Source organism: Pelodiscus sinensis, chromosome 30, assembly GCF_052426305.1.
Source record: "Pelodiscus sinensis isolate ZL-2025 chromosome 30, ASM5242630v1, whole genome shotgun sequence".
Taxonomy (NCBI): domain Eukaryota; kingdom Metazoa; phylum Chordata; order Testudines; family Trionychidae; genus Pelodiscus; species Pelodiscus sinensis.
This window is the reverse complement of record NC_143081.1, coordinates 12,521,237-12,591,432: the sequence shown is the minus strand read 5'-3', so window position 1 is coordinate 12,591,432 and position 70,196 is coordinate 12,521,237. Positions and strand designations below refer to the sequence as shown.

Sequence of the window (70,196 nt, the reverse complement as noted above, 5' to 3'; positions counted from 1 at the left end):
AACATGAGCCAGCAAGCCACTGGCAGCCAGCCCTCCACCACTCCCCAGGAGCAGTCTGCCAGCTCCCAGGAGCCTGACAGGGGCTGGAGAAGGTGGAGGCCTTCCTGGTCCAGGGTGGAGATCATGGACCTTATTCAGGTTGCGGGGGGATGCTGCCACCATCCATGATCTCCGCACTAGATGGAGGAACGCAGCCGTCTATGGCAGGATAGCTGCCAGCCTGGCCACCAAAGGTCACATGTGAACCCAGGAGCAGGTTCACATGAAAATCAAGTTGGTCTGGTGAGACTCCCAGCCGTGAGCCCTGAGCTTCCCCTCCCCCTTCTTCCCCTGGCTTCCCCCTTCCAGCTCCCTCCTCCCAGGTTTCCCCCTCCCCTCTCCCACCCTCTTCCACCTCCTTTCTCCAGTCTCACCAGAGTTTCATTCCCCCTCTCCCCAGTTTTGTTAAATAAAGAGAGTTTATGTTCATGAAAATACGTGTATTTTGGTTGACATCAGGAAGGAGGGTTAGGGAGGGGTAAGTGGAAGGACATGTGAGAGGAATGAGGAACGAGCCCCCAGTGGGGCAGACCGGGGAGGCTCTTAGTGCTCCTCAGGGTAGATGCTCTCCCGCAGGGCCTGGATACTGACAGCCCCCCTGATGCTTTCCTGTCCCTCAAGCAGGGAAACCTGAGAACCAGTTGTTCAGGGAGGGTCCCTTTAAGCACAGGACTTAGATAGCCTCAGGCAGCATCCACACAAAGTAACTCCTGACCAGATGCCCTACCGGACCTGGTTCCAGACGGCCTTAAATGCAATTCAGCATCCACTCAGTATGGACGAGCTATTTAAAAATAGCAAAACTCTATTTTGAAATGCATTTTGGCTACGTCTACACTGGCACCCTTTTCCGGAAATGCTTAAATCAGAACAGTTTTCCATTATAAGTATTTCCGGAAAAAGAGCGTCTGCATTGGCAAGATGCTTTTCCGGAAAAGCCCTTTTTCCAGAAAAGCGTCCATGGCCAATGTAGACGTGCTTTTCCGGAAAAAAGTCCCGATCGTCATTTTCACGATCGGGGTTTTTTTCCGGAAAACACTACTGGGCTGTCTACACTGGCCCTTTTCTGGAACAGTTTTCCAGAAAAAGGACTTTTGCCCAGCATAGTTTTTCCGGAAAAGCAGCTGATTTCTTACAGTAGATCGTCAGTGCTTTTCCAGAAATTCAAGGGGCCAGTGTAGACAGCTCGCAGCTTATTCCGGAAAAGCGGCTGCTTTTCTGGAATAAGTGGCCCAGTGTAGACACAGCCTTTGTGTGTAGATATTTTGAAATATCTCATTTCAAAATAACTATTTTGAAATGCGATATTTTGAAATAACGCTGTAGTGTCGACGTACCCTGACACAATACATAATCAATTGGTAAATACTATTAGAATAACCAAGTCTTGCTTTGCTATAACATGGGCTTAGTAAGAACAATCGATGGGAGGGAATGGGCAGGATTGATCCACAGGTCCTGCTCATTGTAACTAGAAGTAATAAACCCTTCATGCCGGCGACCCAATGCATGGCATCCCGATGGGTGAGAAGCAAAGGGACCACGACCTCCTACTGTAGGTGGACTAGGGGTGAAGTGCAAGAGAACTAGACATAATGATTGTAATATATAGATCTTTTATTAACTGCTTTTGCATTGTTTTGTGCTGTATTAATTGCTTTAGAATTTGTAGTATTTAAGGTTTAAATTGCATAATAATTGTTTTTAAGGCGTGTAAAACTTAAAGAACTGTAATAATTGCTTAAGCTTCCAATAAATATGGAAGTGGTTAAGTCTTTCTGGAGTGTCCTGGTTTCCCTCGGATCTAAAATAAATCAAACCACATGACAATCCAACAACAGGTCTTTCGGGTGAGCTGTTTGTAAATGATCTGTAGTGTAAGATAGTCATAGAAATCTTTGCGGAATAATATACTGCTTCTTTTCGACTAGTTGTCCGTCACTTTGATCAAGAACTCCTCCTGAATGGTAAGGCAAATCCTTTCGTAAATCAGGATTAATAGTTATAAGGAAATGAAGAGATGGGCATGGACAATCATGAACAGGAAATGAGTCACAGAAAATCAACATTATCTATCTATCTATCTAATCTGTCTTGGGAGGAACGTTTTCCATTTTCAGCACAAAAAGTTCAATGCTCTGTTGTCAAACCACCTAAATTTGGGGATTTTTTGGAAACATTCTTAGACAACACAATTTGTAATTGATAAAAGCACAAAATCTAACAGAGTCTATGTGTTTCTTTGCATTGATTGTGAAAGTCATAAAAAGTTCAAATTGCATTTCAGATTTATCATCTCACATGTGCCCTGCACTTCCCCCATTCCAACATTTGTTGTTCAAACAGCAAATTTACGGGGTAGCTTTGTAGATAATTTGATGCACTTGATCCTTGGGTGCTGGCAATTACTGGTCACCCTCTGTCTCCGTGCCCAACCGTCTCTCATTCGATCTCTCGCATGTTCCCGTTATTGTGTTGTCCTGTTGCTTGGAGTTTCCAGAGATGGATGCTCCCTGCTCCCCTTGGCTGCCAGGATTGGCTGAGAGGTGGGGGCCCACATGGGAGTGAAAGCCATTTCGGACACTAGAGTGAATCCTGGCTCGTTGATGCATCAGATGCAGTCGCAGCCTGGCAGTACCTACTCTGCGGCTAAGTACCTGTTTCCAGTCTCCAGGGCTGTGCGTCCAGCTCTGATCCCACCTCCAGAGCCAACCAACCTGCCCTGGTGCCTTTGGCCCCAGAGGGGAACAGCCCCATCCCGGCTCTCACACCACGGCAGCCTCCCCAGAGGGACTCGTGTCTAATAACAGGTTTGGCCAAGTGATTTGCCAAATCCAGCCTTGCTGTCCAGCACTGACATGTGCCATATGTTAGTTCACAGCAGAGCTGGCATGGGACGGCCGGGCCCTTCATTAACTCCCCTTCCTTACCCAGTGCGGGAGCAGTGATGTTTGGTCTCCTGCATTGCACCAGCCACTCTGGGGATGCAGCCACGGGACACCCACAGCTCTGGCATCCCTGGATGTGTGAGGTTGCTCACTGGGAGATGCCTAGAACCAGACAGCACAAAGGAAGGGCCCTGTCCGGGGCTGGTGTAGATTGACCCCGTCCTGCTGGTCACAGAGTGGCCAGGGCTATTCCTGGCAGCCAATGGCCAGCTGCTTCGATGTCTGTGGAGATGCGGCCATTTCACCCCTGCGGAGGGGCTGGCCTGTCAGAGTGGGCATGGCTGGTGTGGACAGCTCTGTAGGGGTGTGGAATGAGGCAAGGTGTGATCATCAACTGAAGCGCCAATGACTTCCCTGTCAACCACCTGCTCTCTGTGGGGGGCTCTCTGTGCGATGGTTCTCACTATGCCCGGGCCTCATGGGGATGATGGAACCATGTCACAGGTTTTATTATCAAAACAAAACTATTGTTGCAAGTATGGTAAATGACTAGTTGTTAAATAGCCATGAAGTGACATAGACTCAAGAAAAATCCCTGGACTATAATCCTTAGTTATAAAACAGATAAACAATTTACCAGCTCAGACATGATTTCCAAAATCCCAAACATGGAAAACAATAAAACCTGATAGACTATCTAAACTTATCCCTACTTACACATTTCAAGAAATCCATTCTTGGGAAAGCCAGTTTTCCTCCATACCTAGAAAAAATTGCTCTGATCTCAAACAAAGAAGAGATAAAGAAAAACCCCTTTCTCTCATTTTGAACTTCCTATCTGCATTTCATTGGCTGAATGCCCAAACCCCCTTCCATGAGGTGCTTCTCTAAGTTGCTTAACCCTTTCTTCACTCTCCAGCTAAGTCAGACTCTCCTAAGCAGCTCCTATTTATGACAGGGTGTGACTTCTCAGCCTCAACAGAGCTCTGGCAAGGGTGGGCAACTTGCCCCACAAGGACCACAGGCAGCCTACTGGGTTCTGTGTGTGCCCCATAAGCCATTTTGTGACTATTGTTCATGTGCAACATTGCTGGATTCCACTGTGTTCCATCTGGGTAGGTTTGCCCTACCGGTGTGACTTACCTGGCACACAAATTAAGCAGGAGCATGTGCAGAGAGGTGCACACAACACTGTGGGAGCCACACTCTCCCTCAGCATCCAATCACAGTGCTGCTACATTTCAGTGGGTATCCCCTGTCAATTTGAGGTACACAAGCGCGGTGAGACAGAGTGCCGTATCCCGGCAGACCGCCTTGTTTGAGACAAAGTTGCAGCCCACTGAGTTGAAGGAGGACCACTAAAGCAGCCCACACACTAGCCACGGTTGCATATAGCTGAGCTATGACAATGAAAACCAAGGGAGCATGGACGTCACGCTTTGTATGGAACCTGGCTGTGAAACTTCTCTTTATCCACCCCAGGAGGCCAGGCAGAACATGTTAAAAATGCAGCAAATCAAAACAAATCCAACATCATGTATTTGGGATGAGCTGTTTGTAAATGATCTATGAGTAAGAGAGTCACAGAAATCCATAGGTCATGATAATTAAAAGGAATTGAAGATATGGGCATAGACAATTATGATCATTATAAGGCAGGGGTCTCCAATCTTTTTAAGCACAAGATCACTTTTTGAATTTAATTGCAATCCAAGATCTGCTTCACACCCAAATGTCTTTGCCCCCCCTCCTTTGTGCCCCTTCTCCAAGGTCCCACCCCTGCTCACTCCATCCTCCCTCCCTCCCCCATCCTCCCTCGCTTTCAGCAGGCAGGGGCAGCATTTTAGGGTGCAGGCTTGGGTCCTGGATTAAGGGATTTGAAGTGTGAGAGAGATTGTGAGCTGAGCTTGGGGCAGGCAGTTGGGATGCAGGAGGGGCATCTAGGTGCTGGCTGTGGGAGGTGGTTGGGTGCAAGGGTACTCTGGGGTATGGCACGGGCTTGGGTTGCAGGAGGAGGTTCATGACGGGGGTAGGGTTTTCAGATGTGGGCTGCAGCTGGGCACTGCTTACCTCTGGTGGCTCCCGGGTAGTGGGGCATTGGGGCGAAGGCAGGCTCACCCTTGTCCTGGCCCTGCATCTCTCCCAAAAACAGCCAGCAAACTCCTTCCATCCCAAGCCCACTCTCTGCTCTGTGGAGATTCTGATCTACTGTTTAGTGACCACTGTTATAAGGAAACGACGCAAGGGGCATAGACAATCATGAACAGGAAATGAGTCACATGTCTCTTCTGCACTCTTTTATGACTGTGGAAAGAAAACACCATAGAGGAGTAGACACATCAGCATCCCCATAAAAGACAAAATACCGGCTATGGCCATCTCCCCAGACATTCCCACCTTAATAGACCTGGATCAAAGCAACAAACCAACCCACCCACTGACTCCTCAAAAAACTATAACTAAATCAATGAGACAGAAACAAAAATCAAATGGCAGCTACACAGACACTTCAATATTTTTCCGTCAAAGAGTAAGATTTCGAGACTCTATGAGGTCAACAAAGGAATTCCTGATGACTGCTGATTTTGTTGAATGGAGAGAGAAAGAGAGAGAGAGAGAGAGAGAGAGAGATGGATGAATTATTTACACTGATCTAAATGTACATTATCTACATTGAGTGTTGCTCCCAATTTCATTTCCCCTTTGCATGTAAAGTGATGTTCAAATGGAGACACTAAAGTAATCACTTAATTCTTTTGAAAAGAAACACAAGAAGACATTCAAATCAGAGGCATAATAGGGACATTTTATTTGTCATGAATAACCTGCACAGTCAATTTCCACAGGGCAGCTTTGATCTCCTTGTTCCTCATGCTGTAGATGACGGGGTTCAGCACGGGAGGCACCACGGAATAGAAAACATCCACCGCGAGGTCCAGGCGGGATGTGGACCTGAAGGTGGTTTTCAGGTAGGCAAAGACACCAGTGGAAAAAAACAAAGAGACCACAGCGAGGTGGGGGAGGCAGGTGGAGAAGGCTTTGTGCTGGCCCTGCTCCGAGGGGGTTCTCAGCACCGCTCTGAAGATCTGAACATACGACACGATGATGAAAACAAAGCAGCTGACAATTAAGCAGGCTCCAAACACAATAACCCCAATTTCACTGTGGTCAGAATCAGGGCAAGCCAGCTTAAGGAGCTGGGGGATGTCACAGAAGAATTGATTCACCACGTGGCCACCACACAACGAGACGGCCAATGTGCTCCCAGTGTGCAGGGCAGAGTAGAGCAAACTAGTGACCCAGGTGGTGGTGGCCATGTGGACGCAGGCTCTCCAGTTCATCACTTGCTCATAGTGCAGCGGGTGGCAGATGGCCACGTACCGGTCGAAGGCCATGACGGTCAGTATGATGACTTCAGCGGAACCAAAGAGCATGAATAGAAAGACTTGGGTGAAGCATCCCACGTAAGAAATCGATTTGGTGTCCAGGAGGGAGTTGGCCATGGACTTGGGGACTGTGACGGAGATGGAGCCAAGGTCTAGGATGGAGAGATTCACCAGGAAGAAGTACATGGGGGTGTGAAGCTGCTGACTGAGGGCTATCACCATGGTGATGAGAAGATTACCCACCAGGGCTGCCAGGTAAAGTACCAGGAACAGCACAAAGTGCAGAATCTGCAGCTCCCGGACATCGGAGAACCCCTGGAGCAGGAACTCGTCCATGGTGGTTCGGTTGGACATTGCTTTCCTTGCCACGTCGCGTGGAGGCTGCAGAGGGAAGGAGACGGGCAGGGTCAGGGTTCGAGTGTCAGAGGGAGCCACCCTGATTCCCAGTTCACTAATATCTCACGATCCCAACGTCAAACATACACAGACTATGTCACTTCTATTGACAACAAGGGGTCGGCGCCCCGAGCGCAGACAATCAGACTCTTAGCGAGACAAGGCAGGGAAGTAACACCTGTTACATAGGTGCGAGAGACAAGCTTTTGTGCCACCAGGCAACCTCCCCCACCTCCTCTTCTTCACGCACTGGAACTGACAGGACCCAACCACCACTGACCCGGAGACTTCTCGGGTGCATTATCACACTTCTGTGAACTGGGGTCACTCCCTTCCACTCAGGGTGTCTAGTTTACAGGGTTTTGTTGACAAAACTATACCTGCATCTACACCAGTGTTTCTCCACCTTTTTTTGCTCATGGCCCCTTTCTGAGCCTCATTCATCATACTCCTGGCAGTTAAGTTTGGGCGCCCCCCTCAGAAACTTACTGTGGCCCCCTAATGTTCTGTTTTTTCCATGTGGCCCCCTAGAAGTAAGGCGTGGCCCCCTGGGGAGCCATATGGCCCACGTTGAGAACCATGGTCCACGTGGAGAACTTCTGGTCTACACTACTGCCGAGTTCTGTCGACATAATGTTGACAGAACTCGGCAGTTTTGTCGACGGCGGTAAACCTCATTCTATGAGGAATAACGCCTTTTGTTGACAGAGTTCTGTGACAGGCTGAGCTGTCATTGCATCCACACTGTCCTTTGCGTCTACACTCTCATGTTGACAAAGCGGCTTGCTTTGTCGACAGAACTGGATGTAGTCTAGACACTCTTTGTCAACAGAAGCTTTGTCGACAGTATCTGTCGACAAAGCTTCTGTCGACAAAAGCCTGTAGTCTAGACATACCCTATCTGTCGAGAAAGCCTCTGTCAACAAAAGCCTGTAGCCTAGACGTACCCTCAGTGGGACTGAATCATTTTACACCACCTGTGGATCTGGCCCAAGATGTTATTGGCTGAAATGTGTGACATGAGAACAAATTACTGCCCAAGCCTTCATATCGAGCACCGAAGTTCCCTCGTCTCTGTCAAGCAACAAGGGAAACACTAGGGCAGGAACCTCAACCACTAGGATTCCAAGTCAGACTGATTCCCATGTTCTTGGGCAATATGACATGTTCCCCGGGCATCCCAAATCCCAGCTTGTTCCTAGGGATTCCTCCCCCAGCTCTGCACAGAGCTGACAGCTGCCCCATGGATTTACCACACCCATCCCAGCTCCAGTCCCATCTCCGGGGGATGATGGGCAAATACCATCCCTCAGTTACTGCTAGGTGGTACCTTTCCCCTCTGTGACTTCACATCTGGGCTGTGAGGGTTTGTGTCTGGCAGGAAGCTTGGGTTGTGTTCTTGGCTCTGACGTGGACCTGCTGTGAGACTTTGGACCAGTCACTTCCCCTTCCTGTGCCTCAGTTTCCCCTCTTCTCTTTTCCCTGCCTTGTTGTTCATGAACTCTTTGGGGGATGGGCAGTGTCTCTTCGTATAGACATTCTGTGCACCCAGTTCCAGCATATTTGGGATCTCACTGACCTCCTGTGGGTCTGTCTACCCGGCAGAGAGGTTCCAGGGGCTGTCTGCTCTGCTGGTTAAGTAATTTTGATATTCTACATCTTCCAAAACAAATTAAAAAACAGACATTATAGAATGACAGTGTGTGAAATGACAGTGTGACAATATTAAAGTTATTCAAATTAAAAGTTGATTTTCTACTAGGGCTGCTCAAAAATGTGCTGCTTGAGATGTTGTAACAGGGACATCTATCTATCTATCTATCTATCTATCTATCTATCTATCTATCCCCACACACCCCCTCTATCTATCTATCTATCTATCTATCTATCCCCACACACCCCCTCTATCTATCTATCTATCTATCTATCTATCCCCACACACCCCCTCTATCTATCTATCTATCCCCACACACCCCCTCTATCTATCTATCTATCTATCTATCTATCTATCTATCTATCCCCACACACCCCCTCTATCTATCTATCTATCTATCTATCTATCTATCCCCACACACCCCCTCTATCTATCTATCTATCTATCTATCTATCCCCACACACCCCATCTATCTATCTATCTATCTATCTATCTATCTATCTATCTATCTATCTATCTATCTATCTATCTATCTCCACACACACATGAGAATAGCTGTCTGCCTGTTGCTAACTTTTTTCCCTTTGAATAGAGGGGATTTTTGTTCAACATTTTCTGTTTCCAGCAGACAATGTTTGATTCTCTGTTGCCAAACCACCCAAACTGAGACTTTTGTGGGGACTTCTTAAAAAAGATGATATTTTCCCCGTTCAGTGCCTTCTTAGCGGAAATCGTAAAGAGTTCCGATTGCCTTTCGGATTGATCATCTAATCCCCACCCTGCACATCCGCACTCCAATTGATTTATTTCCAGCAGCAAACTTACCGGTAGCTCTGTGGATAATTTTCCCCAACATTTGATGAGTTTGAACCTCAGGTTCTGGCAATTACCGGCCACACTCTTTCTCCATGCCCAACCATCTCTTGCCGATTGCTCTCATGTCTCCTTCCCTGTGTTATCCAGGGCTTCTTCCCTGCCCATCACTGGCTGGCCGGAATGGCTGAGTCTCTCTCTAGATGGGCACTCCCAGTTCCTCTCTTCAGCTTACCTTTGCTGGGAGTCCGAGGGCTAAATGGGACTGGAAACCCCTCCCGGCCCTGGAGCTGCTCCCGGCTCGTTGAAGCGTTGGTTGCAGTGGCAGCCCGGCAGTCCCTGCTCTGGGGCTAAATAACTGGCTCCGGTCTCTAGGGCTGTGCACCCAACTCTGATCCACCTCCTCTGATCCACCAGGTGGCCCTGGGCCCAGAGGGGAACAGCTTAGCCCCAGGTCTCGTTCCACGGCAGTGTCCATGGAAGGACCCTAGGCTCAAACCAGGGTTGGCCAAGTGATTTGTTGGAGCAGGCCCTGCTGTCCAGCAGTGACACATGCCCGATGGTAGTTTAGAGCTGGACCCCTGGACCCTTCTTTAATGCCCCTCCTGGGTGCTGCGGGTCCTTCATTTCACCCACCATGCTTGGGATGCAGCCACCCGAGGGGCCCATGGCTCCATCTGCCCCATGTGTTTGAGGTCGCTCACTGGGAGGTACCAGGACCCAGACAGCACAAAGGAAGGGTCCTGTCCAGGGCTGGTGTAGATTGACCCCCTTCTGCGGGTCGCAGAGTGACCAGGCTACTCATGCCAGCCAATGGTCGACTGCTTTGATGTGTGTGGAGACATGGCCGATTGCCCTCTGTGGCCTGTCAGAGGGGACATTGTTGGTGTGGGATAGGGGTTGTGCTTAGACAGCCCCATAGAGGTATGGAACGGGGTAGGGTGTGATCATTGACTGAAGCTTCCAATTGCTCTCCGTGTGTGACCTGTCCAGGGCCCACCATCCCTTCTGGAGGTGCAGGCTGGATGGGAGGGGTTGGATGGTTCTCACATTCTTATGTGGATGATAGAGCCACAGAATGGGGATGGTCCAAAGCAGGTGCCCTTCACATGACCAAGAAGAGGCTCAACAGCCTATTGGTGGGGTGGGGGACCTCCAGGAAGCTGGCCACATGAAATTCTTTAGGGCTAGACACCCAATGGTTTGTTTCCCTGACTCTCTGCAGGCCCAGAGCCTACAGCTCCCAATGGTTGTTGGCCATTCCAAAGACCTTCAGAGGTCTCTTCCAGTCCTACTGGCTAGGAAAGGGGAAGCCAGGAAGCCCTCAGCTTCCCGGCCCAGGATAGTCTGTAGGGCCAGGCTGCCCCAGAGCCATGGACTTAACCAAGAGAGAACTATGAGCTCTCTCTTGCCCTCACATAACCCAAGGGCAGGGTTCACAGAGCTCTGGCAATTTAACCCCACTGAGCAGGGCCCCTTCATGGGCCCCGGGTGTAAAACATCAACCGGTCCACTCAGGGGAGTGAAGCGGAGCTTGCTCTAAATGCAGCCTGTCCAAACGGACCAAGCACCCGGGACATGGGCTGAGCCGTGGGCAAACAATGCATGGAGTAAGACAGGCCTAGGTATCCTCTGAGAAGTAGCCCACTTCACATTTCAGAGGGTTGGTCCTCTGTCTGTCTGTGTATCCGTCCATCCATCCGTGAGTCCATTTGCTCAGGAACTCCTTCTAAATGGTAAGAGCTAGGACCATCCACTTTGGGATGCAGCTCCCTCTCCTCCTAACCTCCCCACCCTCTGCCATGAGCCCTCCACCCCATCCCAGAGCTCCCCCACCCCTCCCAAATGCCGGGAAAAGTCCAGTGCCCCTCACCCCCACCATAAGACTTCCACCCTCTGCTCGGACTCTGAACTCCCCAGCTCCTGCCCTGAGACCCTCCTCACCTCCAACCCTGACTCCTAAACCCCCCCACTCCTCTTCCCCCTACACCCCAAGCCCTGTCCTGCCTCCTCGACCCGCACCCCCATTTCCCCTGGCTTGATGGACACAAGCAACCCCGGGTGAATACTCCACTCTACCTTGTATGTTGGAGAGTTTGTCTATTTGATCAAGATCTCCTAACCCAGGGATGAGCAGCCTGCAACCCGCAGGCCACACACAGCCCTCCTAGCTCCACCTGTAGCCCTCAGATCCCCTGACTCCTTCCAATATAGGCCTCTTGGGTCCCACACTTCTTCTGTCCCGCTCTTCCCCACAGCATGGCAGTGCTCAGCATTGGCCAGGCTAAATCAGTGCTCAAGGTTTGAAAACTAGAAGACGATGCTATTGGGAACTAAAAGGACTAGAGCCCTATTTTGTTACAATGTGATGAATTAGACAAGTGTTCAGGGACAAAGAAACAAAACACTCTTGAGGGAGTTCCCATTTCAAATCATTGGACAAAACATGACATGGACAAGTTCTAACAGTTCCTGGCATCAAGACACCAGAAATAAAAATCAACTGAAAGAATTGTATTGAAAAATGCAATAATTTCAACGAGGCAGGTACCTGTTACTTTTATTTTCAAAACACAAGCAATAAGGAAATTAATAGATGGGCATAGAAAATTATGAACAGCAAATGAGTCATAATAATTACCATTATCTGTAAGTTTGTCTCGGTATGTCTACACTACAAAGCTAATTCGAACTAACGGACGTTAGTTCGAATTAACTTTGATAGGCGCTACACTAGCGCTTCGCTAGTTCGAACTTAATTCGAACTAGCGGAGCGCTTAGTTCGAACTAGGAAAACCTCATTTTACGAGGATTAAGCCTAGTTCGAACTTACTAGTTCGAATTAAGGGGTGTGTAGCCCCTTAATTCGAACTAGTGGGAGGCTAGCCCTCCCCAGGTTTCCCTGGTGGCTACTCTGGCCAACACCAGGGAAACTCTACTGCCCCCCTCCCAGCCCCGGACCCCTTAAAGGGGCACGGGCTGGCTACGGTGCCCGTGCCAGGTGCAAGCCTGCCAGCACCCAGCCAGCAGACCCTGCACATGGCACGGCACAGAGCCACCCACCCGATGTCCCCCAGCCCACCCCCTCTTCCCGGGACCAGGCTGGCAGCTCCCGGGAGCTTGCCCGGGACCACAAGAGGCGGGCACCTGCCTGGTCCAGTGCAGACATCGTGGATCTCGTCCATGACCTCCGCACTAGGCACAGGAAAGTGGCCGGCTTGGCCAGGAGAGCTGCCAGCCTGGCCACCCAGGAACAGGTGTGCACGAAAATCAAGGGGGTCCACTGAGACCCCCGACCCTGAGCCCTGAGCTTACAATGGCTGTACTTGGTCAGACCAAAGGTCCATCTAGCCCAGTAGCCTGTCTGCTGACAACGGCCAACCCTAGGGACCTTGGAGGGGATGGACTGAAGACAGTGACCAAGCCATTTGTCTCATGCCATCCCTCTCCAGCCTTCCACAAACTTTGGGCAGGGACACCACTCCTACCCCCTGGCTAATACCACTTCATGGACCCAACCTCCATGAATTTATCTAACTTCTCTTTAAACTCTGGTCCAGTTCTAGCCTTCACAGCCTCCTGCAGCAAGGAGTTCCACAGGTTGACTCTTTGCTTTGTGAAGAACAACTTTCTGTTACTAGTTTGAAGCCTGCTACCCATTCCTTTCCTTTGGAATGTTCCCTAATAGTTCCCTAATAGTTCCCTAATAGTCCTTCTATTATGGGAACTAGTGAAGAACTTTTCTGTATGCACCCTCTCCACCCAACTCCTGCTTTTAGAGACCTCTATCCTGTCCCCCCTCCGTCTCCTCTTTTCTAAGCTGAAAAGTCCCAGTCTCTTTAGCCTCTCTTCATATGAGACCTGTTCCAAACCCCTCATCATTGTAGTTGCCCTCCCCTCTCCCACCTCCTTTTCCCACTCTCCCCCAGTTTTGTTCAATAAAGAGGGATTCTATTTTTGACCACATGTTTTCTTTATTTTGTACATCAGGAAGGGGGGCTAGGGAGGGGTAAGTGGAAGAAGGTGAGGGAGGAATGGGGTACGAGCCCCCGATGGGGAGGACTGGGCTGGCTCTGCGGGCTCCTCGGGGTGGAAGCTCTCCTGCAGCCCCCCGATTGCCCCCTCTCCCCAGATGGCAGCCTGCAGCAAGTGCAGCCGGGCTGATGGCCGAGTGGTGTGATGTGCCCAGTGTGGGTAGTCCGGGCACTCCAAGCCAGAACTTCTTTGCAAGCGGGGCACCCCTTAGAACTGTCTGTCCGGTGTGGGGGTCGGGACCCTTTAAGCGCAGCCCTCGGCTAGCCTGAGACAGCATCTCCACGCTCTAAGTCCTCCTCTGATGCCCTGCCGGCACTGCTTCCGGCTATCCTTAAGCCCTGTTCAGAGTCCACTCAATGTGGACTTGCTAGTTCGAATTAGCAAAACGCTAATTCAAACTAGTTTTTAGTTCTAGACGCGTTAGTTCGAATTAGCTTAGTTCGAATTAACTAATTCGAACTAAGTTAGTTCGAATTAACTTTGTAGTGTAGACGTACCCACAGTTATTAATGATAATGCAGAAAAGGTAGACATATAGAATAAATAGTTCTGTTCTTGGTTGGCAGAGATCAGATGACGTAGGCATATTATGTGGATGCAACTTACATGCTCTACTTATCAATCTTATTCCAATATTTGTTTTCCCATCCATTTCTCTAGTATCTCAAAAACAAGTACTGGAATAAGATCGATAAGTAGAGCAGGTAAGTTGCATCCAAGACTTTGAAAAGAGCTGACTGGGGAGCTCAACATTTAATGAGCAGAGTTAACGTTTATTTTTAATAAATCTTGAACACCGGAGATCATAGAATCATAGATCTGGAAGAGACCTCAGAAGGTCAACAAGTCCAGGACCCTGCTCTAGGCAGGACCAATCCCAACTAAATCAACCCAGCCAGGGCTTTGTCAAGCTGAGATTTAAACACCTCTAGGGATAGAGACTCCACTACTTCCCTAGGGAACCCATTCCAGTGCTTCCCCACCCGCCTAGGGAAATAGTTTTTCCTAATATCCAATCTGGACCTCTCCCACCACAACTTGACACCATTGCTCCTTGTTCTGCCATCTGTCACTACTGAGAACAGCCTCTCTCCAGCCTCTTTGGAACCCCCCTTCAGGAAGCTGAAGGCTGCTCTCAAATCCCCCCTCACTCTTCTCTTCTGCAGGCTAAACAGACCCAAGTCCCTCATCCTCTCCTCATAAGTCACATGTTCCAGCCCCCTAATCATTTTGGTTGCCCTCCACTGGACCCTCTCCAATGCATCCGCATCCTTTTTGTAGTGGGGGGCCCAGAACTGGACACAATACTCCAGATGTGTCCTCACCAGAGCCGAATAAATGGGAATAATGACACCTCTGGATCTGCTGGCAATGCTCCTCTTAATGCAACCTAATATGTCATTAGCCTTCTTGGCTACAAGAGAATACAGTTGACTCATATCCAGCTTCTCATTCACTGTAACCTCCAGGTTTTTTTCTGCAGAACTACAACTTAGCTGGTTGGTCCCCAGCCTGTAACAATGCTTAGTGATAGAAATGCAGCCGTGTTAGTCTGGTGAATTTCACAGACATTCACCTTCCTTCCCCTCCCCTCCCCCCATCGCCCTTCTGTTCTGAAATGTGATTTGTCCTTTTCATATGTGTTCATTTTTTTAAATTGTATCCTTTGGTATATATGGTTGTGACTATTTTCTTCCACTATTTGATCTGAGGAAGTGGGTCTGGCCCACGAAAGCTCATCACCTAATAAACCATCTTGTTAGTCCTTAAAGTGCTACATAGTCCTGTTTTTTGTTGTACCAATGCTTGGGATTCTTCTGTCCCAAGTGCAGGACTCTGCACTTGTCCTTGTTAAACCTCATCAGATTTCTTGGGGCCCAATCCTCCAATTTGTCTAAGTCACTCTGGACCCTATCTCTGCCCTCACTCGTATCTACCTCTCCCCCCAGCTTAGTGTCATCCGCAAACTTGCTGAGGGTGCAATCCATCCCCTCATCCAGGTCATTAATAAAGATATTGAACAACACCCATCCTAGAACCGAACCTTGGGGCACTCCGCTAGAAACCGACCGCCATCCTGACATTGAGCCATTGATCACTACCCGCTGGGTCCGGCCTTCTAGCCATCTTTCTATCCATCTTACCATCCATTTATCCAATCCACATTCCCTTAACTTGCTGGCAAGAATATTATGGGAGAGGGGATTGATTGCACCCTCAGCAAGTTTGCGGTCAATCTCCTCTCCCATAATATTGGGTCAATCCTTAAAAGGGGTAAATAGAACAACAGGGGTCATTTTAACTCTGTCAGCCTGACATTGACACCGGACAAGGCAAGGCAAGGATAGCGGCTGATAACAGGCCTTGATTAATAAAGCAAGATGCTATCATTAATACTGATCAACATGACTTACTGGACACTGGATCCTGCCATTTTTAAAGGGATTCCAAGCTTGGTGGATAAAAGCAATAGATTTCTACAAGGTCTTTGTCTGGGTGTCGCATGATAATTTGATTAAAATAATGATGAGAAAGATGTAAAATGCACATGGCACCCGGTAACTGGCTTAAAAGCTGATACTAAGACCAGTCACTAAAAGGGCTCTTCACTGAATGGGTTTCTCTCTAGTGGAGTCCCTGAGGAATTGACTCTTAGCCCTTCTCTGCTTAACCTTTTATTGATAACCTGGAAGAAACAAAAAGAAAGGAAATCATGCCCAATAATGTTTGCACTTGACAGAAAAGTTGGGGGACCAGTAAATAATGATGAGAGCAGGGCGCCCAAAAGGACAGGTCAGTCCTATTTTCAGAATTTCGGAGGAAATTTCTGAGGAACCCAACCAAGATTGCGAGAAGACGTCAAAGCAGACTTGGGGATCAGCCTGTGATGGCAATTTCTTCCTCCCCTTTTAGGCCCCAGTCTTGAAATATGCCCCTCCCTGCCCTCTGTAGATTTCTGCCTCCCTGGAATGCCTTTCGAGGGAGGGCTCTCAAACATTGGCAGATCACTGACTATATCAGCAGAGAGACACCTGGTGGACATGTCTCTCCTTGGTGATCTCCTCAACTTCCTCTCCTCCCCGACACAAATATAGCCCATCCTCATGGTCCATCAAAGTTCAGCCAACATCCCAACATCAACTGGCTGCCTCCTTTTTGGCCCCAGTTACCAGGCAGAGAAAAAGGACTGGAATGATCATTAATGAGACCCAGCCGTAGCTCCATTGGCATGGAAGGGCAAGAATCAGAGGGGGTATAAATTATCAGCATCTCTAGTGAGGACAGGTTTGGGCAGGGAGTTTGACTCGCTGGCTCCTGAGGTCTTTGCAAGCCCTTCAATTCTATCATTCTATGAGAGTGTCTTTGGGGAGGCTTAGGGCCAGATCTCCAGGTAATAGAAATCCAAACAGCTCCATTGACACCCAAGGATGAACCCGCCGCTTGCTCAGAACTCAATGGGACTGGATCAGTTGACAACAGCTTAGGACGTGGAGTTTGCCTCCGGCTGCTTGTTTCTGACCATTGTCAAAATGCAAAGAAACCTGTGAGGTCCTCTGGGGTCGCATCCCACGAACATCCGGTATAGCCCCCAGAGGACGGATTTAATCCCCAGCATGACCAAGCCCTGGCTGGGATGACTGAGTTAGGTTGGTCCTGCTTTGGGCCAGGGCTGAACTCGATGACTCCTGAGGTCTCTGCCCGCCCTGGGATTCCAGGAATGCAGGAGACCAAACATCTCTGCTCTCCCAGAGCAGGTTCTGTGGGGTTCAGGGAGGCCGAGGCTGCTCCAGGCCAGCCGGGGCTGTCGGGCCACCGGGCTCTGCTCCCCACACAGTGTTCATTCTGCAATCTCCTTCATCCCCTTTGGGCTTCAGCCTGGTTCTGTCTTAAGCCAGGGTCCCTCCAGGGCAGCTACCATTGCGTGGTTCATGGGGCTGCTCCCTCGGGGGTTGAAGGGCAGTAGGAGCAGCCTGTCAGGGTTGTTTTGCTGCTAAGGTGAGATCTCCCTGCCCTGGAGACCGGAGACGGCTATTTAGCCCCAGAACAAGCAGCGCCCCTGTTTGCAGCGAGCGTTGGCCGGGAGCAGTTTCAGAGCAGGAGGAGAGAATTTCTTCACTTTAAACTTCGCCTCTCGCCTCTCGGAGAAGCCTGCCCAAGGGGGGAGCTGGGTGCTCCGTCTGTGGGAGGGGTCCCTCCTGCCAGGAACTGCAGAGACCCAGCGCTCACAAGACATGCTGGAGGTGCAAGGCAAAGCGACCGCGATGGGGCATCACTGGCAGGTCCGTGGCTAGGCAGCGACTGAGAATTCTGGTGGCTGGGGAGTGTCCGGCAAAGCCCAGCACGGTGAGTGTGTTACTTCTAGACTCGAGTTATGAAGGGAACGCTGCAGGACTGTTCATATCGCCCACTCAGACTTTTAGCGCTAACCAGGGCCGGTGTTTTTCGTCCCCCAGCAGAGAACAAGGGGCCTCGTCACAGCAATTGAGTGAAACCCAATATTTTTCTTGTGAGGGGGAACATCTCCATGTCACCCTACTGCCAGTCCAAAGGCATCCACCAATTTCAGTTCAGTGAGAACTAGCCCATGGCAGAAAATTGTGGAATCCTGAAAAAATTTCATTGAACTGCGGAAAAAAATGTTTTGAATTTTCCAAGTCATCTCTCGTGTTTCAAAACAACGAGCAACTCTGTGGCTCCGAAGGCTATGTCTACACTACACAGTTTTTCTGGGATACAGGAGGCACAACAGAAGAAGTTTTCCACATTCAGGGAATGCATTTGCTCTTCCCCTTTATCTGCAGAAGAGCAAACATGCCCCTTTGCAAGCCCCTGTATTACTTGTTCCATGAGGAATAAGGGGGTTTCTGAAAGAGGGTTTTTTCCTGACATTTGGCCCAGTCTAGGGGGCCAAATGTTGGAAAAGCCTCTTCCAACAAAAGAATTGAAAAAAGCTATGCAAAATGTAGCATGTAGACCTAGTTTTAGAGACATAGATAGATAGATAGATAGATAGATAGATAGATAGATAGATAGATAGATAGATAGATAGATAGATAGATAGGGTGGGCGGGGATACATACATACATACATACATAGATAGATAGATAGATAGATAGATAGATACCTAAGGGAGTAAAATCCATTTCATCTGAGGAAGCTGTTTTCATCCAAGAAAGTCCATGATTCTATATCTATATGTTTATTAGTCTCTGAAGTGCCATAGGACTACGCTTTGTTTCTAAAGTTACAGAGGAACACAATTGCCTCTCGGAAACTTGTTTTTTAAGAATAACGTGTTTCCCAGGAAAATGTCGTCAGTTGCAACCTGAGAACTCCTTGGAAATAATTTGAACATGATCCCCCAAATTTAAACATTAGCGTGAAGCCCGGGGGAAAACATTCCTATTGCCCAATAATGCTCAAATCTGAACCCCCTCACGCCATGCAAAGGGACACCCGCTGTATGGTAAAGCTGAGCAAGCAGCAAAGTGGTCACGTAGGAGTTAAACATCCTGCTGTGTTGACTGGAGAAGAGTGAACGAACGCTCTGGCCACAGCCCGTCTCTCTTACCCCAGCCCGCAGACACGGCGATAGGGTTAGAATCGACATCTCTTCATTTGGCCGCATCTCCTTTGGTCTGCTCTGCCGCTGGATACACTTACAAGCGGGGAATAAGGCACCGAACAGACACATTATGAGTAGCAATGAGTGGTTCCGTGGCACCTTAGAGACTAACCACGGTATAGAGATGGGGTCATGAGCTTTCGTGGGCAAAACCTACTTCCTCAGGTGAATGGGAGTGGAAATGACAAAAGCCAAGAGATCTATGTAGCAGCAGAAGCAGTCCCTATCCATTGTAGGACCTGTGTTAATGAGGGTGGATTAATTAAATGGTCTGGATGTTTCCACTAAATGGCTTTTGATGTGGAAATTCAGTTGTTAAAGGCAGGAGAAATTGGCTTTGTAATGCACCAACCGGTAAATGTCCAGACCAGGGTAGTGGTGTCCAACCTGTCAATACATTCCAGTTCTGTAGACTCTCTCTGTAATTGGCTGTTGAAATTCCTTTGTAGAAATGGCTACTTTTAAATACAGAATTGAGTGCCCAGGCAGGTGAAAATATTCCACTACAGGTTTATGTGCGTTACCATTTGTGATCTCTGATGTGTGTCCATTTTATGTTCAAAATCTTCAGGGGGTAGCCGAGTTAGTCTGTACAGGATAAACTTAAAAACCAACAAATGGTTGGGTAGCACTCTATAGACTAACAAAACGTGTAGCTGGTATCATGAGCGTTTGTGGGCATAGCCCACTTCTTCAGATGGCTGGAGTGTTGTATGTCCAGAACCAAAATAAATAGGAGAGATGGGAGAAGGAAAAAATGGGAGGGGGAACGAAAAAGAGGCAGTGGGTATATAAATATCGAAGGGAAAACTGAGCTGGTATGTAACAGGTAAAACTACTAGTCTATAAGCATCCAAACACTAGATAGTTAAAAGAAGCCCATAAGGACCATTAGTTAACAATTAGAGAGGAAGAGTACTAACACCAGAATCGACACAGACAAAGAACCATTGGCACCTTCATTGTTTGTTTGGTTGATAATGTCCCAGTCATCTGTTATCTCAATTCAGATCACTGGAATGCAAATTAAACCTGCAAATGAATTGTAGTTCCAACACTTCCCTGTGTATTTGGCTTGGGGAATTTAGCTACTTGAAGATCTCTTAATCAGTGTCCAGAAGGTTAAAGTGTTCACTAACGCTCTGGTCCTCTGAAGAAGTGGGCTGTGCCCATGAAAGCTCATGATACCATCTACATGTTTTGTTAGTCTATAAAGTACTACCAGACCGTTTGTTGCTTTTTTTTAAACGTTTCTCTGTATTCCCTTCTTGGATTTCTGATTTCTGTCCTTTGATTCTTTCTTGTCGGGACTGTCCAGTTTGGCCAATATACATTGCAGTGGGGCATTGCTGGCATTTGATGGCATTGATCACATTAGCTGATGTGCAGTTCAATGAGCCTCTGATTTGGTGGCTTATGTGGTTGGCACCAGTGAAGAATTCGCTTGTATGGATGTGTGGGCAGAGCTGGCACCGGGGCTAATTGCAGGGCTGGGTTCCTGGATGTTTATGAGGTAGCTGTGTAGCACGGCTACCAGAAAAAATTTGTTTCAGGTTGGGGGGTTGTCTGTAAGGGTATGTCTACATTGCCACCCTAATTCGAACAAGGGTGGCTAATGTAGGCATTCAAACTTGCAAATGAAACCTGGGATTTAAATATCCCGGGCTTCATTTGCATGTTCCCGGACGGGCACCATTTTTAAATACAAGGAGGTTTAACAGTAGTAGCTTTAATTCGACCTACCTAGTCCGTGCCACATGTAGCCATGGGCAGGTAGTTCGAACTACGGGCATTTAAAAATGGCGCCCGCCTGGGAACATGCAAATGAAGCCCAGGATATTTAAATCCCGGGCTTCGTTTGCAAGTTCGAATGCCTACATTAGCCACCCTAGTTCAAACTAGGGGGCTAGTGTAGAAATACACTTAGGGTGTGTCTAAATTACATGCCTCATCAACGGAGGCATGTAGATTAGGCTGATCGGCAAAGGGAAATGAAGCCGCAATTTAAATAATCGCGGCTTCATTTAAATTTACATGGCTGCCATGCTGAGCTGACAAATAGCTCATCAGCTGTTTGTCGGGTCAGCGCGCTAGTCTGGATGCTACCGTGCCAACCTGAAAGCCCTTTATCGACCTCCCCGTTATGCCTCGTAGGATGAGGTTTACTGGGGAAGTCGATAAAGGGCTTTCATGTCGGCAGCTGGGGAGCATCCAGACTAGCACGCTGAGCCAACAAACAGCTGATTAGCTGTTTGTCGGCTCAGCGCGGCAGCCATGTAAATTTAAATGAAGCCGCGATTATTTAAATCGCGGCTTCATTTCCCTTTGCCAAACAAACAAATCTACATGGCTCCGTACACTTAGAGAGGAAGATACTATACAGACAACAAACCATTGGCACCTTCACTGTGCAAGAGGCATCCAGCCACAGGGGAAGGGTGGAGGAAGGAGAAGAGATGAGCTCTGCCCAAACATCCTTTCTCCTCTCCAGCCCCCATTCCTCCACTTCTCACCTGTGGCCAGGAGTTGTGCCCATCCCTTCCCTCCCGCACAGGACCCGATAAGCTGCTACTGGCCCCATTCTGGTGAGACCCCTGTCAGGAATCCGGGTAGGGGACATGTGACTCTGCACCCCCTCCACACACACACACACACACACTCTCCCACCTGTTGCCCCAGGAAGCTGCTGTGCCAGGTACCAGGAAAAGTGGGTCTGCCCCGGGAGCACAGCGAGGAGTGGAGGGCAGAGAGGGGCAGGCAGGAAGGGTTAAGTCAGTCTCTCATCCCCCCGGGAGAGAGGGGTGCGGGAGTGCGGGGGTTGTATTTGAACCCTAACGCCTTAACAATAAGAACATAAACTAGAAGATGCCAATGACACCATATTTTTCCTTGTTAACAGGAGTTCCATCCGCTTGATGTGTGAATGTTTATACGACTGTCGGACGTGTTGCTCACTTGAATATGAGTCATTTGATCGTGGGGCCCATCATCAGCCTCGGGAAATATGGCCACCTTATGACGGGCCCATCGGTGGCCAGAGGTGGAAGGGGAATCTTGTGTCCTAACTTCATTCGTAAGCAGGCAGCTGGACGTCCCTGCAGCGTGACAGAGGACCTCTTGAACGGGAGCCAGCATACAAGCTCCTGAGCGAGGTTATGTCAGTGTTATGGAGAAAGCAGAGAGCAGGCAGTGTCGGTATGTTAATTTCCTGCCTGAATCTTGGCCCCTCTCTTTGTGGCAGGAACAGAGCCACCATGAGTCTCTACCCATGATTGTGTTAGAATTGTGCTTTGCTCCATCCTCCACTCTGAATTTTATCCAGCCATGTCCTGAGCCCGACCTTCAGATTGGGCAAACAGATGCAATTCGGTAGATTGTCGAGGAGCCAGTAGATTGTCGAGAAACTTTGTGAATGCAAGTGAGGAGGGCCGTGTGTCGCTGATTCTCCTGCCCTGAGATGGCACCGAGGGGACTCAGTCTCCTACTCTAACTCCCACCCCTGTCTGTGCCCTTCCCTCCGCAGCCACCACACTGTGAACTGAGGAAGAAAATGTCCAACCGAACCATGGTGACCGAGTTCCTGCTCCGGGGGGTCTCTGATGTTCAGGAATTGCAGGTTTTGCACTTTGTGCTGTTCCTGGTGCTTTACATGGCAGCCCTGGTGGGAAACCTTCTGATCATCTCAGCCATCATCCTTGACCATCGTCTTCACACCCCCATGTACTTCTTCCTGGGGAACCTGTCCGTCCTTGACCTCAGCTCCATCTCCGTCACCGTCCCCAAATCCATGTCCAACTCTCTCCTGAACACCAGGCTGATTTCCTATGCTGGATGTGTTGCCCAAGTCTTTCTCTTTTTAGTCTTTACTTCAACTGATTTTGCCTTGCTCACCGTCATGGCCTACGACCGATACGTCGCCATCTGCCACCCGCTGCACTATGAGCGACTGATGAACAGAAGAGCTTGTGTCCACATGGCCGCCAGTGCCTGGATTGCTGGTATCGCCTACTCTGCCCTGCACACTGGGAGCACCTTCATGTTACCCTTCTGCCAGTCCAACGTCATTGACCAGTTCTTCTGTGATATCCCCCAGCTCCTCAAGCTGGCCTGCTCTGACTCCTACCGCAGTGAACTTGGGCTCATTGCTTGTGGTTTGTTTTTAGTTGTGAATTGCTTTGTTTTTATGTTTGTGTCTTATGTTCAGATCTTCAGAGCGGTGCTGAGAATCACCTCTCAGCAGGGCCGGAACAAAGCCTTCTCCACCTGCCTCCCCCACCTCGCTGTGGTCTCCTTGTTACTTTGCACTGGGTCCTTTGGCTACCTGAAACCCCCGTCCAGCTCTCCGTCAGGCCTGGATTTTGGAATGGGTGTTCTCTACGCCGTGGTGCCTCCCATGCTAAATCCGGTCATCTACAGCCTGAGGAACAAGGAGCTCAAAGCTGCCCTGAAGAAGCTGATGGGGTGGAGGTTAATCTCCACGAAGTGAAATGCCCTTCAGTGCTTTTGATTGCAGCCTCAGCTTCTTTATGCAATGTGGACTAGCTCTGCTGAACTTAAATGGGTTAATTTAGCATTAGACCAGTGTAAATGGGGACAGAATGTGCTCCTCACACACCTCACTGTGGATACACACTTGTCCCTCTCTCACAGGGATTTAATAGCACAGTTGCACAATATGAGTCATCAGGGTGCCCTTGTGTTCAGTAAGCCCAATGGCATGTTAGGGTGCATTAGGAGGAGCATGGTCAGCAGATCTAGAGAAGTGATGAGTCCTCTTTATTCGGTGCTGGGGAGGCCACATCTGGAGCATTGCATCCAGTTCTGGGGCTCCCACTATGGAAAGGATGTGGATGCACTGGAGAAAGTCCAGTGATGGTCCAACGCAGGGTAATGAAAATGATTCAGGACCTGGCGCACATGACTTACAAGATCCTCTAAGGGATTTGGGCTTGGTTAATCTGCAGAAGAGAAGAGTGAGGGGGGATTTGAAACAGCCTTTAACAACCTGAAGGGAGGTTCCAAAGAGGCTGGAGAGAGGCTGTTCTCAGTGCGGGCTGATGGCAGAACAAGGAGCAATGGGCTCAAGTTGCAGTGGGGGAGGTCTAGGTTGGATATTTGGAAAAACTCTTTCCCTAGAAGAGTGGGGAAGCACTGGGATGGGTTCCCTAGGGAGGGGGTGGAATCTCCATCCCTAGAGGTGTTTCAGTCCCAGTTTGATAAAGCCCTGGCTGGGATGATTGAGTTTGGTTGGTCCTGCTTTGGGTGGGGGGCTGGACTGAATGACTCCTGACATCTCTGCCCGCCCTCGGTTCTATGATTCACTGTGACGCCCTGAACCGGAGTCTGGGATCACTCACTGGTATCCATGAATTGCTTGTTTGCTGGTCCACCCTGAACGAGGGCCTGATCCTGTAGCCCCTGTTAACTAGTTATGCCTTGAGCCTGGACCAGGACCCAGTGACTGTTGATCCAGCCTGATCATCGGCTTGAGCCCAGGACTTGTTAACTGAGACTGGGCTGAGCCCTTCCTAGAACCCTACTGGGCGACATCTATACATTGATCAGGGCATTCAGGCGCTTGCATAATTTTGTGTACTTTTGATTAAAAGAATGAATGAAGGAAAAGACGAACAAAGGAATGAGCACTCTGTTCTTCTCATCGTATTTTAGAAGATAAAGCTCTTGCAATGCTTCCTAAGGACTTCCAGCCCTTCATCCAGATCTCTGAGGATATGTCTACACTACCCCGCTAGTTCGAACTAGGAGGGTAATGTAGGCATACCGCACTTGCAAATGAAGCCCGGGATTTGAATTTCCCGGGCTTCATTTGCATAAACGGGGCGCCGCCATTTTTAAAACCCCGCTGGTTCGAACCCCGTGCAGCGCGGCTACACGGGGCACGAACTAGGTAGTTTGAACTAGGCTTCCTAGTTCGAACTACCGTTACTCCTCATTCCACAAGGACTAGGAATAAGAGATCCTCCGGAAAAGGGCTTTATTCCGGAGGATCGCGCCAGTCTAGACGCTTTTTTCCGGCTTTTCCCCAAGCGGAAAAAAAGCGGCGGACATGTTTATTTAAATCCGCGGGGGATATTTAAATCCCCTGTGGATTTCCCTATGCTGACTTACCTCCTTTGCATCCCTTTTCCGGAATTTGGGGCCAGTGTAGACGTAGCCCAAGAGTTTGAAAAGGGCTGGCTGGGGAGTTCAACATGTAATGAGCAGAGTTAATGTTTATTTTCAATAAATCTTGAATCCCAGAGATGCTCCAGAAGGGGGGGTGGAGTATGTCTACACTACAAAGTTAATTTGAAATAACAGCAGTTATTTCAAATTACCTTTCATAGCATCTACACAAGCAAACCGCTATTTCAAAATAAATTTGAAATAGTGGACCCTTTATTTTGAATTTGATAAACTTCAATTTATGAGGAGTAACCCCAAATTCCAAATAGCTATTTCAAATTAAGTGCTGTGTAGACACTTAATTTGAAATAGGGGGCCTCCAGCCCTTCCCAGAGAGCCCTGGTGGCCACTCTGGGCACAACCAGGAAAACTTACTCTCCTCTCCACCAGCCCCAGAGCCATTAAAGGGGTAGACCCTGGCCAAAGTGCCTGTGCCAGCTCCAAGCCTGCCAGCCCAGAGCCAGCAGTGGCCACCGGGGCCCCTGACCCAGTGGCCCCAAAACATGAGCCAGCAAGTCACTGGCAGCCGGCCTTCCACCGGTCCCCAGGAGCAGCCTGCCAGCTCCCAGGAGCCTGACAGGGGCTGGAGAAGGCAGGCGCCTTCCTGGTCCAGGGTGGAGATCATGGGCCTTATTCAGGTTTGGGGGGATGCTCCCAACTTCCATGATCTCCGCAATGGACGGAGGAATGTGGCCGTCTATGGCAGGAGAGCTGCCAGCCTGGCCACCAAAGGCCACATGAGAACCCAGGAGCAGGTAATCATGAAAGTCAGGTTGGTCTGGCATGACCCCCAACCCTGAGCCCTGAGCTTCCCCTCCCCCTTCTTCCCCTTGCTTCCCCCTTCCAGCTCCCTCCTCCCAGGTCTCCCCCTCCCCTCTCCCACCCTCTCTCTTCCCCTCTCCCACCTCCTTTTCCCAGTCTCCCCAGAGGTTTATTCCCATCCCCCAGTTTTGTTCAATAAACCCAGTTTCTATTTTTGAACATACATGTCTCTTATTTGACATCAGGAGGGGGGCTAGGGAGGGGTCAGTGGAAGGACGTGAGGGAGGAATGGGGCACGAGCCCCCGGTGGGGAGGACTGGGGAGGCTCTGAGGCCTCCTTGGGGTAGATGCTCTCCCTCAGGGCCTCCTGGATCCTGACAGCCCCCTGATGGACCCCCCCCCCCCGGATGGCAGCCTGCAGCAAGTGCAGCCGGGCTGATGGCAACAACCCCACAAAATGCACCGATGTGCCCAGGGGCAGCTCTGGCTCCATGTGGCCGAGTGCTGTGGTGTCCCGAGTGTGGGCGCTCAGGGCACTCCAAGGCAGGACTGCTTTGCTGTCCCTCATCGAGGTAAACAAGCAAGCGGGGAACCCTGAGAACTGTCTGTCCGGGGTGGGGGTCGGGTCCCTTTAAGCACGGAGCTCAGTTAGCCTCAGGCAGCAGCCGCACACACTAAGGCCTAACCTGATGCCCTGCCGGCACTGGGTCCGGCCAGCCTTAACCTCGGTTCAGGGTCCGCTCAGCATGGATGCCATTTCGAAATAGTTTTTGTGTCTAGATGCGTTATTTTGAAATAGCTAAATTCGAATTAACTATTTAAGTTAACTAATTAAGTTAATTCAAAATAGCCCTGTAGTGTAGACATACCCGAGAAGAAAGCTGATTTGGGGTCAGTCCTTACAAGGGGTAAATAGAATGATGGGGATCATTTTAACTTGGTCAGTGCGACACTGACACCGGACACGGCAATGCAGTAGCTGACACAGGCCTCGATTAATAGAGAACTAAAACAATATACTATAATTAATACTAATAAATATGAGAATGGAAAATGGATCCTGCCATTGTTAATGTGATTCCAAGTTAGGCTGATAAACGTAATAGATTTCTACAAGGCCTTTGAATGGGTGTCACTTGCTTATCTACCTCGATGAGGGACAGCAAAGCAGTCCTGTCTTGGAGATCCCTGAGTGCGCACACTCGGCACATAACAGCACTCGGCCATCAGCCCGGCTGCACTTGCCACAGGCTGCCATCTGGGGGGGGGTAAATCGGGGGGCGGCAGGAGAGCTTCCACCCCGAGGAGCCCACAGGGCCACCCTAGTCCTCCCCATTGGGGGATCGTACCCCATTCCTCCCTCACCTCCTTCCACTTACCCCTCCCTAGCCCCCCTTCCTGAGGTACAAAATAAAGGACACGTGTGTTCAAAAATAGAAACTCTCTTTATTTAACAAAACTGGGGGAGACTGGGAAAAGGAGGTGGGAGAGGGGAAGAGAGAAGGTGGGAGAGCGGAGGGGGAAATCTGGGAGGAGGGAGCTGGAAGGGGGAAGCCAGGGGAAGAAGGAGGAGGGGAAGTATAAAACTATGGTACGCCCACACCTTCAGTACTGTGTACAGATGTGATCTCCTTATCCCCGAAAAGATATTTTGGCCTTGGAAAGGGTTCCGAAAAGGGCAACACAAATAATCAGAGGTTTGAAACAGGTCCCATATGAGGAGAGGCTAAAGTGATTGGGACTTTTCAGTTTGGAAAAGAGGGGACTGAGGGGGGATATGATAGAGGTCTCTAAAAGCATGAGTGGTGTGGAGAGGGTGCATACAGAAAAGTTCCTCATTAGTTCCCATAATAGAAGGACTAGAGGACACCAAAGGAAATGAATGGGTAGCAGGCTTCAAACTAAGAATAGAAAGTTCTTCAAAAAGCAAATAGTCAACCTGTGGAACTCCTTGCTGCAGGAGTCTGTGAAGGCTAGAACTAGAACAGAGTTTAAAGAGAAGTTAGATAAAGTCATGGAGGTTGGGTCCATGGAGTGGTATTAGCCAGGGGGTAGAAATGGTGTCCCTGGCCTCTGTTTGTGGAAGGCTGGAGATGGATGGCACGAGACAAATGGCTTGGTCATTGTCTTCGGTCCATCCCCTCCAGGGTAGCTGGTGTTGGCCGCTGTCGGTAGACAGGCTACTAGGCAAGATCAACCTTTGGTCTGACCAAGTACGGCCGTTCTTATGTTCTAAGCTCAGGGCTCAGGGTCGGGGGTCTCATTGGACCATCTTGATTTTCACGCAAACCTGCTTCTGGGTTCGCATGTGGCCTTTGGTGGCCAGGCTGGCAGCTCTCCTGCCCTAGACGGCCACTTTCCTGTGCCTAGTGCGGAGGTCGTGGACCTTGGAGGCCTCCCCCCCAAACCTGGATGAAGTCCATGATGTCCGCACTAGACCAGGCGGGCGCCCACCTCTTGCAGCCCCGGGCAGGCTCCTGGGAGCCGCCAGCCTGGTCCCGGGAAGAGGCGGAAGGCTGGGTGGCATCAGGTGTCTGGCTCGTTCCTTGCCAGGTGCAGGGTCTGCTGGCTGGGTTCTGGCAGGCTTGCACCTGGAACGGGCACCGTAGCCAGACTGTGCCCCTTTAAGGGCTCCGGGGCAGGGAGGGGGGCAGAAGAGTTTCCCTGGTGGTGCCCAGAGTGGCCACCAGGGCAAACTGGGGCAGGCTAGCCTCCCACTAGTTCGAATTAAGTGGCTACACAGCTCTTAATTCGAACTACATAATTCGAACTCGGCGTTAGTCCTTGTGGAATGAGGTTTACCTAGTTCGAATTAAGCGCTCCGCTAGTTCGAATTAAGTTTGAACTAGCGGTTTGTATGTATAGACGCTATCAAAGTTAATTCGAACTAACATCTGTTAGTTCGAATTAACTTTGTAGTGTAGACATACCCTGACAGAGGTCCTTGGGGAGGCTTAGGGCCAGATGCCCAGATAATGGAAATCCAAACAGCTCCATTGATATCGAAGGGTGAACCCGTCGCTTGCCCAGAACTCAATGGATCAGCTGACACCAGTTTAGGACACAGCATTGCCTCTGGCTTCTTAGTGACCATGATCAAACAGCCTTTCGGGTCCGCTGGGGGCTGCATCCCAAGAGCAGCTGGTGTATCCCCCAGGGGAAGACTTGTAGTTATGGCATGACAAAGCCCTGTCTGGGATGATTGAGTCGGGGTTGGTCCTGCTTTGGACAGGGGGCTGGACTCGATGACTCCTGAGGTGTCTGCCAGCCCTGGGATTCCAGGAACACGGGAGACCAAACATCCCTGCTCTTCTAGAGCGGGTTCTGTGGGGTTCAGGGAGGACCAGGCTGCTCCAGGCCATCCGGGGCTGTTGGGCTACTGGGCTCTGAGCAACAGCAGGTCACATTGGTGCTCCCAATGGAGAGTTGAGTCTGCACAACCAGCCCGTCACTCCACTTATTGCAGGTCACAGCTGCTGTGGAAAGAACCGCAGGTACAAAACATGGCAGCAGACATCAAGATTGGCAGGCAAATTGCTGTCACCCGGGACCCGTCACCTCAGGGATGTGTGGGTCTCTGCCTGGGGCCCTACTGTGGACGGGATGGATGGATGACTCCCCCACCTGTGCCCGCAGCTCCCTCACTCTCCTGGCCAGAGCCCGGCAGTCTCTCCTGCTCTGCTCAGGGTCATTCCTCGCTGTGTCCCTGGGGCCCACGTCGGTGAGCAGCACAGGGTAGTGGTCAGAGGGCCTTTTAACAATCCCTCCGTGATGTCTCAGATACAGGCTTCCGCCTGGCCGCCAGCCTCCTGGAGAGCTGGACCAAGCAGGCGGATGGGTGTCTCCGTCCTGCTGAGAAGGGAGCCTCAAACCACCTTTGTATCAGTTAACAAAAGTTTAGGGCACTGTGTTTGTCTCTGGGTGCTTCTGTGTGACCCACATCAAACACCTGGGGCAGCTGGGACGATGGAGTCGGGATGGGTCCTGCTTTGGGCAGGGGGCTGGACTCGGTGACTCCTGAGGTTTCTGTCTGCCCTGGGATTCCAGGAGAGCAAACATCCCTGCTCTCCCAGAGAGGGTTCTGTTGGGTTCAGGGAGGACCAGGCTGCTCCAGGCCAGCTGGGACTGTCGGGACACCAGGCTCTGAGCTACAGCAGGTCACATCTCTGCTCCCCATACCTAGTTCATTCTGCAATTTCCTTCACTCCCCCTTGGGTTTCAGCCTGGCTCTGTCAGCGCCACTGCCATCTCATGGCACATGGGGCTGTTCCCCTGGGGGGTTGAGGCACGGCTGGAGCAGATTAGCTCGCGGTTTGCTGCTGGGGTGAGATCTCCCCACCATGGAGACTAGGGTTGGCTATTTAGTCCCTGAACAAGAGGAGCTCCTGTTTGCAGCATGCACCGGCCGGGAGCAGTTTCAGTGCAGGGAGGGGATTTCTGCCCCCGTCCTCTGTGCTTCTTCACCGCTCGGCCCAGCCTGCCCGGGGGGAGCCAGGAGCAGCCGTCTGTGCTGTAGGAACTTCAGAGACAGCCAGCAACTCCAGAGAGAGGCTGGAGAGGCAGGAGAAGAGCGGCAGGACAAGCCTGAGATGGGGTGTTACTGGCAGACCCATGGCTAGACAGTGGACTGAAGCCTCTGGGCGTGAAATGCTGCCAGGACCAGCACGGTGAGTGTGTCACTTCCCTTACACCTGCTGAGGGGTTCATGTAGCGGGGAAATGTAACCCTCGAGTGAGGAGTTACCTTGGGAACCCTTCAAGACTTCTCACATGATTTCATAAAATCCTATGCTCAGAATCCTATTGCTCAGAGCCCGGTGGCCCAACAGCCCCGGATGGCCTGGAGCAGCCTGGTCCTCCCTGAACCCCACAGAACCCGCTCTAGAAGAGCAGGGATGTTTGGTCTCCCGTGTTCCTGGAATCCCAGGGCTGGCAGAGACCTCAGGAGTCATCACGTCCAGCCCCCGGCCCAAAGCAGGACCCACCCCAACTCAATCATCCCAGCCAGGGCTTGGTCGAGCTGGGACTGAAACACCCCCGGGACTGGAGATCCCCCTCCCTCAATATGCAGCCCATCCCAGCGCTTCCCCACCCTTCTAGGGAAAGAGTTTTCCCTACTATCCAACCTAGACCTCCCCCACTGCAGCATGAGCCCATTGCTCCTTGCTCTGCATCTGTCACCACTGTGAACAGCCTCTTTGTAGCCTTCAGGGAGTTGCAGGCTGCTCTCAAATCCCCCCTCACTCTGCTCTGCCGCAGACTAAATAAATCCAAATCCCTCAGCCTCTCCTTGTAGGTCAAGTGCTCCAGCCCCCAAATCACCTTTGTTGCCCTCCGCTGGACCCTCTCCAATGCGTCCGCATCCTTTCTGTAGTGTGGGGGGGGGGGGGGATAACTGACGACAATACTCAAGACCTCACCAGAGCTGAAAAAAGGGGAATAATCTGCTGGCAATGCTCCCTCTAAAGCACCCCAGTATGCCGTTAACCTTGTTGGCTACAAGGGCGCCCTGTTGACTCGTCTCCTGAACTGCTGCTTAGCCAGTGGGTCCCCAGCCTTTAACAGTGCTTGGGATTCTTCTAATCAGTCTAGGGCACTCTGGACCCTAACCCTACCCTCCACCACGTCACGTTTAGAGCTGCTCGGAGGTTTTTTTTTTCTTCCCCCATCTCAGAACTAAGTTGCATTTTTCCTGGAAATTGTGTGAAACCCAAATACTCTCATGTTACCCTTCTGCCTGTCCAATGCCACCAATCAGTTTTCCTGCATTGAGAACCGGAGCATTGCAGTAAACTGTTGAATCCTGAATCATTGAAAATGATTTCAAAACAACGAGAGGTCCCGTGGTTCTTTAGGGTGTGTCTAGACTACCTAGTTTTGTCGACAAAAGTGGACTTTTGTCGACAAAACTATACCAGCATCTACACTACCGCTGAGTTCTGTCGACATAACGTCGACAGAACTCAGCAGTTTTGTCGACGCTGGTAAACCTCATTTTACGAGGCATAACACCGTCTGTCGACAGAACTCTGTCGACAGAAGGTGTTATTGCCTGTAACGTTGCGTCCAGACTACGGAGTTCTGTCGACAAAGCACCTTGCTTTGTCGACAGAACTCAATGTGTCAGGACGCTCTTTGTTGACGGAAGTTTTGTCGACAGTATCTGTTGACAAAACTTCCGTCGACAAAACGCGGTAGTCTAGACGTACCGTTGGAGATGAACCAAAATATATAGAAGCATCATGACGTTTTGTGGTTAAAACCCTCTTCTGATGAAAGCTCATAATGCAATATATATTTTCATAGAATCATAGAATCACAGAGCTGAAGGAGACCTCAGGAGTCATCAAGTCCAGTCCCCTGCCCTACGCAGGACCAATCCCAACCCAATCATCCCAGCTAGGGCTTTGTTAAGCCGGGACTTAAACATCTCTAGGGATGGAGATTCCAGCCCCTCCCTAGGGAACCCATCCCAGTGCTTCCCCACCCTTGTAGGGAAAGAGTTTTCCTAATATCCAACTTAGACCTCCCCACTGTAACTTGAGACCATTGCTTCTTGTTCTGCCATCTGCCCCTACTGAGAACATCCTCTCTCCATCCTCTTTGGAACCCCCTTCAGGAAGGGTGATCTCAAATCCCACCCCCTTCTCTTCTGCAGACTAAACAAACCCAAATCCCTCAGGCTCTCCTCATAGGTCATGCACTCCAGCCCCCTAATCATTTTGGTAGCCCTCCGCTGGACCCTCTCCAATGAGTCATCACCCTTTCTATAGTGGGGGGCCCAGAACTGGACACAATACTCCAGATGTAGTCTCACCAGAGCCGAATAAAGGGTGAGGTCTCTCATGCTATGTCTACACAGCGCGGCTATTTCGGGATACTGGAAGCCACTAAATTATCCCAAAATAGCCACCCCGTGTCTTAACAAGCCGCCCGTTATTTCAAAATATTTTTTGAAATTACGGGTACACTATTTCAGCATCGCTGCAACCTTTGTTCCACATGGGTTAAGAGATGCCTTGAAATAAGATGTGATTTTGAATTGTGGTGCTGTGGAGAGGCACCAAATTTTGAAATATGCCATTTTGAAATGCAATCGAAATAAGATGGTCAGTTACACAAATTGCGTATCTTAGTGCTGAGCAGATACACCCGAAGATGCCACAGGAGCACCTGTCGATTCCGAAGATACAGACGGCTCACGCACTGAAACTTGTGTTTCGAGAATAACACATTGTCCTGGGAAATGTCTTCTGCTGGACACCAAGAAATCATTTGAAATAATTTGAACGCCATACCCCACTTTGGAAAGACATTAATCATGTCTAATAGGACTGAAATCTGAACCCCGTCACTGTACAGAAACCGTGTTTAACACTGTTTCAAAGGGACACCCGTTGAACGGTAAAACGGAGTAAATAGCAAACCGGTCATCCCACAGCACAGGTGTTACACGTCCTGGGGACTTAATTGGAGAAGAGTGAATGGAAGCCCACGGCCAAAACTTTATCTGTTCACTCTGCCCATAGACACAGAGCAGCCTAGGGAAATATGGTCACCCAGTTACCAGCCCCTCGGTGCCCGGAGGTGGATGTGGGATCTTGTCTCCTCACTTCATTCGCAAGCAGGGAGCCGGACGTCCCTGCGGCGTTACAGAGGGAGCCGTCATGGAAGATCCTGATGAGTCTATGTCAGATTTCCGCAGAAAGCCGAGACCAGCCGCTACTGGCCTTGTAGCAGTTCAGTTCCATGGCCGAGTCAGGGGCCGGCTGTTCGTAGCCAGTGGGGGGTCCGTCTCGGTTGAGCTATTGTGTTGGGTTGTGCTTTGCTCCAGCCTTCATACAGCATTGTATCCAGCTCCATCCTGAGCCCGACCTTCAGAGGGTGCAAACGGGTGCAGCTCCGTGGACTGTACAGGAGCCAGGCCAACAGACACCCGTGTGGTCACTCACTGCTCCTAGTGACTGGGTGGGACGGGCGCTGGGCATGGTGGACACCCACCGCATGAGAGGGTCCTGCAGGAAATCAGGGCCATTCCATATATCACTCTGATCCCCACCCCTATCTGTGCCCTTCCCTCCGCAGTTACCACACTCTGAGCTAAGGAACAGGATGTCCAACCAAAGCACCGTGACCGAGTTCCTGCTCCTGGGCTTCTCTGATGTCCGGGAGCTGCAGATTCTGCATTTTGTGGTGTTCCTGGTGCTTTACCTGGCAGCCCTGATGGGGAATCTTCTCATCATCTCAGCTGTCGTCCTCGACCGCCGTTTGCACACCCCCATGTACTTCTTCCTGGTCAATCTGGCCATGCTAGACCTCGGCTCCATCTCCTCCACCGTCCCCAATTCCATGGGCAACTCCCTCCTAGACAGCAGGTCGATTTCTTACCCTGCCTGTGTCGCCCAAGTCTTTCTCTTTGTCCTCTTCACTTCAACAGATATTGCCTTATTGACCATCATGGCCTATGACCGACACGTCGCCATCTGCCACCCGCTGCACTATGAGAGAGTGATGAACAGGAGAGCCTGTGTCCACATGGCCACTGGTACATGGATCGCTGGTATTGTCTACTCTGCCCTGCACACGGGGAACACCTTCATGTTACTCTTCTGCCAGTCCAATGTCATCAACCAGTTCTTCTGTGAAATCCCCCAGCTCCTGAAGCTGGCTTGCTCCGACTCCTATCTCAGTGAACTTGGGATTATTGGCTTTAGTGTGGTTTTAGGTTTGAATTGCTTTGTTTTTATTATCGTGTCATATGTTCAAATATTCAGAACGGTGCTGAGAATCCCCTCGGAGCAGGGCCGGCACAAAGCCTTCTCCACCTGCCTCCCCCACCTCGCTGTGGTCTCCTTGTTACTTTTCACAGCTGTGTTTGCCTACCTGAAACCCATCTCCAGTTCAGCATCTAATCTGGATCTGGCGGTGGGTGTTCTCTACGCCGTGGTGCCTCCCATGCTGAATCCGGTCATCTACAGCCTGAGGAACCAGGAGATCAAAGCTGCACTGAAGAAACTGATGGGGTGGAGGTTAATCTCCAAGATCTGAAATGTCCTTCAGTGCTGTGATTGCAGCCTCAGCTTCTTTACAAAATGTGGACTAGCGCCGCTGAACTTAAATGGGTTAATCTAGCTTTATACGCGTGTAAATAAGAGCAGAATTTACTCCTCACTCCCCTCATTCTCGATACACACCTGTCCCTCTCTCGCAGGGATTTAATAGCACAGTGGCACAATATTTTGCACAGATCACCAGCCAAAGTGAAGCCACTAGTGGTCTTTGTGAAGTCTCTGCCTCTCCTTTTTTGGCATGCTAGGGGGTGGTGCCCCTGTGCTATCTTTGGGGGCAAACAAGCCCAGCTCTCCTGCCAGTAACTGGGGGCTACACCAGACCCAGCATCTCAGCCCCTTGAAACCACTGGGGAGTGGAGGGCCATGGGTAACACCAGCCTCTTGGGCCCCCCATTCCCTCCCCTTTGGCTGCAGCCAGCCCTAGCTGCCCCCTGGCCTCTTGGCCCCCCTCCAGTTGCTGGAGGAGGGCCAGGGATGAGGTAGAGGGTGGCAGGGGTTGCAGCAGCAGCTCCTCACTATGCTGTGGGCCTTGACACTCCATCACCTGGCGGGGAATCTCTGCCTGGGGCTAAAGAGTGACTCAGGACAGGAGGAATAGGGTGATGAGGTGCACACCAGGGGGGTGGACTCAGGGAGGGGACTACCAGGTGTGTCTAGACTACAGGGTTTTGTTGAGAAAGGTGGGCTTTTGTTAACAAAACTATACCTGCGTCTACACTGCCGCTGAGTTCTGTCGACATAATGTCAACAGAACTTGGCAGTTTTGTCAACATAACGTTGACAGAACTCGGCGGTTCTGTCGACAGCTGTATACCTCATTCTACGAGGAATAACACCTTTTGTCGACAGAGTTCTGTCGATAGAAGGCATTATTGCATCTACACTGTCCTTTGCGTCTACACTGTCATGTCAACAACACGGCTTGCTTTGTCGACAGAACTGGATGCAGTCTAGACACTCTTTGTCGACAGAAGCTTTGTCTACAGTATGGGTACATCTAGACTACATCCAGTTCTGTCTACAAAGCAAGCCGCTTTGTCGACATGGCAGTGTAGACGCAAAGGACAGTTTAGATGCAATAACGCCTTCTTTTGACAGGACTCTGTCGACAGAAGGCGTTATTCCTCATAAAATGAGGTTTACAGCCATCAACAAAACTGCTGAGTTCTGTCGACTTTATGTATAGTTTTGTTGACAAAAGTCCACTTTTGTCGACAAATCCCTGTAGTCTAGACACACCCTATCCGTCGACAAAACTTCTGTTGACAAAACCCTGTAGTCTAGATGTACTCTAAGACATGGACCTAGGTGTTCGGGGTTGCTTACAGGGCTTAACCATGGTGTCAAGGAGGCATTTCCCAAGGGTGGGGCTGCTCTCCCCAGATTGAGGCTCCTTCGGGGGTTGGGGGTCAGGTCTCCATGAACCATCCCTGGCCTGCAGGTGGAATCTCCATCCCTAGAGGTTTTTCAGTCCTGGCTTGACAAAGCCCTGGCTGGGCTGATTGAGTTGGGTTGGTCCTGCCTTGGGCAGGGAGCTGGACTCGATGACTCCTGAGGTCTCTACCAGCTCTAGGTTCTATGATTATACGATTCACTGACCTGCCCTCAAGCAGAGCCTAGGTCACGGCCCCACCCTGAACCGGGGCCTGGGCTCACTGCCTGGCATTTGTGAATTGCTTGTTTGTTGGCCCACCCTGAGCGAGGGCTGCTCCCATAGCTCCTGTTAACTATTTGTGCCTTGAGCATGGACCAGCACCCAGTGACCATTGGCCCAGCCTGATCATCGGCCTGTTAATTGTGACCCAGAAGGGGCGGAGTCTCTTTTAGATCCCTTCTGGGCTACATCTATACATTGATTCGGGCATTCAGGTGCTTATATCATTTTGTGTTCTTCTGTTTAAACGAATGAAGGAACAAATGAACGAACAAACAAAGGTAGAAACACTCTGTTGGTCTGACGGTTTTGTGGACGATAAAGCTGTTGCAATATTTCCTAAGGACAAAGCGAGTTTTCTTTTTTGCAGCAAAACTCCTGCAGTCGTTTAATTGCCGGTATTTTCTCTTCTGCGATGCCCTGGTCCCACGCTGGTCAGTAAATTGTTCCCCATTTTTTTTTCACGGCTGGCTAGTCACTCAACTTACTACTGGTCACAGCTCCTATGGAAGGACCCATAGGTGGAAACCAGGGCAGGAGACATCACGATTGGAAGGCGAAGTGGTGTGACCCCGGACCCAGTTTGAGGGGGAGAGGTCCCACCCCAAGAGAGGGATGGGAGCACAAGACAACGTCCACTCAGAGCCCAGAGTGCTCCCTCTTCTCTCTTCTTTGTCCACGTGGCAACTTCCACCCATTCCGCCCCTTCACCTGGGTCTCTGTGTTTGGAAGAGATAGTGGGATATTGGACCAGCCCCCCTCGAAGCCAGCTTCACAAGCTTATGAAATGAAATGAATAGGGAGCAGGTTTAAAACAAACACAAGGAAGTTTGTCTTCACTCAGTGCCCAGTCAACCTGTGGAACTCCTTGCCAGGGGATGTGGTGAAGACCAGGACTTTAACAGGGTTCAAAAAAGAACCAGATAGATCCATGGAGGTTAGGTCCATCAACAGCTATTAGCCAGGATGGGTAGGAATGGTGTCCCTTGCCTCTGTTTCTCTGGAGGTGGGTGACAGGGGAGGGATCATGTGAGGATTCCCTGTTGTGTCCCCTCCCTCTGGGGCATCTGGCATTGGCCTCGGTGGGCAGACAGGACCCTGGGGTGGATGGACCTTTGGTCTGTCCCAGTCTGGCCGTTCTTATGTTCTTGGAGCAGCATCCCCCGGCTGAGGAAAGGAATCCCTCCTGGCCACAGAGCCAGGCATTCCCCTCCGGATTGTGTCAGTCTCTGCCTGGACCCTACCCTTGACTGGGATTATGGACGACAGCCCCACCTGACCCACAGCGCCTTCCCCCTCCTGTCCAGAGCCCCCAGGCCCAAGTCCAGCTCTAGCCTGGAGAGACACCAAACGATTCCCCTCTGGAGCATCCCTGGGGCGTTGCTTTTGAATCCCACCCAGAGTTCATTCAGCAATCTCCTTCCCTCCCCTTTGGGCTTCAGCCCAACTCTGCATGGACCAGGGTCCTTCCAGGGCCGCTGCCATCGCGGGGCACGTGGGACGGTTCCCCTTGGGGGTTGAGGGGCAGCAGGATCAGGCTGTCAGGGCGGTTTGCTGCTGAGTGAGATCTCCCCACCCTGGAGACTGGAGTCGGCTATTTAGCCCCAGAACAAGCTGGGCCCCTGTTTGCAGCGAGCGCCGGCCGGGAGCAGTTTCAGAGCAGGGAGGGGATTTCTCTTCTTTACTCCCTTGCCGCTGGGACTAAGGAGGAGCCGGGAGCAGCCCTCTGTGGGGCAGGTCCCTGCCTGCCAGGAACTGGAGATATCCAGCAGCTCTAAGATATGCTGGAGGGGCAAGGCAAAAGCAACACACATAGGGCACCGCTGGCTGGTCCATGGCTGGGCAGTGACTGAGAATCCTGGTGGTGAAATACGTCCCAGACTGGGGAGCCTAGCACGGTGAGTGTGTTATTCCAATTCAATGTACTTAGGGGTGATTTCTTACTAGACTCGAGTTACGAAGGGAACGCTGCAGGACTGGTCACATCACTCACTCCACCTTTTAGAGCTTCATGGGGGGGGAGGGAGGGGATTTTTCTTCCCCCAGCAGAGAACAAGGGGCCTTGAAACAAGAATTGTGTGAAAACCAAACTTTTTATTTGGGAACATCCCCATGTCACCCTTCCGCCAGTCCAGAGATACCAGCCAGGTTTACGCCAGTGAGAACCGGCCCATGGCAGATAAAGTGGAGAAACCTGAAAAATATTAATTGAACTGAGTAAAAAAATGTTTTGAGTTTTTTGAGGCACATATTGTGTTTCAAAACAATGAGTAGTCCTGTGGCACCTTAGAGACCAAGACAGATCGACAGATCGACAGATAGATAGATAGAATCACGTTTCCCAGGGAAATGATTTCAGCTAAAACCCGAGAATAACTTGGCATTAATTTTAATGTTATCTCCAACTGGAAAGTTGGCGAAAAGTCAGGGTGGAATGCTTAATTGTCCAATAATACTGAAAGCTGAACCCACTCGCTCTATGCAACCATGAGTATTGCCCTTTCAAAGGGACGCCCATTGGATAGTAAAACTGAGCAAGCAGCAAAGTGGGCATCTCACAGCTCAGACGATTAACATCTTGGTGCCTTGACTTGAGAAGAGTGAATGGAAACCGCCAGCCACAGTCTGTCTCTCTTAGCCCGGCCTGCGGACAAGGCAGAGCTCAGTGGATTTGGCATCAACATCTCTTGCTTTCGCCCCATCTCCTTTGTTCCACCCTGCTGCTGGCTACACACACCCACTGTGAATGGGGCACCAAACAGGCATGTACTAACAGACAACGATTGGTTCCACGGCACCTCAGAGACTAACCAAAATACAGAGATGGGGTCACGAGCTTTTGTGGGCAAAACCTACTTTCTCAGGTGAACAGGACTCGAAATGAGAGAAGCCAAGAGATCTATAGAACAGCAGAAGCAGTCCCTGTCCATTGTAGGACCCGTGTTAATGCTGCTCATTAAATAAGCTGAGTGTGTCCTATACATGGCTTTTGATGTGGAAATGCAGTTGTTAAAGGCAGGGGAAACTAGCTTTGTAATGCACCGACCAGTTATTGTCCAAACCAGGGTAGTGGTGTTAAAACTATCAATACATTCCAGTTCTGTAGACCCTCTCTGTAGTTGGCTGGTGACTTTCCTTTGTAGAATAGGCTACTTTTGAATCCAGGATTAAGTGCCCAGGCAGGTTAAAATGTTCCCCTATAGGGGTATGTCTACACTACCCTGCTAGTTCGAACTAGCGGGGTAATGTATGCATACTGAACGTGCAAATGAAGCCCAGGATTTGAATTTCCTGGGCTTCAACCTCGTGGAACTAATCGTTGTACCGGTAGTTCGGAATAGGAACCTAGTCCGAACTACCTAGTTCGAGCCCCGTGTAGCCGCGCTACACGGGGTTCGAACCAGCGGGGATTTAAAAATGGCGGCTCCCCGCTTATGCAAATGAAGCCCGGGAAATTCAAATCCCGGGCTTCATTTGCACGTTCGGTATGCATACATTACCTCGCTAGTTCGAACTAGCGGGGTAGTGTAGACATACCCTAGGTTTCTGTGCATTACTATTTCTGACATCAGATGTGTTTCTATTTCTCCTTTGATGGAGAGACTGGTTTGGCCAATGCACACGGCCGAGGGGCATTGCTGGCACTTGCTGGCATAGATCACATCGATGGATATGCAGTTGTCTGAGCCCCTTAGGTGGTGGCTGATGTGTTTGGCTCCTGTGCTGGGGATGCTTGTGTAGATGTGCGGGCAGGGTTGTGTTCCTGGGTGAGTAGGATGGGGGTGTGCTGTGTGGTTGCTGGACTGAATTTGTTTCAGTTTGGGGGCTGCCTGCAGATGAGGACTGGCCTGTTCCCAAGGCCCATGGGGGGGAGGGATTTCCAGGTCAGGTTGCAGATTGTCAATGATGCGCTGGAGGGGTTTGAGCTGGGGGCTCCGTCGGGGATGACCAGAGATGTTCTGTTCTGTTTCTCCTCGGGCCTGTCCTCAGACCCACGGCCCCGCGCAGGCAGGAAGCGGCTGAGGTAAACAGTCACTGAGAGAGGTCACTGAGCAGAGAGGTCGCCGAATGTTACTAGTTATGTGACCAGACTTCCTGGTGCCCAAGGCATCCTTAGGGCTTAACCCCGTCCTGCCCACGCTGGAGCCAGGGGAGAGGAGGCGGCTGGGTTATCTCGGTGGCCAGGCGGAGCTTGGAGGTCTGAGCTGCATTTCTACACCATCTGGAAAGGAAGGGATAAGTGGCGCCCAACCACAGGGGATGGGTGGCAAGGGGAGGATATTGGAGTGGTATTCCCAAGATGCCACAGGACCACGTGTCGATTCTGAAGTTACAGACGGCTCCCGCAGTGAAACTTGTGTTTCCTGGGAAATTTTGTCCTGCTGGAAACCAGGAATTCCTTGGAAATAATTTGAACACCATCCCCCACATTGGAAAGTTAGCATGAAGCCAGGGTGGAGACATTAATCGTGTCCAATAGGACTGAAATCTGAACCCTGACACTGTAGAGCAACTGTGTTTAAGGCTGTTTCAAAGGGACAAGTGATCAAAGGTAAAGCTGAGTTGAGGGCAGATTAAAGAGACTGGGACTTTTCAACTTGGAAAAGAGGAGACTAAGGGGGGATAGGATAGAGGTCTATAAAATCGTGAGTGGTGTGGAGAGAGTGAATAAGGAAAAGTAATATAAGAATTAGGGGCCACCAAATGAAACTAATGGGCAGCAGGTTTAAAACAAACAAAAGGAAGTTCTTCTTTACACAACACACAGTCAATCTGCGGAACTCCTTGCCTGAGGAGGTTGTGAAGGCTGGGACTAGAACAGGGTTTAAAGGAGAACTAGATAAATTCATGGAGGTTAAGTCCATAAATGGCTATTAGCCAGGATGTGTAAGTAGTAGTGTCCCTAGCCTCTGTCAGCGGGTGGAGATGGATGGCAGGAGAGAGATCGCTTGATCATTACCTGTTCGATACACTCCCTCTGGGGCACCTGGCTTTGGCCACTGTGGGCAGACAGGACACTGGGCTGGATGGACCTTTGGTATGACCGAGTCTGGCCGTTCTTATGTTCTTATGAGTAAGCCCACAGCCAACGTGTTACACGTCCTGGGGTCTTAAGGAGAGAAGAGTGAATGGAAGCCCACAGCCACAAACTTTAACCATTCACCCTGCCCCTGGACACAGAGCAGCCGAGGGAAATATGGTCGCCCTGTTACCAGCCCCCCAGTGCCTGGAGGTGGATGTGGGATCTTGTCTCCTCACTTCACTCCTAAGCAGGCAGCTGGACGTCCCTGCGGCGTTACAGAGGGAGCCGTCAGGCAAGCTCCTGAGTGAGTCTGTCAGATTTCTGCAGAAAGCGGAGACCAGTCACCACTGGCCTTTCAGCAGTTCGGTTCCATGGCTGAGCCAGGGGTCGGCTGTTCGTAGCCAGAGGGGGTCCATCACGGAGAGAGCTGTTGTGTTGGGATGGAGTATTGCTCCATCCGTCGTACGGCATTATATCCAGCCCCATCCCGAGCCGCATCCTCAGATGCAAACAGATGCAGCTCCATGGACTGTTCAGGAACCAGGCAAATTGACACCTTTGTGGTAACTCACCACCCCTAGGGAGTAGCTGGGACGGTCGCTGGGAACGGTGGCACCCACCGCATGAGAGGTTGCTGCAGGAAACCAGGGCTATTCCCTGTATCACTGATCCCCACCCTGTCTGTGCCCTTCCCTCCAGAGCTGCCAGACTGTGAACTGTGGAAGAAAATGTCCAACCGAAGCACCGTGACCGAGTTCCTGCTCCGGGGATTCTCCGATGTCCGGGAGCTGCAGGTTTTGCACTTTGTGGTGTTTCTGATGCTTTACCTGGCAGCCCTGATGGGGAACCTTCTCATCATCTCAGCTATCGTCCTCAACCGCCGTCTGCACACCCCCATGTACTTCTTCCTGGGGAACCTGTCCATCCTGGACCTCGGCTCCATCTCCGCCACCGTCCCCAAATCCATGGTCATTTCCCTCCTGAACACCAGGGTGATTTCCTACCCAGCCTGTGTTGCCCAAGTCTCTCTCTTTGTCGTCTTCGCTTCAACGGATCTTGCTTTACTGACCATCATGTCTTACGACCGGTACGTGGCCATCTGCCTCCCGCTGCACTATGAGCGAGTGATGAACAGGAGAGCCTGTGTCCACATGGCCACCGGTGCCTGGATTGCTGGTATTGTCAACTCTGCCCTGCACACTGGGAACACCTTCCAGTTACCCTTCTGCCAGTCCAACGTCGTCAACCAGTTCTTCTGTGATATCCCCCAGCTCCTCAAGCTGGCCTGCTCCGACTTCTACCGCATTGAAATTGGGGTTATTGCCTTGGGTGTATTTTTAGCTGTGAATTGCTTTGCTTTTGTCCTTGTGTCGTATGTTCAGATCTTCAGAGCGGTGCTGAGAATCCCCTCGGAGCAAGGCCGGCACAAAGCCTTCTCCACCTGCCTCCCCCACCTCGCTGTGGTCTCTTTGTTACTTTTCACGGCTGTGTTCGCCTACCTGAAGCCCCCCTCCAGCTCGGATTCTAATCTGGATCTCGTGGTGGGTGTTCTCTACGCCGTGCTGCCGCCCATGCTGAATCCGGTCATCTACAGCCTGAGGAACCAGGAGATCAAAGCTGCAATGAAGAAGATGATGGGGTGTAGATTTAGCTCCATGAAGTGAAATATCCTCCAGTTCTTGTGTTTGCAGCCTCAGCTTCTTCAGTCAATGCGGACTAGCGCTGCTGAACTTAAATGGGTTAATTGAGCATTATACTAGTGTAAATGGGAGCAGAATAAGCTCCTCCCACACTTCAGTCTAGATCAGTGGTTCCCAAACTTTTTGGCATCACACCTCCTTTTTGATTTTTAAGAATCAAAAGCCAGCCCCCCCAATAGCAGTAAAACTTGTTGAGCAAAAACATCCAAAAGAACTGACCGGGGCCAAAAAACAGAAAAACAAAAATAGCAGGGGGGGTATGATGGGAGGGGGGCTGGATTGCCTCTTGGCCCCCCAGGGGGGCATGCCCCTCAGTTTGGGATCCCATGGTCCAGATACACACCTGTCCCTCTCTCACAAGATTTAACATTTTAACTAGATCACCAGCCACAACTAAGTCACTAGTGGTCTTTGTGACGTCTCTGCCTCTTCCTTTTTGGTCCTAAGGAGTGGTGCCCCCGGCTCGCTGCGCTCAACAACCCCCCTGTCTTTGGGGGTAAGCAAGCCCGGCTCTCCCACCAGTAGCCGGGGGCTGCACCAGACTCAGCGTCTCAGCCCCCCACAGCTGCCAGGGATGGGAGGGCTAAGGGCTGCACCAGCCCCCTAGGGTTGGGAAGGCTGGGGGCATTGCCAGCCCCAGCTTCATGCCTCTCACAACCCCGGCTGTGGCTTGGCCCCCCCCCCCCCCGCCATCCTCCTCCCCAGCCTCTCGGGCCCTCTATTCCCTCCCCTCTGGCTTCCGCCAGCCCTGGCCTTCCCCCTCATCTCTTGGCCCCCCTCCAGTTGCTGGTGGAGAGCCAGGGATGAGCTAGAGGGGTGGGGGGACGACTTTGCTGTGCTGGTGGCCTTGATGCTCTGTCACCCTGTGAGGAAGATTAGCGCTAGCACCGACTTCCTGAGTGGGTGCGGGGAGAGTAGAAAACCCCAATGCCAGAGCCAGCCTGCAGACAAGTGCGCTGCTGTGAGGAGGGCCGAGGGCCAGAGGGGGGGAGGAGAACTCGGAGCCATGGCGGCTTCTTCCCCCTCTAGGGACTCTGTTGAAGCTGTGGGGCGGGGGCCATAGAGTGAGATGCTGACATCACTCTCCTGCCCCGCCGGAGAAGCTTTCTTTAATACACAGCGAGAGAAGTGCGGCTGGGGTAGGAGAGGTCTGCTTGGTGTATTTGCTTTTCCCTTTTCTTGTATTTTAGCCATTCCTCAGGGCAGGGCATGGGGTGCAGACGTGAGTCAGGGGAGGGAGGTAACAGGGCTCAGGGCAGGAGGTGGAAGAGGTGGCAGGAAGGACTCAGGGTCTGGTGAAGAGGCGGAGCTCAGGGCCGGGTGTGTGTATGTGTGTGGGGATGGGACAAGGCCCTGGGGCTGAGGAGTGACTCAGGACAGGGGGCATAGGATGTCGAGGTGCACACCAGGGGAGTGGATGGTGCAGGACTCAGGGAGGGGACTTCAGACATGGACCTAGGTGTTTGGGGGAGCTCACAGGGCTTGGCCATGGTGCAAGGGGAGCGCTGGAGGCTTTTCCAAGGGGGTGGAGCTGTGCTCCCCAGATTGAGGCTCCTTCTAGGGTTGGGAGTCAGGTCTCCATGAACCATCCCTGGCCTGCAACTGGCCCACCCCCACCCTCCCTCTGGTCCAGGGGGTTGGGGCTCTGCAGGCCATCCCTGGTTTCCAGCCAGTCTGGCAGAGGGACCGTGCCTGGCAAAGTCCTGCTCTCCCCCCCAGCCACAGGGCTTCAGGGATTGTCCTGGCCTGCAACTGGTCCAGGGCTGGGCCACAGTTCCCTGCCTCTCCTTGGGGAGCGGGATATCTCCTGGGGTGGGGTGCAGCCCATGGTTCCCATTCCTTCCATGTCCTGAGAAAGGAAGGTGCCGTGGTGCCCAACTCTGTTTGGGGCAGTGCAGACACTTAACTGGTCCAGTGGCCGGCAATATGGAAAGCTCCGTCCCCAACTGGCCAGTCTCTTGCTAGTGTTGCCGCCCCCCTGTAGTCACCTTGTGGTATTGCTGTGCCCCACACTCGCTGCCCCCAGTGGTCATCCTGCAGTATCGCTGTCTCTCTGATCAGCCCCTTCTTTCCATGTTGTGGAAACCAGTCCCACTCCAGGCACTTCTCATTGTCCTGGCACGACCAAACCCCGACCTTGCATTAAGTTAGGAGAAGAGAAAATAGCCCTTAGAAGGAGTTATTGAACAAATGGACTTGCAAGCAGACAGACAGACGGACTCTCAGACAGACATATGCACAAACTCTCTAAAATATAGTGTAGTGGGGCGGAGTGGCCACCCACTGCCCCACAGGGGGAAGAGCCCCTCCCAGAGCCCTGGGGGGCAGCGCCTGGCCCCAACACATCACCTGACCGGAAGTCAGGAGTCCAGGCAAGAACTATCAAAGACCAGCCTGAGAGGTCCATCAGCCCCCAGCTGCCAGAGGAACCAGGAGCAAGCAGGAAGGTGGACCTGAGGGAAGCGGAGGACGTCCTGGACAGTCTGCTCACCGCGCCAGAAGTTCCAGCCCTACGAAGCACACTGGCCCTATAATGGAGCCACGTATGTGCCGAGGAGGAGAACAGAAGCAGCCCAGGGATCGAAGACCATTGTTTGGCCAAGCCAGAGCTGGAGTCAGCGTGGTGCGGTCCGGATCACTGCAGCCGCAGCAGCAGAACCACTCTGATGTGGTTAGGGCTCTAGCCAGGGACATAGCGAAGTGGGTCGACCTGCATCCCCCCTATTTCTGGCTGGTAGTGTCCTGGCTGGGTGCTCGCAGCTGAGGCCTTCACTTGCCAGAACCCCGCCTGAGCAAGGAGATCGGAGGGTTTGCTCTAAGACAAATTGCTTGTTTTCTGGCCCAACCTCATAGACTCATAGACTTTAAGGGCAGAAGGGACCATTATGATCATCTAGTCTGACCCCCTGCGCAACGCAGGCCATAGAATCTCACCCATCCCCTTCTAGAATAATCCTCTCACCTATAGCTCAGATATCGAAGTCCTTGAAACGATGGTTCAAAGACCCCAAGATGCAGAGAATCCTCCCGCTAGTGACCTGTGCCCCATGCTGCAGAGGAAGGCGAAAAACCTCCAGGGCCTCGAAAGAGTGCCCGGGCCTGTAGCCTCCATTTAACTATTGGTGCCTTGAGTCCGGGCCAAAGCCAAGTGACTTTTGGCCCAGCCTGATCATCGGTTGGAGGCCAGGACTTGTTGATACTGACTGGGGAGTGATGCAGAGGGGGTGAAGTAGCTGACTGGGTTACATATACATAAAAGCTGTGTCTAGACTGGCAAGTTTTTCTGCAAAATCATGTGATTTTGCGGAAAAACTTGCCAGCTGTCTACACTGGCCACTTGAATTTCCGGAAAAGCACTGACGATCTCATGTAAAATCATCAGTGCTTTTCCGGAAATACTATGCTGCTCCCATTTGGGCAAAAGTCTTTTTCCGAAATACTTTTGCGCAAAAGGGCCAGTGTAGACAGGATCGTACTGTTTTCCTCAAAACAGCCCCGATTGCAAAAATGGCGATCGGGGCTTTTTTGCGGAAAATCGTGTCTAGATTGGCCACGGACGCTTTTCCACAAAAAGTGCTTTTGCGGAAAAGCATCCTGCCAATCTAGACGTGATTTTTCTGAAAATGCTTTTAACGGAAAACTTTTCCGTTAAAAGCATTTTCGGAAAATCATGCCACTGTAGACGTAGCCAAATAGATTAGGGCAACCAGGTCCTTATATCATTTCATATTATTTGGTTTGAAGGAATGGAGAAACGAACGAACAAATGAACATTCCTCTTACGGTATTTGAGAAGGACAAAATGAGTCTGGCTAACAAAACGAATCTTTTTTCAACAAAACTGTTCCAGTCATTTCACGGCTCTTATTTTCTCTTCTCTGATGCTTCAGCCTGCTCAGTCTGTAGCCAAGGATCCTTCCAGGGAGGCTGCCATCGCATGGCACATGGGGCTGTTCCCCTGGGGGATTTAGGTGCGCCTGGAGCAGCTTCGCTCGCAGGTTGCTGCTGGGGTGAGCTCTCCCCACCATGGAAACTAGGGTTGGCTATTTAGTCCCAGAAAAAGAGGGGCTCCTGTTTGCAGCGTGCACCAGCCGGGAGCAGTTTCACAGCAGGGAGGGGATTTCTGCCCCCGTCCTCTGTGCTCCTTCACCGCTCGGCCCAGCCTGCCCGAGGGGGGAGCCGGGAGCAGCCGTCTGTGTTGTAGGAACTGCAGAGACAGCCAGCAACTCTGGAGTGAGTCTGGAGCAGCAGGGGAAGAGCGGCAGGACAAGCCAGAGATGAGGCGTTACTGGCAGGTCCATGGCTAGGCAGTGACTGAAGCCTCCAGGCATGAAATGCATCCCAGGCCGGGAACCACCCTGCCAGGACCAGCACGGTGAGTGTGTTACGTCCATTAAACCTGCTGAGGGGTTCATGTAGCGGGGAAATGTAACCCTCGAGTGAGACGTTGCCATGGGAACCCTTCAAGACTTTTCTCTTGATTTGATAGAATCCCAGAATCCCAGGGCTGGCAGAGACCTCAGGAGTCACCACGTCCAGCCCCCGGCCCAAAGCAGGACCAACCCAACTCAACCATCCCAGCCAGGGCTTGGTCGAGCGGGGACTGAAACACCTCTAGGGATGAAGATTCCACCCCCTCAATATGCAGCCCATCCCAGGGCTTCCCCACCCGCCTAGGGAAAGAGTTTTTCCTAATATCCAACCTAGACCTCCCCCACTGCAACTTGAGCCCATTGCTCCTCGTTCTGCCATCTGCCCCCACTGAGAACAGCCTCTCTCCAGCCTCTTTGGAGCCTTCAGGGAGTTGCAGGCTGCTCTCAAATCCCCCCTCGCTCTTCTCTTCTGCAGGCTGAACAAGCCCAAATCCCTCAGCCTCTCCTTAGAGGTCATGTGCTCCAGCCTCCCAATCACTTTTGTTGCCCTCCGCTGGACCCTCTCCAATGCGTCCACATCCTCTCTGTGATGCGGGGACCCAGAACTGAGCACAATAGTCCAGCCCTCACCAGAGCCGAATAAAGGGGAATAATCACTTCCTTGGATCTGCTGGCAATGCTCCTCCTAATGCAGCCCAATATGCCGTTAGCCTTCTTGGCTACAAGGGCGCCCTGTTGACTCATATCCAGCTTCTCATCCACTGGAATCCCCAGGTCCTTTTCTGCCGAGCTGCTGCTTAGCCAGTCGGCCCCCAGCCTGTAACAATGCTTGGGATTCTTCTAATCAATATAGAGCACTCTGGGCCATAGAACCATAGAGCTGGAAGAGACCTTAGAACGTCATCCAGTCCAGTCCCCTGCCCAAAGCAGGACCAATCCCAACTAAATCAACCCAGGCAGGGCTTGGTCAAGGCAGGACTTCAAAACCTCTAGGGATGGAGATTCCACCCCCTCCCTAGGGAACCCAGCCCAGTGCTTCCCCACCCTCCTAGGGAAATCATTTATCCCAGTGTCCAACCTAGTCCTTGCCCACTGCAATGTGAGCCCATTGCTCCTCGTTCTGCCATCTGCCCCCACAGAGAACAGCCTCTCTCCATCCTCTTTGCAATGCCCCTTCAGGAAGTTGAAGGCTGCTCTCAAATCCCCCCTCACTCTTCTCATCCTAAACCTAAAGAAGCCCAAATCCCTCAGCCTCTCCTCATAGGTCATGTGCTCCTGCCCCTAATCACATTTGTTGCCCTCCATTGGACCCTCTCCAATGCGTCCACATCCTTTCTATAGGGGGGGGCCCGAGAACTGGACACAATACTCCAGATGTGGCCTCCTCAGTGCTGAATAAAGGGGAATAATCACGTCTCATAGAGGATTGGGCCAAAAGAAATCAGATGAGTCAATCTGGGATTTGTGATGCGCAGAGAGTCTGCCATATTGCCCGAGAACGTGGGAATCTTGCTTGGGGTTCTAGTGTTTGAGTTTCTTGGTCAAGTTTCTCCTCTTTTGCCTCTATGGGCTTGGGCTGTAATTTGTTCTTGTCTTTTATGCATTTGATCCAGGGATGCCTTGGGCCAGATCCGCACGTCGTGTAAAGTGATTCAATCCCCCTGAATCTAAGGGAGTGACCCCAGTTCACACCAGTGCGATAATGCACCCGAGAAGTCTCCGTGTCAGCAGTGGTTGGTCCCTGTCAGTCCCAGGACGTGAAGGAGAGGAGGTGGGTGAGACTGGCTGGTGGAGGTAATCTTGTCTCTCTCTCCTATGTCACAGGTGTTACGTCTCCCACCTTGACTCCCACAGAGTCTGATTGGCTGCGCTCAGGGCACTGACCCCTTCTTGTGCGGGATTAACATTGAGACGTGAAATTTTAGTGAGCCGAGAGTCAGGGTTGCTTCCTCTGACATTTGAACCCTGACCCTCCCCATCTCCTTCCCTCTGCAGCCCTCACAGGACGTACTGAGGAAGGAAATGCCCAACCAAACCAACATGGCCGAGTTCCTGCTCCTGGGCTTCTCTGATGTCCGGGAGCTGCAGATTTTGCACTTTGTGCTGTTTCTGGTGATATATCTGGTGGGCTTGGTGGGGAACCTTCTCATCATCATAGTCATAGCCCTCGACCATCGTCTGCACACCCCCATGTACTTCTTCCTGGGGAACCTGTCCATCCTAGACCTCAGCTCCATCTCCGTCACCATCCCCAAATCCATGGCCAACTCCCTCATGGACACCAAAGTGATTTCCTACCCTGCCTGTGTCGCCCAAGTCTTTCTATTCATGTTCTTTTGTTCATCTGATTTTGGCATACTGACAATCATGGCCTATGACCGATACGTGGCCATCTGCCACCCGCTGCACTATGAGAGAATCATGAACTGGAGAGCCTGTGTCCATATGGCCACCAGCGCCTGGGTCAGTAGTTTGCTCTACTCTGCCCTGCACACCGGGAACACGTTTGCCGTCTCCTTCTGTGGAGGCCACGTGGTGGATCAGTTCTTCTGTGGTATCCCCCAGCTCCTCAAACTGGCCTGCCCTGACTCCAACCGCAGTGAAAATGGGGTTATTATCTTTAGTGCCTGCTTAGTCGTCAGTTGCTTTGTTTTTATTGTTGTGTCGTATGTTCAGATCTTCAGAGTGGTGCTGAGAATCCCCTCGGAGCAGGGCCGGCACAAAGCCTTCTCCACCTGCCTCCCCCACATCTCTGTGGTCTCTTTGTTTATTTTAACTGGTGCCTTTGCCTACCTGAAACCCACCTCCAGCACCACATCCCTCCTGGACCTCATAGTAGACATTTTCTATTCTGTAGTGCCTCCTGTGCTGAACCCCGTCATCTACAGCATGAGGAATAAGGAGATCAAAGCTGCCCTGCTGAAATTGATTGGAAGGAGGTTATCCCTGGCACAGAAAATGTCTGTGTTTCACCTCTGATTTTAATTTCATCCCATTTCTTTTTGTATAAATGAAATGAGGAGAGTAATGTCTGCATGAGAGCAGGGTTTGCCATCTTGTTATGCACAAAGGTGTATTTGCAGTGGCAAAATGGAAACACTGATCAAGTCAAAGGAGCAACCGTAAATGTATACCACTGTAAATAATAACAAAATCTATCTATCTATCTATCCCCACACACCCCCTCTATCTATCTATCTATCTATCTATCTATCCCCACACACCCCCTCTTATCTATCTATCTATCTATCTATCTATCTATCCCCACACACCCCCTCTATCTATCTATCTATCTATCTATCTATCTATCTATCTATCTATCTATCTATCTATCTATCTATCTATCTATCTATCTATCTATCTATCTATCTATCTATCTACCTACCTACCTACCTACTTCAGGATGCTATAACGCATCCCAATCCCATGCTATCTGAGAACCTTGGATAGAAAATCTGTATCCGTAACAAAGTCTTAGTGGATCTCCTGGATGCTGAAGAAAAGAAATGCAGTATCTGTGCAGTAGACATTTGATTTTTGCTTCTGCTTCATATTTCAGTGGGTAATTTTTTTGAACAAGTAGGCTGTTGGTTGGTTTGTTGCTTCCATCCGTGTGTTTTCAAGGTGGGGTTGTCTGGGGAGATGGTTAGTGTTTACTCAGGCAGCATGGTTAGTATTTTGTCCTGTACAGAGCTGCCCGGTTCACAGGTTACTCTTAGGTAACATACAAACCTGGCCCTAAGATGCAACTGGGTTTGCTCCAATTGTACAGACAGAGATAAACACCTACAGGATCTAGATCAAGCATTCTTTAACCTAAAATAAAATCAAGCATTCTTAAAACTAAAATTCTTTCCAGCAACCACACAGCGCATTTCCATCATACCCACCCCAGTACCCAGCCCTGCAATCCACTCCGGTGCCAACTCTGTCCACACATCTGCACAAGCAACATCATCCCAGGACCTATCCACTTAAGCCATCACGTCAGAAGCACATACAAAGACACAGACACTAATGTGACATGTGCCATCAAGGCCATGTGCCAACAGAAACCTGTTGGGAACCATTTTAACTTGCCTGGGCACCCGCTAATGGATCTCAAACCATCCTGAAAGAGAAGCTACAGAACTTAATTTCATTTCCAAGTTTGATTCCTACAACAGAGGTTTAAACAAAGACCTCAACTGGATTACCCACTACATTCCACATCCTAATGGGCAGGGGGCTGGACTTCATGACCTCCTGAGGTCTCTTCCAGCCCTTTGAATCCATGATTCTAATGACATAAAAAGCCAAACACCAGGTACTTAAGACTAATTATAACCCTCTCTATCAGCTTCATTTAACATGGACAATCTAACTGAGTAGTCTTCTTCCATTTTTCCTCCTGTTCTTTCCCTCCCCATCCCCTCTCTTTCTCTGCAAGGGTATATCTACACTAGCTCGTTAGTTTGACCTAGGTAGGGTAATGAAGGCAAGCGGAGTTACAAATGAAGCCCGGGATTTAAATATCCCGGGCTTCATTTGCATGTTCCTGGGCGCCGACATTTTTAAATCCCCCTTAGTTCAAACTCTGTGCCCGCGGCTACAGGCGGCACGGAGTAGGTAGTTTGAATTAAAGATCCTAATTTGAACTACTGTTACTTCTCATTCCACGAGGCATAATGGTAGTTCGAATTAGGATCTTTAATTCGAACTACCTACTCTGTGTCATGTGTAGCCACGGGCAGAGAGTTCGGACTAAGGGGGATTTAAAAATGCTGGCGCCCGGAAACATGCAAATGAAGCCCGGGATATTTAAATCCTGGGCTTCATTTGCATGTTTCCGGGCGCCTTCATTACCCTACCTAGCTCTAACTAACAAGCTAGTGTAGATGTACCCCAGTATATTTGGAACTTGGACACCCTAAAGTCTATTATGTGAAGAAGAGGTTTGTGCCCATGAAAGTTCATCTACAGACGGCCCCCGACTTCCAACGCTATTGGTTCTGGAGGAAGCGTCGCTAGTCGGGGGCTTCATAACTCGAACCCGCATTGACAGTAGATGCCATGTGCCATTGTAAATACAGGGTTTTCCAGCCCCTTCTATACTTACAAAAATAGTTGTAAGTGCGGAGGGTCAAAACTCGAGTGGTCGCATCTCGGGGGCCTCCTGGACATTTTTTGATAGTCTGTAAGGTGCTGCAGGACTATTTTATTTTTTTTTAAGTTTTTACAATCTGATGCCTGGTACGTCCCACTGTCCTCGCACAACCAAATCAAATTTGGGAGGCAGCTTCCTCTTTTCCTAGCTGAAAGCAAGGTCGGGGTGGGGTTGTGCCAAGACAATGAGAAGTGCCTGGAATGGGATTGTGTCCTATCACATGGAAAGGCAGGGGGGTTGATCAGAGGAACAGCGATACTGCAGGGAAAGCACTGAGGCCAGCAAGCATGGGGGACAGCGATACTGCAGAGTGAGCACAGGGGGTGGCCACACCAGCAAGGGATCAAGATTTCCACATTTCCAGCCACTGGAGCCCCACTGCTCCAAATTGTGCTGGAGGCCGGGGGGAGCACCCCACCCACTGGTCCTGCTGGAAACCCTGCGTACTGGCCTTGCCACCGTAATCTCTCCCCAGGAGACCCTCAGGCCAGGAAGCATGCCCCAACCCCTTCTCCCGCGAGGGGACCCCCCCCCCCAAGGAGAGGCTGGGAACCGTGGCCCAACTTCCCTGACCTTGCTTTGAGTTAGGGGAAGAGGAAGCTGCATCCCAAATGTGGTTTGGTTGTGCCAGGACAATGGGATGTGCCTGGAATCCGAGTGTGTTCCATAACAGGGAAAGGGAGGGGGTTGATAGCTGGGACAGTTACACTGGAGAATGACCCCAGGGGGGCAGGGAACGGGAGGCTCAGGGCAGTGGGCTGAGAGGTGGGGGGGACTCAGGACAGGAGTGTGTTGGGGGGGGGTTGGGGCTGCACTGCCCTGCTGGTGGCACCCCCTGTGGGGCAACACTGGTGAGGACGGCACTGCCCAGGGGGGAGACAGCACCAAGGTCGTGCAGCTGTAGCCCCTGGAAGGAGCTGTCTCCAGAACAGCACAACCCTCACCAACCACGGTCAGCCCCGGTAAGCCCCCCGAACCTCCCACCCTTCTTGATAGCCCTGCCCTGAGCCCTGCACCCCATCCCCTGCCCTGAGTCCTGCACCCTATACCATCCCCTGAGCCGTCTAACCCCTGCCTTCACTCGAACCTTCCAGCCCTGCCTTAAGCCCCCCCCACACCTCCCAGCCCTCACTCCTGCACCACTGCTCTGTGGAGGCAGGAAAAGAGAATAAGGGAATTTGTGTGCAGCCATCTTGGTCTTGTTAACAAGAGAGCAAGAGTCAGGCTAAGTCTGTGGCCTGACAACGCGAGAGCTGTAATCAGACCCTGCCTTTGCCTCTCGCCTCCATACGGAGATACGGATAGAACGCTGACTCTGGCAGAGACCTTGGGATAAGGAGCATCTGGGTGGAACTAAATAACTGTTAGCCATTGGTGTTTGTAATGGGAAGGAGACTAATTGTTATTGTTATTATATCTAATAGACAGTATTGAAACTGCTTCATAATTGCTTGTATTCGAAGATCTGCCTCGGAAGGGGGGCTCCCCCCCGTCCTAACCAGTTTTTCCCTTGCTGCAGCTCGTAATAAAACTGCCTCTGGCTACTTGTTGCTTAAACACAACGCAGAGTGAAGGCTTGTTTTCTTCCACAGCCCCTGCCCCTGCTGCGCCCTCCCCAAAGCCTTCCCTGATTCCTTCACCCCAACCTGAATCCTGCACCTCAGCACTTATCTTGACTCCCGCACCCTGCGCTCCCAGCTCTAAGAACCCCACACTCTGCCCTGAGCCCCCCACAGCTTCCACTTTCTGCCAGACTCCCAGCCCCCCCCAACTCCCTCATTTAAATAAGGGATGTACATTTTCATTTGAATTAAACAACAACAACAACATTACCACAGTGAAGGATTCAAAGAACTCCATGGACATCTGCCAATAGATTAAATAAAGTCACACCCATATTAAACTAATAATTTAAAATGGAACTCAACCAGACCCTTTTTAATCCTTTATTGCTGGGAAAGGAAAACCTCCCGTCTCTCAGAGAGATCTTGGATAGATGACAAAATAAACTGATACCCCCAAATTCCTACCACAGAAATCTCATTGGATCAAAGAAACAAGTCAGCGAAGGGACATACACCAACAGGAAAAGGCAAATACAGAAGCAAAACTTCTCATACTGCAACCACAATTTTATTCCAAAAAAGAGAAGAGGCCGAGATTTCACGAAGACAACTAGTGACTTAGCTGCGGCTGGTGATCTATTGTGCAAAATCGTAGAGTCTTAGAATTCTAGGGTAGGAGGAGACCTCAGGAGTAATCAAGTCCAGCCCCGGCACAAAGCAGGACCAACCCCAAATCAAATGTCCCAGTCAGGGCTCTGTCAAGCCGGAAATTAAACACCTCTAGGGATGGAGATTCCACCCACTCACTAGGAATCCCATCCTAGTGCTTCCCCACTCTCCTTGGGAAATGGTTTTTCTTAATATCCAACCTAGACCTCCCCCACTGCAACTTGAGACCATTGATCCTTGTTCTGCCATCTGTCACCACTGAGATCAGCCTCTCGCCAGTCTCTTTGGAACCCCCCTGAAGGAAGTTGAAGGCTGCTATCAAATCCCCCCTCACTCTGCTCTTCTGTGGACTAAAAAAGCTCAAATCTCCCAGCCTCTCCTCAGAAGTCATGTCCTCCCGCCCCAGAATTTTTTTCATTTCTGGGCTTTCTCCAGGGTGCCCACATCCTTTCTGTAGTGGGGGCCCCAGAACTGGACACACTACTCCAGATGTGGCCTCCCCAGTGCTGAATAAAGGGGAATAGTCACTTCCCTGGATCTGCTGGCAATGCTCCTTCTAATTCACCCTAATATGCCATTGGGTTTCTTGAAGACAAGGGCACCCTGTTGACTCATGTTGTGCAACTGTGATATTAAATCCTTGTGAAAGAGGAACAGGTGTGTATCTAGATGGGGGTGAATGAGGAGCGCAATCTGCTCCCATTTACATGGGTCTAATTCTAAATTAATCCATCTAAGTTCAGCGGCGCTAGACCACATTGCATAAAGAAGCTGAGGCTGCAATCACAAGCACTGAAGGATGTGTCACTTCCTGAAGATTAACCTCCACCCCATCAGTTTCTTCAAGGCAGCCTTGATCTCCTTGTTCCTCATGCTGTAGATGACTGGATTCAGCATGGGAGGCACCACGGCGTAGAGAACACCCACCACGAGATCCAGATTAGATGCTGAGCTGGAGGGGGGTTTCAGGTAGGCAAACACACCGGTGAAAAGTAACAAGGAGACGACTGTGAGGTGGGGGAGGCAGGTGGAGAAGGCTTTGTGCCGGCCCTGCTCCGAGGGGATTCTCAGCACCGCTCTGAAGATCTGAACATAAGACACAAGGATGAAAACAAAGCAGTGTAAACCTAAAAACACACTAAAGCCAATAAGCGCAATTTCACTGAGGTCCAAGTCAGAGCAGGCCAGCTTGAGGAGCTGGGGGATTTCACAGAAGAACTGGTTGATGACGTTGGACTGGCAGAAGGGTAACATGAAGGTGTTCCCAGTGTGCAGGGCAGAGTAGACAATACCAGCGAGCCAAGCACTGGCGGCCATTTGACCACAGGCTCTCCTGTTCATCACCCGTTCGTAATGCAGGGGCTGGCAGATGGCGACATATCGGTCATAGGCCATGACGGTGAGTACAGCAAGATCAGTTGAAGTGAAGACAAAAAAGAGAAAGACTTGGGCAACACAGGCTGGGTAGGAAATAGACCTGGTGTCCAGGAGTGAGTTGACCATGGATTTGGGGATGGTGACAGAGATGGAGCCGAGGTCTAGGATGGACAGATTCACCAGGAAGAAGTACATGGGGGTGTGAAGATGGTGGTCGAGGGCTCTGGCTGAGATGATGAGAAGGTTCCCCACCAGGGTTGCTAGATAAATCAATAGAAAAACCACAAAGTGCAAAATCTGCAGCTCCCGGATGTCAGAGAATCCCAGGAGAAGGAACTCGGTCACAGTGCTTCGGTTGGACATTTTCTTTTTCAGCACATTGTGTGATGGGCGAAGAGGGAAGGACATAGACAGGGGTGGGGATTAGAGTCCTCTTGGTGCTATCTCAGAGTGAGAGTCCCAAAGGCACACAAGCTCTCCTCTTTTGCATTCCCCAGGTGTGGTGAGTTACCAGATGGGTGTTAATTGGCCTGGATCCTCGACAATCTGCCGAGATGCATCTGTTTGCACCATCTGAGGATCGGGCTCAGGATGGGGCTGGATAAAATGCAGAGCAGAGGATGGAGCAAAGCTCAATCCCAATGCAACCGCTTTGGGTCATCATAGGGTGACAATATTTCTGTAGGCTGAGTACGGGATGCCTGGTCAGATTGTTAGGATTCCAGTGAGTTCAATGGCAACCAATTGTACAAACTTTCCAACGTCAAGCTGATGGAACACCTGTTAAAAAGAACAAATGGTGTCGTTGGCTTCTTCTAATTGACTTTCTTATGTTTAAGGCTTTGGGGTTCAAACAAAACCCACCACACACTTGCACGCCTCTCTCCCATGTGGGGATGAGTGACTGACCCTACCCTTCTTTGCTGCCCCTCTCTGCCCTCCACGCCCCGCTGGGCTCCCAGGATTGACCCATTTTCCTGGTACCTGACACAGCATCTTCTTGAGGCCACATGCGGGAGAGTGTGTGGAGGTGCAGGGTCACATATCCCCTCCCCAGATTCCTGACAGGTGTGTAACCAGAATGTGGCCGGTAGTGGATTTTTGGGGGAAAGGGATGGGTGCAGCCCCAGCCACAGGAGAGAAGTGGAGGGGGGGAGAAAGAATGATGAGGCAGAGCTCATCTCTTCTCCTCCACCCACCACCCTTCCCCTATGGCTGGATGCCTCTTGTCCCTTCCTGATGTGATGGTGATAAAAGGCAGGTCACAGCTCCAGGTTGCTGCTGGCCACTGAGATTACCCAGCCAGCTCCTGTTCCCTGGATACAGTGTGGGCAGGACAGGGTTAAGCCCTAAGGATGCCTTGGGCACCAGGACGTCTGGTCACATGAGCTAGTAACGCTCGTGGGCCTCTCTGCTGCGTCATTTACCTCAGCCGCTTCCTGCCTGCGCAGGGCCGTGGGTCTGGGGACAGGCCCGACGAGGAACAGAACAGAACATCTCTGGTCATCCCCGACAGCGCCCCCAGCTCACACCCCTCCAGCGCATTATGGACAATCTGCAACCTGACCTGGTAAACCAGCCCCCCTCCTCCGCACAGGCCTCGGAACAGGCCAGTCCTCACCTGCAGGCAGCTCCCAACCTGAAAAAAATTCAATCCAGCAACTGCACAGCACACCCCCATTCTACTCACCCAGGAGCCCAGCCCTGCAATAAAGCGCATTGCCGACTCTGTCCACACATCTACACAAGTGACCCCATCATGGTCCTCACCATGTCAGCTACCACATCAAGGATGCAGACAACTGCACATTCGCCAATGTGATCTATGCCAGCAAGTGCCAGCAATGCCCCTCGGCCGTGTGCATTGGCCAAACCAGTCTCTGCGACAAAGGAGACATGGACACACGTCAGACATCAGAAACAGTAACGCACAGAAACCTGTGGGGGAGCATTTTAACCTGCCTGTGCACTCAGTCCTGGATTTAAAAGTCGCCCTTCTTCTAAAAAGGAATGTCACCAGCCAAGTACAGAGAGACTCTACAGAACTGGAATTTATCGACAGATTTGAGACCACTACCCTGGCCTGGACATTACCTGGTCGATGCATTGCACAGCCTCCTGCCGCATCAAATGCCATGTATGGGACACATCCAGCCCACTTAATTAGCCTCATTGACACGGGTCCTACAGTGGACAAGGACTGCTTCTGCTGTTCTATAGAGCTCTTGGCTTCTCTCATTTCCACTCCCATTCACCTGAGGAACCGGGTTTTGCCCACGCAAGATCATGACCCCATCTCTATATTGTGGTTAGTCTCCGAGTTGCCACGGAACCACTCTTTCCTGTTAGTACATGTCTGCCTGGTGCCTCATCCACAGTGTGTGTAGCCAGCGGCAGGGTGGAACAAAGGAGATGGAGCTAAAGCAAGAGATGTCGCTGCTAAACCCACCGAGCTCCTCTGTGTCTGCAGGATGGGCTAAGAGACACAGGCTGCGGCAGGGGTCTTCCAGTCGCTCTTTTCCAGTCAGTTTTACCATCCAATGGGGGTCCCATAGATCAAGTGGGTTCAGATTTCAGAATTATTGGACAACATGAACGTTTCCAACCCAGTTTCAAGCTAGCTCCCAGTGTGGGGGAATCGTATGCAAATTATTTCAGAAGAATTCACGGGTTTTAGCTGAAGACATTTCCCCGGGAAATGCATGATTCTTGAAACACAAGCTTCAGAGGGGCAGCTGTGTTCATCTGTAACTTTAAAAATGATGTGTGGTCCTGTGGCACTTAAGAGACTAATAAATATATAGATATAAATTCATGAACTTTCTTGGACAAAAACCACTTCCACAGATTAAACAGCTTTTACCCCTGGAAGCTCAGGAATCTATCTATCTATCCCCATACACCCCCTCCATCCATCCATCCATCCATCCCCATACACCCCCTCCATCCATCCATCCATCCATACACCCCCTCCATCCATCCATCCATCCATACACCCCCTCCATCCATCCCCACACCCCCTCTATCTATCTATCTATCTATCTATCTTAGTCTCTAAGGTTATGTCTACACTACCACCCTAGTTCGAACTAAGTTGCCACAGAACTACTCGATGTTTTGAAACACAAAGACACGTCTTGGAAAATTTAAAACGTAAAAAAAATTTTGGCCCTCAGTTCAATGAAAATTTGTCAGGATTCTACAATATCTGCCGTGAGCCAGTTCTCACTAAACTAAAACTGGCTGGCATATTTGGACTGGCGGAAGGGTGACATGAAGATGTTCCCAAATCAAAAAGTTTGGGTTTCACACAATTGCTGTAACAGGGTCCCTTGTTCTCAGCTGGGGGAAGAAGAATACCAGCCCCGTGAAGCTCTCAAAGCTGGAGTGAGTGCTGTGACCAGTCCTGCAGCGTTCCCTTCGTAACTCGAGTCTAGTATGAAATGGCCCCCAGCTAGCCGCCCCTAAACAGAGTTAGCGGAAGTCACACACTCACCATGCTGGGCTTTGCCGGACAGTCCCCAGCTTGGAATCTATTTCACCACCAGGATTCTCAGTCGCTGCCTAGGCACGGACCGGCCAGTGATGCCCCAGCGTGGTCGCCTTGCCTTGCACTTCCAGCATGTCTTGTGAGCGCTGGGTCTCTGCAGTTCCTGGCAGGCAGGGACCTGCCCCACAGATGGCCGCTCCCAGCTCTTCCTCAGTCAGGCTGGGCCCGGCAGCGATGGAGTAAAAAGGAGAAATCCCCTCCCTGCTCTGACCTGCTCCTGGATGCTACAAGCTGCCAACATGGCCCCAGCTTGTTCTGGGGTAAATAGCCAACTCCGGTCTCCAGGGCGGGGAGATCTCACCCAGCAGCAAACCGCCCTGACAGGATGCTTCTGCCACCTCTCACTCCCTGAGGGAACAGCCCCACGTGCCCTGCGATGGCAGCGGCCCTGGGAGGACCCTGGCTGCAGACAGAGCCGGGCTGAAGCCCAAAGGGGATGAAGGAGATTGCAGAATGAACTCTGTGTGGGGAGCAGAGATGTGATCTGCTGCAGCTCAGAGCCTGGTGGCCCGACAGTCCTGGCTGGCCTGGAGCAGCCTGGGCCTCCCTCAGCCCCACAGACTCTGCTCTGGGGGAGCAGAGACGTTGGGTCTCCTGCGTTCCTGGAATTCCAGGGCTGGCAGTGACCTCAGGAGTCATCGAGTCCAGCCCCCTGCCCAAAGCAGGACCAACCCCAACTCAATCATCCCAGCCAGGGCTTGGTCATGCTGGGACAGGTGGGGCTGTCATCCATCCTCCCAGTCAGGTGTAGGGTCCCAGGCAGAGACTGACAGAAGCGCCTCCTCTCCTCAGCCATGGGATGCGGCCCCAAGAACGTAAGAGCAGCCAGACTGAACCAGACGAACGATCCATCCAGGTTTACAGGATTGGCCGACAAAGATTTTCTTTGTCACCCAATCCCTGTCTTGCCAGCCGCTTTTTGTGGACAAACTGCTGATTCGGCAAAACGCAGCGGCCATTTTTATTCAAATGAAGCGCGGGAGATTTAAATCCCCGCTTCATTTGCATTGTCTGTATGTCTACTTTACATCCCTCTAGTGACAAAGGGATGTAGACCAGACATACCCTCTGTGTCCTCTAGTTCCTATATTATGGAAACAAGTGATCACCACTCATGATTTTTAGACCTCTATCATAGCCCCACTCAGTCTCCTCTTTTCTACTGAAAAGTCCCAGTCACTTTAGCCTGTCTTCATATGGGACCCATTCCAAACCTCTAATCATTTTAGTTGCTCTTTTCTAATGCCAAAATATTTTTTTTGAGGTGAGGAGACCACATATGTATGCAGTATTCAAGATGTGGGTGTACTATAGTTTTATATAGGGGCAGTAAGATATTCTTCAACTTATTTTCTATTCCTTTTTAAATAATTCCTAGCATCCTAAATGCCTTTTTGACTGTCGCTGCACACTACATGGACGTCTTCAGAAAACTATCCACGATGACTCCAAGATCTCTTTCCTGATTCATTGTAGCTAAATTAGCCCCCATCATATTGTACGTACAGTTGGGGTTATTTTTTCCAATGTGCATTACTTAACACTTATCCACATTAAATTTCATTTGCCATTTTGTTGCCCAATCACTCAGTTTGGTGAGATCTTTTTGAAGTTCTTCACAGTCTGCTTTCCTCTTGACTATCTTGAACTGCAAACTTTGCCACCTCACTGTTGACCCCTTTCTCTAGATCGTTTATGAATAAGTTGAATAGGATTAATCCTAGGACTGACCTTTGGGGAACACCACTAGTTACACCTCTCAATTCTGAAATTTACCATTTATTCCACCCTTTTGTTTTCTGTCTTTTAAGCAGTTCTCAGTACATGAAAGGATCTTCCCTCTTATCCCATGACAACCTAATTTACCCAACAGGGACTTTGGTGAGGGACTTTGCAAAGGTTTTCTGGAAATTGAAGTATTTAGCTCCGTTTTGAACCCTGTTAAAGTCCTAACCTTCATCAATTCCTCTGGCAAGGAGTTCCACAGTTTAACTGCATGCTGAGTGAAGTAAAGCTTCCTTTGGTTTGTTCTAAACCTGCTGCCTATTCATTTCACTGGGTGATCCCGAGTTCTTATACTGTGGGAATCGGTAAATAACTTTTCTCTATTCACTTTTTCCACACCAGAAACAGGGTCCATCTATCAAGGCAGGGGGTAGTATCTTTGGATACAGACCAGCGAAGCTAGTGAGGCTGGCTTTCACAGGGGCTGATACACTATTTCACCATCTCTTCATAATACAGAGACCTGGATGAAGGGCTGGAAGTCCTTAGGAAGCATTGCAAGAGCTTTATCTTCTAAAATACCATAAGAAGAACAGTGTTCATTGGTTCATTCCTTCCTTCCTTCCTTCATTCTTTTAATCAAAAGTATAGATAATTATATAAGTGCCTGAATGCCCTAATCAATGTAGGGTTCTAGGAAGGACTCCGCCCAGTCTCAGTTAACAAGTCCTGGGCTCCGTCTGATGATCAGGCTGGATCAACAGTCACTGTGTCCTGGTCTGGGATCAAGGCATAACTAGTTAACAGGGGCTACAGGATCAGGCCCTCATTCAGGGTGGGCCAGCAAACAAGCGATTCATGAATATAAGTCTGTGATCCCAGGCCCCAGTTCACGTCAGGACAGTGAATCATAGAACCGAGGACTGGCAGAGACCTCAGGAGTCACCGAGTCCAGCCCCCTGCCCAAGCGGGACCAGCCCCAACTCAATCATCCCAGCCAGAGCTTGGTCAAGCTGGGACTTAAACACCTCTAGAGATGGAGATTCCACCCCCTCCCTAGGGAACCCATCCCAGGGCTTCCCCACCCGCCTAGGGAAATGGATTTTCCTAATATCCAACCTAGACCTCCCCCACTGAAACTTGAGCCCATTGCTCCTCGTTCTCTCATCTACCACCACTGAGAACAGCCTCTCCCCATCCTCTTTGGAACCCCCCTTCAGGTTGCTAAATGCCGCTCTCAAATCCCCCCTCGCTCTTCTCTTCTGCAGATTCAACAAACCCAAATCCCTTTCTGACTCTCCTTGTAAGTCACGTGCTCCAGCTCCTCAATGATTTTCATTACCCTGCATTGGAGCCTCTCCAATGTGTCCACATCCTTTCCATAGTGTGGGCCCCAGAACTGGACGCGATACTCCAGAGGTGGCCTCACCAGTGCTGAATAAAGGGGAATCATCACTTCCCTAGATCTACTGGCCATGCTCCTCCTAATGCACCCTAACCTGCCATTGGGCTTCTTGACTACAAGGGCAGCCTGATGACTCATGTTGTGCCACTGTGCTATTAAATCCCTGCGAGAGAGGGACAGGTGTGTGTCCAGACTGAGGTGTGTGAGGAGCAAATTCTGCTCACATTTACACTGGTCTAATGCTAAATTAACCCATTTAAGTCCTGCGGCGCTAGTCCACATTGCATAAAGAAGCTGAGTCTGCAATCACAAGCACTGAGGGGCATTTCACTTGGAGATTAACCTCCACCCCATCAGTTTCTTCAGGGCAGCTTTGAGCTCCTGGTTCCTCAGGCTGTAGATGACCGGATTCAGCATGGGGGGCACCACGGCGTAGAGAACACCCACCAAGAGGTTGAGATTAGGTGCTGAACTAGAGGGGGGTTTCAGGTAGGCAAACACAGCTGTGAAAAGTAACAAGGAGACCACAGCGAGGTGGGGGAGGCAGGTGGAGAAGGCTTTGTGCCGGCCCTGCTCCGAGGGGATTCTCAGCACCGCTCTGAAGATCTGAACATACGACACAAACATAAAAACAAAGCAATTCACAACTAAAAACACACCACAGGAAATGACCCCAAGTTCACTGAGGTAGGAGTCGGAGCAGGCCAGCTTGAGGAGCTGGGGGATTTCACAGAAGAACTGGTTGACGACGTTGGACTGGCAGAAGGGTAACGTGAAGGTGCTCCCAGTGTGCAGGGCAGAGTAGACAATACCAGCAATCGAGGCACCGGCGGCCATGTGGACACAAGCTCTTCTGTTCATCACTCTCTCGTAGTGCAGCGGGTAGCAGATGGCGACGTATCGGTCGTAGGCCATGACGGTGAGCAAGGCAAAATCAGTTGAAGTAAAGACTAAAAAAAGGAAGACTTGGGCAACACATCCAGCATAGGAAATCACCCTTGTGTTCAGGAGAGAGTTGGCCATGGATTTGGGGACAGTGACGGAGATGGAGCTGAGGTCCAGGATGGACAGCTTCATAAGGAAGAAGTACATGGGGGTGTGAAGACGATGGTCGAGGACGATGGCTGAGATGATGAGAAGGTTCCCCACCAGGGCTGCCAGGTAAAGTACCAGGAACACCACAAAGTGCAAAACCTGCAGCTCCCGGATGTCTGAGAACCCCAGGAGCAGGAACTCGGTCACGGTGCTTCGGTTGGACATTTTCTTCCTCAGTTCACAGTGTGATGGCTGCGGAGGGAAGGACACAGACAGCGGCAGGGATTAGTGCAGGATACTGAGTCCCCTCCGTGCTATCTCAGACTGAGAGTCCCAGTGGCACACGACACCCCCCCACTTGCATTCACTCAGCTCCTTGGCAATCTACTGGCTCCTCGACAATCTATCGAATCGTATCCACTTGCCCCATCTGAACATCAGGCTCAGGACGTGGCTGGATAAAATGCAGACTGGAGGATGGAACAAAGCACAATCCCAACCCAACCGCTTTACCCGAGATGGCTCCGTTCCTGCCACCAACAGGAGGCCCCAGATTCGGGCATGAAACTAAAATACCGACGCTGCCCGCTCTCTGCTTTCTCCTTAAAACTGGCATAATCTCACTCCAGAGCTTGCATGACAGCTCCTGTGCGATACGTCCTCAGTCACACCGCGGGAACATCCTGCTGCCTGTTTATGAATGAAATTAGGATGTAAAGTTCCTCTCCCACGTCCAGCCATGGTTGGGCCCTTCACAGGGTGACCATATTTCTCAAGGCTGATGATGGGACACCCAGTCAAACGGCTCATATTCAAGCGAGCAAAACGTCCAATAGTCGTACAAACATTCACATATCAAGCAGATGAGATGCCTGTTGAAACGGGGGGAAATGGTGTCATTGGCGTCTTCCAGTTTACTTTCTTATCTTTAAGGCATTAGGCTTGAAACTCAACCCCACACACTCCCACACGCCCCTCTCCTGGGCAGATGAGTGGCTGATCCAGCTCTTCCTGCCTGCCCCTCTTCGCCCTCCACGCCTGGCTGGGCTCCCAGGACAGACCCACTTTTCCTGGTACCTGGCACCGTGTCTTCCTGGGGCAACGTGTGGAAGAGCGTGTGTGTGTCGGGGGGCAGGGTCACATACCCCCTCCCTGGATTCCTGCCACAGGTGTCACCAGAATGTGGCTGGTAGCAGCTTTTTGGGTCCTGTGGGGGGGAAAGGGATGGGCGCAGCCCTAGCCACAGGAGGAGAGGTGGGGGAGAAAGGTTGATGGGGCAGAGCTCATCTCTTCTCCTCTAACCAATACCCTTCCCCCCGCTTCTGGATGCCCCTTGTTCCTTCCTGCCCTCACTTTGAAAGGCAGCTCAGACCCCCAGGCTCCCACTAGCCACCGAGATAACCCAGCCGCCTCCTCTCCCCTGGCGCCAGCACGGGCAGGACGGGGTTAAGCCCTAAGGATGCCTTGGGCACCAGGATGTCTGGTCACACGAGCTAGTAATACTCGGTGACCTTTCTGCCGCGTCATTTACTTCAGCCGCTTCCTGCCTGCGCAGGGCCGTGGGTCTGAGGACAGGCCCAACGAGGAACAGAACAGAACATTTTTGGTCGTCCCTATCCCCTCCTGCACATCATTAACCCTCTGCAACCTATCCCGGAAAATGACCCCTCCCTCTCACAGGCCGTGGGGGACAGGCCAGTTCTCGCCTATAGACAGCCCCCAACCTGAAACAAATTCTGTCCAGCATCCCGACAGCACAGCACAGAATAGCACAGGAACCTAGCCCTGAAATAAACCCCTGTCAGGACTCCTTCCCCACTCTGACTCTATAAATGCAGAAGTTGGGGCCCGCAAAAGGACCCCAAAACCTTCTCTTTCCAGGCATTGGTAAGAAACTTCCCCCCAAAATCTAACAACCTAGATTTTGGGGATAAAAGATCCACTGCCACCACCCAAGTAATAATAAAGAAACCAGGGCGATACCACTTGGGAAATCTCACCCCTAAAGTACAAACCAGGACACACAAATTCCCCAATACCAGGTTAATAAAGGAAAAGAGAAAGAACGTTTATTATCACCCAATATTCTCGTTGCAAGCATAATAACTAGATGGAAAAGCCACAAATTAATATACTCATGGGGGAAATCCCACCATAGACCTAGAACTTAGTTACAAAGGAGTGGAAAACCCATTTTTAAATGCACAGACATCAGATCCTATCCCAAAACGATAAAAGCTAACGGATTTATCTAAACTTTACCCTACTTACAGCTAGTGAATTCTTTTCTTGGAGGGAGACATTTTGTCTGACCTTTCAGTAGCTGGAAAGAAATTGCCCAGGAGAAAGGAGAGAAAAACCAAAAATTCCTTTGTCCCAGCTTGAAATTCCTACCTACATTCCTATTGGCCAATTCTACCTGGGTTAGGTATAGTTAACCCCTTAGTCCCCAGACTGCTGGCCATCTCTCATGATCATAACAACCTCATTGCCAACTCTGTCGAAACATCGACACAACTGACCCCATCACAGGACCTCACCACATCAGCCACCGCCTCAGGGGCTCAGACAACTGCACATCCACCAGCGTGTTCTATGCCATTCGTACCAGCAATGCCCCTTGGCCGTGTGCATTGGCCAAACCAGTCTCTCTGTGGCTATGTCTAGACTGCACGCTTCTTTCGAAAGAGAAATCCGCTTTTTCGAAAGAGAGCACCCAGCGAGTCTGGATGCTCTCTTTCGAAGACGGCCTCTTTACATTGAAGAACGCCTTCTTTCGAAAGAGGAACTTTCGAAAGAAGGCGTTCTTCCTCTTGAAATGAGGTTTACCGCCATCAAAAGAAAAGCCGCGTTCTTTCGAAATAATTTCGAAAGAACGCGGCTTGAGTCTGGACGCAGGGGAAGTTTTTTCGGGAAAAGGCTACTTTTCCCGAAAAAACCCCTGAGTCTGGACACGGCCTGTGTGTCAAAGGAGAAATGAAAAAAAATAGTCTGGTAGCCCTTAAAAGACTAACTAAACACGTAGAAGGTATCATGAGCTTTCGTGGGCACAGCCCATTTCTTCAGACGACCGGAGTGTTGGATGTCCAGAAACAAAATGAATAGTGGAGAAGGGAGGGGAGGGTAAGGAAAAAAATGGGAGAGGGGAACAAGAAGCGGCAGTGGGTATATAAATACAAATACAACTGAGCTGGTATGTAACGGGCAAAACTAATAGTAAAAAACACTTACAGAATGGATAGTTGAAAGAAACAGATAAGGACCATGAGTTAGCAATTAGAGAGGAAGAGTACTAACACCAGAATCTACACAGACAAGGAGCCATTGGCACCTTCTTTGGTTGGTGGGTTGATCATGTCCCAGCCAACCGGCATCTGAGTTCCAACCATTAGTATGAGAATTAAACTTGTGAATGAATTGTAGTTCCAACTCTTCCCTGTGTATTTGGCTTGTGGTATTGGTCTGTGACAAAACAGCCACCTGAAGATCTCTTAATGAATGACCAGGCAGATTAAAGGGTTCACCAACAGCTTTCTATGCATTCCCTTTCCGGAGATCTGATTTGTGGCTATTGATTCTTTCCCGTAGGGACTGTCCAGATTGGCCAATACATATCACCAGGGCTCGCCCGTGGCGAGTAGATTGTAACCTGAAAGAGTTGGGTTCGGGCGATCGGCACATGCGCAGATCGCCAGACAGCGCAGCTGGCGAATGGGGCTCACCGCGGTTCGGCGAGCCCTGCATATCACAGTGGGGCATTGCTGGCATTTGATGGCATCGATCACATTAGTGGATGTGCAGTTCAATGAGCCGTTGATTTGGTGGCTGAAGTGGTTGGCTCCAGTGATGTATTTGCTTGTATAAATGTGTGGGCAGAGTTGGCACCGGGGCTGATTGCAGGGCAGTGTTCCTGGATGCCGATTCTAAACCCACTGAGCTCAGCCATGTCCACGGGCTGGGCTAAGAGAGACGGGCTGTGGCCGGGAGCTTCCATTCACTCTTCTCCTGTCAACACACCAGGATGTTTAATTCCTACCTGACCACTTTGCTGCTCGCTCAGCTTTACCATTCAACTGGCGTCCCTTTGACAGGGCAATGCACACCGATGCATAGCGCAACGGGGTTCAGATTTGAGTATTATTGGGCAATATGAACGTTTCCACCCTGGCTTCTCACTAACATTCGAATTTGGGGGATTGTGCTCAAATTGTTTCCAAGGAGTCCTCAGTTCTTAGAACACAAATTTCCGAGGAGCAGTCGTGTTCCTCTGTAGCTTTAGAAACAACACGTCATCCTGTGGCACTTAAGAGACTAACAAATATATAGATACAGAATCATGAACTTTCTTGGACAAAAACGACTTGGATGAAATGAGTTTTACACCCGGCCTCAGGATTCAATCAATCTGTCTATCTATCTAGCTATCTAACTTCGTCGCTAAGGCTAGGTCTGCACACTGCATTTTGTGTAGTTTTTTTCGATTCTTTTGTTGGAAGAGGCTTTTCCAATATTTGGCCATCTAGACTGGGCCAAATGTCAGGAAAACCCCTCTTTCAGAACCCCCTTATTCCTTATGGAACGAGGAATACAGTGCCTTGCGAAGGGGCACGTTTGTTTGTGGAGGGGCATACACATTCCCTGGATATGGAACAGTTCTTCAAAACTGGGTTTTGTAGACATAGCTTTAAGTGCCACAGGACTGCTCGTTGTCTGGAAACACAAGAGATGACTTGGAAAATTGAAAACATTTTTTTCCCCAGTTTAATGAAAATTTTTCCCACAATTAACCGTAGGCCGGTTCTCAATGAACTAAACCTGGCTGGTGTCTTCGGACTGGTAGAAGGGTGACGTGGAGATGTTCCCAAATAAATAACTTTGGATATCACACAATTGCAGTAAGAAGGCCGCTTGTTCTCTGCTGGGGAAAGAAAAATAACTCTCCCAGAAAAGCTCTAAAAGGTGGAGTGAGTGCTGTGAACAGCCCTGCAGCGTTCCCTTCGTAACTGGAGTCTAGTATGAAATGGCCCCCAGCTAGTCGCCCCTAAGCAGGGTTAGCAGAAGTAACACACTCACCGTGCTGGGTTTTGCCAGACAGTCCCCAGCCTGGGATCAATTTCACCACCAGGATTCTCAGTTGCTACCCAGCCATGGACCTGCCAGTGTGTCTTGTGAGTTGCTGGGTCTCTGCAGTTCCTGACAGGCAGGGACCGGCCCCACAGATGGCCACTCCCAGCTCCTCCTCTGGCAGGCTTCTCTGAGAGGCGATAGAGTAAAGAGGAGAAATCTCCCCTCCCGTCCCCGCTCTGAAACTGCTCCCAGCTGGTGCACGCTGCAAATAGGGCCCCAGCTTGTTCTGGGGCTAAATAGCCGACTCCGGTCTCCATGGCGGGGAGATCTCACCCAGCAGCAAACTGCCTGCCATGCAAACCGCTGCCCCTCAACTCCCGAGGGGAACAGTGTCATGTGCCCCGCGATGGCAGCCGCCCTGGAGGGACCCTGGCTACAGACAGAGCCGGGCTGAATCCCAAAAGGGAGTGAGGGAGATTGCAGAATGAACTCTGTATGTGTAGATCAGATCTGACCTGGTACAACTCAGAGCCCTGTGACCCTACAGCCTAGGCTGGCCTGGAGCAGCCTGGTCCCTCCTGAACCCCACAGACTCTGCTCTGGGAGAGCAGGGATGTTTGGTCAAGTCGAGACTTAAATCCTTCCTTTGGGGGCTGCACCAGATGCTCGAGGGATGCGATCCCCAGAGGACCTCACAGGCTGGCCCATGTTTTGACGAGGGCCACGAAGAAGCAGCCAGAGGCAAACTCCGCATCCTAAACTGGTGTTAACTGATCCAGTCCCATTGAGTTATGAGGAAGCTGCAGGTTCCTCCTTGGATGTAAATGGAGCTGCTTCGATTTCTGTTACCTGGGGATCTGGCCCTAGGACTCCCCAGGGACCTGTCATAGAATCATAGATCCCAGGGCTGGCAGAGACCTCAGGAGTCATCGAGTCCATCCCCCTGCCCAAAGGGAACCTGTTCTCACTGGAGCTGCTGCTGATTTGCACCACCTCTGGTTCTTGACCTTCTATGCAAATGGATCTATGGCTGCGTCTCATTAACAATAATT

The 70,196-nt window shown here is 50.7% G+C and overlaps 6 protein-coding genes and 1 pseudogene across 6 annotated transcripts; 4 read left to right on the top strand and 3 right to left on the bottom strand.

The window, feature by feature from the left end:
* Positions 1-5,734: 5,734 nt before the first annotated feature.
* LOC102449185 (olfactory receptor 14A16-like) lies at positions 5,735-6,687 on the bottom strand. The gene has a single exon (XM_014570545.4). The coding sequence runs from the start codon at positions 6,665-6,667 to the stop codon at positions 5,735-5,737; it is 933 nt and encodes a 310-aa protein (XP_014426031.3). The 5' UTR covers positions 6,668-6,687.
* Positions 6,688-22,387: 15,700 nt separating this feature from the next.
* On the top strand, positions 22,388-23,323 carry LOC102444158 (olfactory receptor 14A16-like). The gene has a single exon (XM_006131445.4). The coding sequence runs from the start codon at positions 22,388-22,390 to the stop codon at positions 23,321-23,323; it is 936 nt and encodes a 311-aa protein (XP_006131507.4).
* Positions 23,324-33,896: 10,573 nt separating this feature from the next.
* LOC102444402 (olfactory receptor 14A16-like) lies at positions 33,897-34,916 on the top strand (annotated as a pseudogene).
* A 7,344-nt stretch (positions 34,917-42,260) lies between these two features.
* LOC112546463 (olfactory receptor 14J1-like) lies at positions 42,261-43,196 on the top strand. Its single transcript, XM_075912154.2, has one exon. The coding sequence runs from the start codon at positions 42,261-42,263 to the stop codon at positions 43,194-43,196; it is 936 nt and encodes a 311-aa protein (XP_075768269.2).
* A 6,431-nt stretch (positions 43,197-49,627) lies between these two features.
* On the top strand, positions 49,628-50,584 carry LOC102445350 (olfactory receptor 14A16-like). The gene has a single exon (XM_006131450.3). It carries the CDS (start codon positions 49,628-49,630, stop codon positions 50,582-50,584), a length of 957 nt encoding a protein of 318 aa, XP_006131512.3.
* Positions 50,585-55,789: 5,205 nt separating this feature from the next.
* LOC102445597 (olfactory receptor 14C36-like) lies at positions 55,790-56,725 on the bottom strand. Its single transcript, XM_025188865.3, has one exon. The coding sequence runs from the start codon at positions 56,723-56,725 to the stop codon at positions 55,790-55,792; it is 936 nt and encodes a 311-aa protein (XP_025044650.3).
* A 3,975-nt stretch (positions 56,726-60,700) lies between these two features.
* Positions 60,701-64,302, bottom strand: LOC102445838 (olfactory receptor 14C36-like). The gene is made up of 2 exons (XM_006131452.3): positions 63,386-64,302; positions 60,701-60,842 (listed from the first exon to the last, which is right to left on the bottom strand). Exons 1-2 carry the CDS (start codon positions 64,300-64,302, stop codon positions 60,701-60,703), a joined length of 1,059 nt encoding a protein of 352 aa, XP_006131514.3.
* Positions 64,303-70,196: the final 5,894 nt, after the last annotated feature.

Excerpts from the sequence above, each read along its gene's own strand:
- LOC102445350 (XM_006131450.3), top strand. The coding sequence starts at position 49,628 with ATGCCCAACCAAACCAACATGGCCGAGTTCCTGCTCCTGGGCTTCTCT.
- LOC102444158 (XM_006131445.4), top strand. The coding sequence starts at position 22,388 with ATGTCCAACCGAACCATGGTGACCGAGTTCCTGCTCCGGGGGGTCTCT.
- LOC102445838 (XM_006131452.3), bottom strand. The coding sequence starts at position 64,302 with ATGTCCAACCGAAGCACCGTGACCGAGTTCCTGCTCCTGGGGTTCTCA. Across the intron at positions 60,843-63,385 it reads AAGAAACTGATGGGGTGGAG|TTTGTCCACAAAAAGCGGCT; the intron begins GTTAATCTCCAA and ends CCGAATCAGCAG.
- LOC102449185 (XM_014570545.4), bottom strand. The coding sequence starts at position 6,667 with ATGTCCAACCGAACCACCATGGACGAGTTCCTGCTCCAGGGGTTCTCC.
- LOC102445597 (XM_025188865.3), bottom strand. The coding sequence starts at position 56,725 with ATGTCCAACCGAAGCACTGTGACCGAGTTCCTTCTCCTGGGATTCTCT.
- LOC112546463 (XM_075912154.2), top strand. The coding sequence starts at position 42,261 with ATGTCCAACCGAAGCACCGTGACCGAGTTCCTGCTCCGGGGATTCTCC.